The following is a 72,089-nucleotide window of genomic DNA, read 5'->3' as shown; positions in this document are numbered from 1 at the left end:
CAAAAAAATGACTTTCTTGATTATTGGGATGTCACTGGCTAAAATTTCTCTATTATTCAAGGCACCTGCTCTTTTTTTTCCCAAAGGGGAGGCAGTTGAATGTTAACAATGTTTATCTTTCAAAATGTGAGAAGTGTGATTTATTGTCTCTTACTAAAGTTCTGGCAGGCTTGTAATTTTGATTCTTTTTGGGGGTCTCCTTCTGTATATATTATCAGAGAATACAAGTTTCAAAACATTTTCTCAGGTGGTATAGACACCTAACACCTTGGGCGTAAATTTTGCTATAGTAGTAAGCTGCTCTCTCTCTCTTTCTCTCTCTGATATATTATGTTTTTTTATCATGTTTCTTTCTTCATTTTTTCTCTTTGGTTCATTTCCATTATGACCTGGTAAATGTTTTAGTGGCTTAATGCTGAGTGGTCATAATTGTTCTGGTATATCATATCATCCACATGTTAATGCACGCTTTAGATCAGCCTAATATTGCGGCTGCAATTTTTGATACTTTTGTAAGACTGAGGTTGAATTTTGTTTTCCAAGCTTTGAAACAGTGTTGGTGTGCTGAGACATGACTTCCTCTTTTTGTTTTGCTACTATTTTGCTCTAAGAAACTTCGATTTAATCTTTTCTCAGTCTGTTTCACTCGGTCAAGAGTTGGAAGTTATCTAACGCATCTCCAGACCAGCCTACCATTGGTTCTGAAACATTCTCAATAATCTGGATATCCTTAGAAGGCCGTTGAATGCTAGTGTTGAAGCTTTGATGCAATGATGTTAAGCTGATGGTTTTTATCTTCATTTGGCTAAGACAAACTTTTGGCCTTAAATTTATTTTTGCTTTATTTCTTCAACCATCAGCAAGGATTTCTGCCAGCTCCAATGCCGAGTTTTGGTTTCGAATTCTATTTCCTTTTCTATCTGGATACAATTTGCTGCTTATGTCAATTTTCTCACCATATTTTCCAGTAGAGAGATAGCATCTCTTGCTAAAGATGACAAATATTGAGCTACAAGCAAAGTATAGAAGGATGAAATAATTTTCCATCTCAATTACCCGGTGTCTGTTCTTCCTTGCCTCATATAATAAGACATGAGCGTTTCTTATACAAAGTCTATCCAGAATGAGTTAGACAGCAAACTTATCCTGTGGCTAAATACATTTTCCCTGTCAAGATAGAATTGTTTTTGTTCTCAGAGTTATATATGTTGTTGTAGAAATCTCAAAAGTTTAGGAAATATTTTGTATTACCTTGTAATTTGATTATGTTTGATTAGGTACCTTATTTAGATTAGGTAAGATTCACGTTTCCTTTTTTTCAAAACTTACCTAGTTTAGTTCTCTACTTGTACTATAAATTCAGTTCATCAGATTGTAAAATATTCACCAGAAAGTAATACAATTAACTTTCATATTCCATTCCAATTTCCATATAGTATCAGAGCAAGGCTCTTCTCTAACCTAGCCACACTAGTCATAAACCGTTAATGGAAGAAAACATGGAACACAGTGAAGAGTCAACAACCATAGAGCCTGTCAATCTCTCTCAGCCATGAGCCCTGGTGGACTCGATCATTCATCATTCCAATTGACAGTAGAAAAACTAAATGGAAAAAATTATCTAGAATGGGCTCAGTCTATTAAACTTATCATCGACGAAAAAGGGAAGATAGGATATCTTACGGGAGAGAAGAAGAAGTCTGCCACGACCGACACCATCCATCTACAGAGATGGCAGTCAGAAAATTCAATGGTAACGGTGTGGATGGTCAACTCTATGATTCTGGCAATTAGAAAAACTTATCTTTTTCTACCCACAGCAAAGGACGTATGGGATGCTGTAAGGGACATGTACTTAGACACCAAATATTCGTCTAAAATCTTTGAAATCATAATGAGGTTATAGCAGACGAAGCAAAGGGGCAGAGAGGTAATGGAATACTGCCTTGAAATGAATTCCCTTTGGCAAGAACTCGACCAGAATCTTGAAGAAGAATGGGATAGCCCAGCTGACAGCGTACAGTACGAGAAAAAATTGGAAAACGATAGGTTATATGAGTTTTTAGCCTGCTTAAATCGAGACATGGATGACGTGAGGGGCTGGATTTTGAGCAGATGACCCTTTTTGTCGTCATGGGAAGCCTTTGCCGAAGAACGTCGAAAAGAAAATCAACGCAAAGGAAGGAAAGCAAGAAGGCTTGGAAGAAGACGATGCCGGATCTGCTTTACTCTCTAGAGAGATTGGGCCAAATGGGTCTAATTACAATTTTAAAGAACCTGGGTCAAATGGGTCGGTCCATGGTGCTAAAAAAGATGGGCTAAATCAATTGAAGGGATCTTATGGACTGGACCCGACGTCTAAAGGGACATCTACAAATGGACATGGATTAAAGCAAAGAAGAGGATATCCTTGGTGTGATCATTGTCGAAAATCAGAAAATAAAGGAGATACGTGTTGGGATTTACATGTAGGGCTGTCAATGGATCGCATATGGATTGGATCTGTCCATATCCGATCCGATAAGAATAATTATTCGATCTGATCCGATAATCTAACAGATATTAGATTGTTAAATCTATATCCGATTTGTTGGATTATCGGAAATCTGATCCAAAATATTTTACATGTTTTTTTATTGCAATATAAGAAAATAACCATATTAACCTATTGGCAATTTCAATAACAATCCACAAGATAATACCAAATTAAAAAGGAACCAAAATATGAAATATTGCAATGACTACATATCCAACAAATGTTCTAGATAGAGTGAGCAACAAAAACGAAGAAAAAAATTCTCAAGCACAGCTTTTTAAGTTTGAGCTCTCTCTCCATATCATATCACCCACTAGTCCACCAAGCCTACAAAAAAAGATGTTTAAGTATAAAGGCTGTACAAAACAAATATCATTTCAAGAAATTGAAAACATAATTTATAAGTAAACCTTACATAAACTTTAGTCATTAAGAAACATTATTTTAATTTTGTAGGGCCTTGTTTGTAACATTTATGTCAAGTTTTGCGAAAAGAACGTAACAAATTAAATACTTGTAAAAAATAAATAATAATACATAGTTACTTGATTAAAAAAAATATATATAACCAAACTTAATAATTAGAAATCTTAGTTACTTACTCTTTTTTTTCAGGAAAGGGAGCCAATCTTGTGTGGTCACCAAAACTTCTACAGTTTTCGGAAGCAATGAAGCAAGAAAATCATCAATTACTCTTCCTCCCACACTAAATTCAGCCTTGGATGCAACATTAGTTGCTGGAATAGCTAAATATGTCCCGAGCAATTTTTCAAAGAGTAAGAAATTTAGCATTATTAGACCTCACTGTATTTCTTGACACAAGCTTAAACTAGGGAATTTAGCATTATTAGACCTCACTGTATTTCTTGACACAAGCTTAAACATTGGTTGCAAACCATTACAAAATATCACAAAATATTCATGTTCAGCCATATTAAAAGGATAATTATGCATGATAACCACCTTAGCAAAATCCATCCTACTTTTCAATTGGTCAAACGTGATTTTGAACTATGGCAGCAGCCTCTGGGGAACTTTTGGATATGGATAGCATTTGTTGACCAATGTCTCTGCTAACTTTCCTATTACACCTATCCTAGCGATACTTTAAGTAGCTAGTTCCTTTACCACTTTCTCCTACAAATTCTTTACAACAATGCTTGCACTTTGCAATTTCATTTCCTTTTGGCCACTTAAATTTTACAAAATCATTCCATAGCTTTGATGTCAATTTCCGTCTCTTAGGAAAAGTTGGAGGTGAATCTTCAACTTATATAACATTCCTTGTATCATCTCTTTTGTCCGCTTCAGTGTTGGGCTTGTCAGCAATTATATGTATCCAAAAAGCCCTAAAATCAAGGTGAATATGTTAAAGAAATTTGAGGAAAACAACAAAATAACAAAATGAAAACAACAAAACAAGAGAAATGAAAGCCAAAGAAGAATCTTAATGTTGGAGATGAAATACAACCAAAAAAAAAAAAAAAAATACAAAGCAAAGAAGAAGAAACCTCGATTTGGAATGAACCAGATCTGTCCTTACTGCATAGGGATGCAGAGTCGACAGACGTAAAGATGAATTACAGATGGAGAATACCATGAGATTTCCCTTTTTTTAGTCTGATTCAGCTATGAGAATAGGAAAGGTTTCTTTGTTCTTTGAATTAATTTCTAGAAAGAAGAATGTTCAGGAAACAAAAGGTAAAATGTGGCTGGAGCTTGGAAGAGAAGAAAGTGTCAAGCCATTATCAATTTATCATTTGTCAGATTGGCATTATGGCACATGGCGTTGGGATGAAAGAAAGCGTCAAGCCCATTATCGTGTTTCAATATTTTATTTTTTTCTCCATACAAAATTTTTTATAATATATATTAATGTTATTGAAATTTAATAATTTTGACATCCTTCATTAAAAGTCATAAAGTATAAGATCAATTTTTTTAAAAATGTAATACATTATGCGGTAATATACAAAATATATTATATTGTTATAATAAATTGGATTGGATTTACCTACATCCATATTTGCTCCATTTAGTAAACGGATTATCGGATTTGAATCTTAATCGGGTTATCAAATTGAGACCTTAAATCCATCTTCCATTAATTTTATCGGATTCGGATAAAAATTTAATCCATTGACAACTCTATTTACATGGGAAGCTAGCAGATTGGAAATCAAGACAGATTAACAAAACTCGTGGCTACCAAGCAAATGTTGATCCTATTGAAGAAAAAGATAACTCCAATCCAACCAGTGCATTCAATCCCGAGCAGATAGAGCAACCCTACAAAATGTTTTCAAATTTCCAAACATCTGGATCATCTAGTTCACTAGCCCTTAAAGGTAAACTTTTAAAAGCTTTCCATACAAACGCCCCATCCAAAGCTCCCTAGATTATAGATTCAGGTGCGTCCGATCACATGACGGACTCTTATTACCTCTTTTCCATATATTCTCTTTGTGCTGGCAATATCAAAGTCAAAATTGCAAATGGTTAACTCTCACCTGTAACAAGAAAAAGGGAGTATTCGTATCTCTAACTCCATAACTCAGAGTCTGTTCTTCATGTTCCAAATCTATCTTGTAACTTGCTCTCAATTATTTAACAAAATTCCAATTGTTCGGCTAAATTCCTCCCATATTACTGTATATTTCAAGACCTATCATCGGGGAAGACAATTGACAGTGTTAAGAAATGTGAGGGACTTTACTACTTTGAAGAGACAGATGTGAGTAAACGAATGAAATTCTATTATGGCATTTTCGAATGGGTCATTCCAATTTTCAATACCTGCAACGTATATTACGTACCATATTTCCAAATAAAATAACCACTAATCTTCAATGTCAGTCTTGTGAATTGGTAAAACACCATCGTACATCTTTCCAAAAGTCTACACACAAACCATCGAAATGGTTCTCCTTAATTCACAGTAATTTATGGGGCCCATCTCGAATTCTTAATTGAACTTACAAAAAATGGTTTGTAACATTTATTAATGGCCATACTCGAATTTGTTGGGTTCATCTCCTAAAAGAAAAGGCTGATGCTCGAACTGTATTCATAAATTTCATTCGATGATCCAAACACAATTCCAAACAAACATCCAAATTTTACGCACAAATAACGGTGCTGAATACTTTAACAGTACCCTAAAAGAATATCTCCAAAAAAAATAGAATAATCCATCAAAGTTCTTGGGTCGACACTCCCCAACAAAATGGGATTGTCGAATGAAAAAATAGACACCTCATTGAGGTTGTCCGTGCATTGATGTTTACCATAAATATGCATAAACAATTTTGGGGAGATGCCATTTTAACATCAGCTTACCTTATAAATAGAATGCCTAGTCGTACACTTTCATTTAAATCACCTCTCCAAAAATTTTGAGAATCATTTCCCGATTCCTGTCATGAGTCAAACTCACATCTCTGAATATTCGGTTGCACTAAATTTATTCATATACACCCTCATCATCGAACTAAACTAGATCCTCGTGCATGTAAATGCATCTTCATTGGATACTCGCCTACCCAAAAAGGCTACAAATGCTATGATCCGTCGATAAGAAAAGTATTTGTTAGCCTGGATGTCACATTCTTCGAAAGCACCCAATACTTCAACAAATCCTCTCTTTAGGGGGAGAACTTAAGTGAAGATGGTGATGAGGACATCCCAGTCCAGTTTTAATTATTTTAGTTGGACTTAGGTTATTTTATTTTTATGGACTTGTGTATTGGGTTTGGCCCTAGGTTTGCAGTATTTTCAGTATTTAAACCTATTTTACATTGTTATTTTTCAGTTGATGAATTTGATTAAATAATAAAGTGGCTATAGCCTAGGGATGTCAAAAAAGCTCGGTGGCTTGGGCGGCCAGCCCGGCTCGTGGCTCGGACCAACCGAGCCAAAGCTCGGGCCGAAAGCACCCAATACTTCAACAAATCCTCTCTTTAGGGGGAGAACTTAAGTGAAGATGGTGATGAGGACATCCCAGTCCAGTTTTAATTATTTTAGTTGGACTTAGGTTATTTTATTTTTATGGACTTGTGTATTGGGTTTGGCCCTAGGTTTGCAGTATTTTCAGTATTTAAACCTATTTTACATTTTTATTTTTCAGTTGATGAATTTGATTAAATAATAAAGTGGCTATAGCCTAGGGATGTCAAAAAAGCTCGGTGGCTTGGGCGGCCAGCCCGGCTCGTGGCTCGGACCAACCGAGCCAAAGCTCGGGCCGAGCCCCAAAAAGGGGCAATGGCCCGAGCCCGGGCCGGCCTGTTTAATTTAAAACAAAAAATAAAAAAAATAGGCTGTCGGCAGCTACAAAGCTGCCGGCAGCTTTATAGCTGCCTGTTGGCAGCAGTTAACCTGCTGGCAGTTCGGCAGCAGTCTAGCTGCCAACAGGCAGCTTTATAATTAAAGTTGCCTGTTGGGCAGCAATTAGGAGAAACAAAAAATAAAAAAAAAAAAGACGTCAAAACACGGGCCGGCTCGGCTCGGTAATGCCCGAGCCAAAAGCTCGGGTCGAGCTTTATTTTTTTGAGTCGAGCCGGCTCGGCTCGGCTTGGGCCCAAAAAAGCCCGTATTGAAAAAGCTCGAGCCGAGCACGAGCCGGAAGTTTCGGCTCACGAGCCGGCTCGGCTCGGCTCGTTTACACCCCTACTATAGCCGTTTCCTCCCTTCTTCCCTCTGTCTCTATTCTTCTTTTCCCCCTCCCTCATCTCTTCTTGTTATCTTTATTGAATTATTCACCCTGCATCAAATTGGTATCAGAGCTAAAACCTGGTTTCTTTCGTTAAGGTGCTTCTTAAAATTGCTTACTGGAGCATATACTGAAAACCTAATCGAATATACAGTCCACCCCTGTTGCCGTCTTCACCTATTACCTATACACCGACCAAATCCCTAGCAACCATCTACTGCAATTCCCCACGGCTACTGCAAAATCCAAACCATCATCACCAGAACCTACCACCAACCGTCAAGGCCGCAACCTACCGCCCAAATTACAAATTTCGACCCCAAATCAACAATTACTCCCGCTGCCTCTTCAAACTCAAAACATCTGCTGCACGACAATTACACCTGTGACCACCACCTCCCCAAGTCACGCATCGAAATTGCAATCAACTGCCGACTGTTCCAGTAATGGCCGTCCAAGCCCAACTACCGAAATCAATAATACTGTAACGCGACACCCACATCCCCAGTCAACCAACATATTACCTTCATCCAAAACCAGAAACGGAACCATCTCTCTCACTACAGATTCGGACTTCTGCTAGTAAACCGGCGCCCCACATCGTTGAGATGCTCCTCGTTGGCCAGTTCCCAGACGCCGACTTCTACAGCTTTCAATGGGTTGGTTTATGAGTTATGGGTTTGGGCTTGATTGGGTTATTAGTTAATCGAGTTGGTTTATTGGTTATCAATTGGGTTTGGGCTTGATTTCAATCGGGCTGGTTTATTTGTATCACTTGGGTTTGGGCTTAACTTCAATTGGGTTGGATTTATTAGTTATTGCTTGGGTTTGGGCTTGACTGAGATTTTGAATGTGATTTAGGCCCACATTTGTGAAATGGGCTCATTTATTATTTTGTTGGTCTGATTTTGTGTTATTTAAAAAAAAAAATTTCTTAAATTTTGAGAATTTCCTGACATTCTTTATAGGTACATTATTTCCTTGACGAACACGAAATTTTCTATCTTGGCATCTCAGCGCTTAACAGTTCAGAAAGTGGAGGCATTCGACGCTAGGACGACTCAGGCCAACTGAACTCAGGGAGCCTCTACTTCTATCTATTTTTAGTGACACAGTTACTGTATTTTAGAATTGCATCAATTAATTCTTTGTGTTGCTACTATTTTGATAATTTTAGCCTTAAATCTATTGGATTGAATTCACGAACCGACCCATTGTTCACTCGCTTATCCCACGTGACTAGAGCTAGCATTCGTACTTTTGCTTTTTATTTTATCGGCATTAGTAGTATTAGCTTGCGATCGGGCCATACGTAATCCCTACAATAAAATAAAATAACAATAATAACAATAGATTAATTTCGATCACTATTTTCCCTGCTGGCACTTGTTGGTTGTTGATCTGAGTAGACACTTCTCCTAGTTTGTGTTACCGTGTATGCAATTGTGTAGTGGTCGCGTTACTGCCTCTAGCTCTAGTACCCTTGCCATGGACCCTTCCCACATTGAAGCTATCACCTGACAGTTGACACAATTACAAAATCAATTAACGGCTGTCCAAACTGAGTTGGCCGCTACTCGTGAGGAGAATAGAGCCCTAACCGCTAGGGTAAACACTCTTGACCCAACCCAATCCTCAACTGAGGCTGAAAATTCTGACGCTTCCATTAATAGGCCACATCGTCATCCTCAAGGTGGTTGACACCATGCTAGACATGATCGTAGAGAAGGAAATCAAGCTCGTGGACGCGAGTGGGAATATCACCGTTATGGTACACTATCTCCCCCTCGCCACGAGGAGTGTCTCTTTCGAAATATTAAGTTAGATGCCCCTATATTTGATGGTTGTCTAGATCCTAGTGTATTCAATCAATGAGTTAGAGATATGGATCGCTTCTTTGTCTGGTATGGGGTCCCTGAAGATCGGAGGGTACAATTTTCCAGTTTGAAATTAATTGGCACAGTTCAACTGTTTTGGGAAAGTGTTGAGGACCTCCTAGAGAGGCGCCATGCTCCCTCTGTTGGGAATTGGGATGAAATGAAGCGTCGCCTTGAAGAAAAATATTTACCTCAATCTTACAGGGGCAACTTGCTGGATCAATGGAACGCACTTACGCAAGGCAGTCGACCTGTGACCGAATATGTTGCTCAGTTTGACGAGTTTCGAATGAGATGTCATGTCGTTAGGATGAAGTCATGACTTTGAGTAGGTTTAAGCAAGGCCTACGGGATGATCTTAGACGTGAGCTTGTTCTTAGGGGTGTCACTACTCTTGACCACACCTATTCTTTCGTTCGGGATTACGAGTTAGTGACTAGGATACCGTATAGAAGTCATAGTGATTCCCGCACTGCAACCTTTTCTGCATCCACTCCATCCCCTAAGTCTATTCTAGGACTTCCTCCTTCTAATACTACCCCTACATCGGATAGTAAAGGTAGAGGTTCTGAGGTTTCAAGAACGTCCTCTCGTTTACAATGCTTCAACTGTAAGGGTTTTGGTCACATTGCTTCTAAGTGTCCTAGCCGAGCCCTAGTTTTGGAAGAGCATGAAGGTATAGTTGACGAGCCATTAGAGGATCAGGTTTATGAGCCTAAGTTAGAAGAGTTTGATGACTTGGAGGATGGTGAAGATACTTTCTTGGGTTGTATTCAGGCTAGTCTCCTTCTCCCACATACGCCTAGAGTCGGCGTCGTTTGTTGTACTCTTACCCAGCTTAGGGATGCTGATGATTGGCGCCGTCATGCCATCTTCCACACTTACATCAAGATTAACAATAAGGGCTGTAAAGTTATCGTAGATAGTGGCAGCTGCATTAATGCGGTTTCGATGGCTACTGTATCCTGTCTAGGGTTGAAGTCTGTTCCTCACCCTCAGCCATACAGTGTCTCTTGGGTTGATACCTCCTCCATAATTGTCAAGGAGCGTTGTTTAGTCCCTATCCAATTTCTCGAGTATAAGAACCATATATGGTGTGATGTCATTTCAATGGACGTCGTGCACATCATCTTGGGACGACCTTGGTTATTTGACCTAGATGTAACCATCTATGGTCGATCCAATTCCTGCTCCTTCGTGTTTAATGGAAAGAAGATTCACCTTAACCCACTGCCTCCGAAGCCTGCTGGCCCACTGGAAACGAAGAAAAGTGTGGAACGAAAGAGATTGAACATCATTAGTCTTACGAAATTTGAGCGTACACTTGTTGGTGACTCAGTTGTGTTCGCTTTGGTGGTCATGGAGGTCCCATCACACTCCACAATAGAGAGCTCTGTTGAAGTCCTATCGGTCCTCCAAGAGTTTCGAGACGTCTTTCCGGAGGACCTACCTGATCATCTACCTCCACTAAGGGATACTCAACATGCCATAGACTTCGTTCCAGGAGCATCCCTCCCAAATTTGCCTCATTATAGGATGAATCCTACCGAGCACGTTGAACTTCAAAGGCAAGTGGATGACCTCCATCACAAAGGATTCATTCGTGAGAGTTTAAGCCCGTGTGCTGTCCCCGCCCTGTTGACGCCCAAGAAGGATGGTTCTTGGAGGATGTGTGTGGATAGTCGCGCGATCAATAGGATTACGGTGAAGTATCGTTTTCCCATTCCTAGACTTGACGATATGTTAGACATGATGGTTGGTGCCACAATCTTTTCGAAGATTGATCTGAAGAGTGGATACCATCATATTCGAATTCGCCCAGGTGATGAGTGGAAGACCGCATTTAAAACGAAAGATGGTCTTTATGAATGGTTGGTCATGCCTTTTGGGCTAAATAATGCACCAAGTACCTTTATGCGGGTAATGACACAAACTCTCCGAACTTTCATGGGAAAGTTTCTTGTTGTCTACTTTGATGATATCCTCATCTATAGTAAGTCTAAGGAGCAACACCTTGACCACCTCACACAAGTCTGCTCTACCCTTCGTGCAACTAATCTATATGCTAACGTCAAGAAGTGCTCTTTCTTCACTGACACAGTCATTTTTCTGGGGTTCATTGTCTCTTCGACAGGGGTATCCGCTACTAAGGTTCAGGCGATTATTGACTGGCCTGAGCCTAAAGTTATTCATGATGTCAGAAGCTTTCACGGCTTAGTTACATTTTACCGTCACTTTATTAAGGGGTTTAGCACTATCATGGCGCCTATTACGGAGTGCATGAAGAAAGGGGAGTTTCATTGGACACAAGAGTTTGCTAAGGCCTTTAAGTTAGTCGAGAAACGAATGAAGGAGGCCCCTGTCATGCGTCTTCTTGATTTTTTCAAAGTCTTTGAAGTTGAATGTGACGCCTCCGGGGTAGGTATAGGCGGAGTCTTAAGTCAGGATCGTCACCCTGTTGCCTATTTCAGTGAGAAGTTAAATGAGGCCAAACAGCGGTACTCCACTTATGATAAGGAACTGTATGCAGTGGTCCAGGCTTTGCGCTATTGCCGCCACTATTTGTTACCCCAAGAATTTGTCCTTTATTCGGATCACGAGGCCCTCCATTACCTCAACTCCCAGAAGAGATTAAGTTCTAGGCATGGTCGTTGGGTCGAATATTTACAGGCATATTCATTTGTTTTAAAACACAAGAAGGGCGCATAGAGAACCAAGCAGCTGATGCGTTAAGTCGTCGTGTCTCCCTTTTGTCGATCATGAGTGTCAAGGTCATCGGTTTTGAATGACTTAGGGAGGATTACGAGGCGTGTCCCGATTTTAAAGATATCTTTCTTGATTTACAAAGAGGACAATCAAGCGCCACAGATGGCTTCCGACTTGAGGAGGGTTATTTCTTTAGAGCCAATAAATTGTGCATCCCTCGAACTTCAGTGCGAGATTTCATCGTGTGGAAAATTCATGCGGGAGGGTTAGCCGGTCATTTTGGACGTGATAAAACCATAGAGGAAGTTGAACGTCAATTCTATTGGCCTAGCTTGAAGAAAAAGTGGCTAAGATTGTTAGTACTTGTACCACTTGTTAATTGAGTAAGCAGAAGAAGCAGAACACAGGTCTATACACCCCTCTCCCTGTTCCTAGTTGTCCTTGGCAAGATGTTAGTATGGATTTTGTGTTAGAACTTCCATGCACCCCAAAGAAGCATGACTCTATTTTTGTGGTTGTCGATCGCTTCTCAAAGATGGCTCATTTTATCCCCTGTAGCAAGACATCGGATGCGTCCAAGGTTGCCCTGTTATTCTTTAATGAAATTGTCAAATTGTATGGGCTTCCCAAAACTATCATGTCTGATAGAGACATTCGTTTCAATAGCCATTTTTGGAGAACTTTGTGGCACAAGATGGGTACCAAATTGAAATTTTCTACAGCCTACCACCCTCAGACTGACGGTCAAACTGAAGTAGTTAATCGAAGTCTTGGTAACCTATTATGTTGTCTGGTCCGGGAAAACCTTCGAAATTGGGATTTGATCCTTCCTGTAGCTCAAATTGCGTATAATAGCTCCATAAATCGTTCACTAGGTATGAGTCCGTTTGAAGTCGTTCATGGGTACAAGCCTAGGAAACCGTTAGATCTCATCCCTTTGTCCCCATAGGCTAGAGTGTTAGTATCAGCCGAAGCATTTGCACAACATCTTCGTGACTTGCACATTGAGATCAATAAACAACTTGAAGCTAGTAATGCAAAATATAAACTCCAAGTTGATTTCTACAAACGACATATTGAGTTTAATATTGGGGATTACGTTATGGTTCGCATTAGGCTAGAGCGGCGTCTACATGGACCCGCCTCTAAATTGCAAGCTCGTAGTGCTGGTCCTTTTAAAATTTTAAAGCAAGTTGGTCCAAATGCATATATTGTTGACATTACACCACACCTTGGTTACCACTCTACTTTCAATGTTGAGGACCTTGTAGCTTATAAAAGCCATTTCATTCCCTCAGATGATCCTCTGTCATCTCCTTTTGTGGACCTTGATCCTGATTCTTTGGCCCCTTCTAACCCACTACCACCTCTCACAGCACACACAGAAAAAATTGATGCTATTGTAGATGAAGAAACTGTGTTCACTAATGATGGAGAGGTTCAGCTCTTCCTTGTTCGTTGGGTTGGTTGACCAGATTGTGACTGTGCATGGATCTCCAGGGAGACACTACAGCAATTAAATCCAGATTTGTTAGAGTTTTATTGGAGTCAACAAGATCTTCATTGGCCCAGATCGCCTCCCGTCTACCTGAGAGGAGTTGGTGAGGACACTAGGTTCAGACCGCCACTGACGCATTTCTACAGACGCCAGAAGAAGCTTGCTCAGCCACTCAACCTATGGTTGGGAGATTGACGGATGCCTATGGTGATATAGCCACTCGACAGGGTCGGGTTTTCTCTCCCATCCCGGGAGAATTGATGAGGACATCCCAGTCCAGTTTTAATTATTTTAGTTGGACTTAGATTATTTTATTTTTATGGACTTGTGTATTGGGCTTGGCCCTAGGTTTGCAGTATTTTCAGTATTTAAACATATTTTACATTGTTATTTTTCAGTTGATGAATTTGATTAAATAATAAAGTGGCTATAGCCGTTTTCCTCCCTTCTTCCCTGTCTCTGTTCTTCTTCTTCTCCCCCTCCCTCATCTCTTCTTGTTATGTTTATTGAATTATTCACCCTGCATCAAATGGGCTCCCAAGTAACGATCGATTCTTTGACTTTATATCTCACCCTTTGAACCTATCATAAACATACCTTCAACTAATCCTCATCTTAACATGTCATTTACAGAAAGAAACTTAAACTCATGGGGAGATGTAGGACAACAAGCTAACAAGGAGATACTAATTTACTCAAAGAAGCCAAAACAAATGTATGAGGGGAAACTCACACCCGAGGCATCAAAAGAGTTAGAACCGATGATACCTCCAGACACTCATGAAACTTCTCTTATTTCAGACACAATTGAGCTCTCAGATAATGCCCTAACTATTGCCCTCAAGAAACAATCTTGATCATGTTCTCTTCACCCTATCTCAAAATTTGTTTCCTATAATGCTCTATCTGCAGGGTTTCGTACTTTTTCTTCTAACCTTGATAATACAAAAATTCTAAGGGATATTCAAGAAGCCATGACTATTCCAAAATGGAAAGATGCAGTTCTAGAAGAAATGCAAGTGCTTGAGAAAAACAAAACTTGGGAGGTGGTAAAGTTACTGCAAGGAAAAAGATCTGTTGGGTGCAAATGGGTATTTAATGTGAAGTATAAAGTTGATGGGACAGTTGAACGGTATAAAGCTCATCTGGTTACAAAAGGATATACACAGACTTACGACGTTGACTACACAGAAACATTTGCTCCTGTTGCAAAATTGAACCCAATACGGGTTATTTTGTCCTTAGCAGCAAACTTCGATTGACCTCTCCAATAGTTTGACAAAATGCATTTCTGAATGGAGAATTAGAAGAAGAGGCCTTCATGACATTACCGCCAGGCTTCAAGGATGAAGAAAACAAAGTGTGTAAACTTAAAAAATCTTTATATGGTCTCAGACAGTCACCAAGAGCATGGTTTGACAGATTTGCAAGAGTGTTAAAAAGTCAAGGATATCAGCAAGTACAGTTAGACCATAAGATGTTTTACCAACTATTTGAAACTGGAACGAAAGCTATCCTGATTGTATATGTTGATGACATAATATTGACCAGAGATAATATATTGGAACTAGAGAGACTTATGAAAAACTTGGGAACGAAATTTGAAGTAAAAGATATTGGTCAGATGAGATATTTCTTGGGAATGGAGGCAGTCAGATCAAAGAAGGGAATTAGTGTTTCACAGCGAAAATACATTCTTGATCTTCTAACTGAAACATGCATGCTTGGATGTAAACCTAGTAAAACTATGGACCAAGGAAGAAAAGGGGAAGACACTAAAATCAATTAAAAATGATAGATATCAACAGTTAGTTGGCAAACTAATCTGCCTTTCACACACTAGACCTGACATTGCATTCGCAGTTAATGTGGTAAGCCAATACATGCATTCTCCAAAGGAAGCTCACTTAGAGGCAATATACAGAATATTTAGATATCTCAAAGGTACTTCTGGAAATGAACTCTAAGAAAAATGAAAGAAAGTGAGTAGAGGCTTTACTGATGCAGATTGGGTTGGATCAATAGAAGATAAGAGATCAACTACTGGCTACTGTACCTTCGTATGGGAAAATTTGGTAGCTAGAAGCAGTGTTGAAATTGAGTTTAGAGCTGTTGTATAAGGTATATGCGAAGGACTATGGATAAAGAAACTACTGGAGGAATTACAGATTGTTGTAAATCTTCCAATCAAGCTCTATTGTGACAACAAAGCTGCTATAAATATCTCTCTCAATCAAGTTCAACACGATCGAACCAAACACGTAGAAGCAAACAGAAACTTCATAAAATAAAAAGTTCAAGATGGGATTCTATGTATGACCTATGTACCTACAAAAAAACAAATTGCAGATATCTTCACCAAATGACTCTCTCGACCAAATTTCTAGAATTTAATTAGCAAGTTGGATACGATTAATATCTACGATCCAACTTGAGGGGGAGTGTAGAAATCTTGAAAGTTTAGGAAATATTTTTTATTACCTTGTAATTTGATTATGTTTGATTAGGTACGTTATTTAGATTAGGTAAGATTCATGTTTCCTTTTTTCAAAACTTACCTAGTTTAGTTCTCTACTTGTAAATGTTCTCTTTCTTCGCTTGTCTACACGATAGTGTTGGTGTGCACCTTTGGCTGTTATCCTAAATTTTTCTACTCTGCTCTGGAATTCACTTTCTTTAAACTCGGTCTATAACTGGAGTAAATTGTAAATCATGGATGCACAATTTCACGTTATTTATGTTTGGGAGAAAAAGAATATGAAAATAGTTGAATATTAACAATTCATCAACTCCGTTTATATACATATACAAGGTCTAAATCATATGCTAACAGAAGCTCAATCTGAGCAGGAAAACTAACAAAAATAAGTTGAAATTATTAGGTCACTCTGTATAAGTGATAATATTGTTACAGCAGCAGTCTTTAATTTCACACATAATTCTAAGAAAGGAGTTGAGGGATCATCATGATCATAAAATACATCAATGCCCTCGTAGACTGGACTCATATGAGTGTACCATGGATTAAAATCCCCCAGCCTCAGGAAAAGGGAAATACAATGCAATGCGGAAAAATAAAATAAAAAGAGAAAGGAGGAGGTTTACTAACTAACAGAACTTTTAGCAAACCAATCTTTTGCCAAGTTTCTGGCTTTGAAGTGGAAGTCCAATTCAGAACTCGTAGAAGTATTTTTCTTTCCATGGAAGTAGATTCTCTTTAGAATGGGCCACCATTACTACCAAATGAACTTCCAAGACTTGGATGATAAGATTGATTGACAGAAAGTTTCATTGTGTGCCTCCTTGATGATTTGTGTATGTCTATACATTCTTCAAGATCCGCGTCACATGTCAAAAGCACCCACTCAGATTCGTCATCCAAATATTTTAGGTCAACCTTATTGACATCATCTATTTTGAAACGTCTAAAAATTTCTCGTTGTAGATCTCCAAAACCCCAGTTTGGTTGCAGACTGAACCGGATCTTTTCTTCCCCAAAACTGGCTTTTACTCTTAAATTACTCACATCATGCAACACCTGGCTTCTACTCTTTGGCAGGGGAAGTGGAGCCTCAATAGATGCATGCTCACTGATTATCTTATGGCTTTGGGATCTAACCAGAAGCTTTGTTTCATCTTGGCCCAAGTCGAGTAATTCTGCATCACTCCGTGCTCTCTTTAGCATCCCTCCAGTCTGTTCAGCTAATAAAGCTTCTCCACTGCTGGAGACATTGAAGGGGAATGATGATTTCTTCAAACCGGTAGAACAGCAGAAACTAGAACTGGAGCTATGACTACCCGAAGAAGAAGGTGATTTTGAAGTAGTGTTTCCTGGGCTTAATAGGCTGCCATCGGGCTGTCTGTTCAACTGCTCTAAATGATCACTCATCTTGGATGTTGATAAGTGGCTGCTTCCTGGTAAATTTGGGGATACAAGTTCTGGGAAGTTGTTGTAGAAAGAACTAAGTTGAATAGAACCCTCGGCACCCTGGACTGAATCCATCACAACTTGAAGTTTCCTCAATGAGTGACCAACTTTTTTGATCTTTCGAGAGGGCCACCTTGTGATTCCATGCTGTCTGCATATTCTTTTCAAGGTTGTGGGACACACTGCAAGAGTAACAAAATGGTCATTTACATTGAGATGGAGATGCCTCTGCAATAACTTATGTTAAGACTAACATCTCATACCAGAGAATCCTGTTAATTTTCAACGAAAATAGCCCTATAATTCTACAAATTCTCATCAAAGTTCACATACTACTCTTAGACAGCCAATATGGCAGTGGATGCAAAGGGTCTTCTATCAGCTAATATCCTACTCATATAATACATCTGAAAGCTCAAAATGGAGGAATAAAAGCAAAGTTTGCCAGCACAACTAAGGTTCTAATTTATTCGATATTTATCATGATATGCAGGGCAGCTTATCAAAGATTTGAAAGCCAGAATTTGACATGTAGGTAAGGAATCTTATTGGAAAGTGTTTATATATCTATGCTAGTCGGGAATTGCTAGCTGAAAATCTCAACTCTATCCAACACTTTGAAGACCCAGAACTTTTGTGCAGAAAGGTCACGACATATTGAACTCAGAGAATCGGGGATCAGTAACAATTTGAAGTTTTCTTGGAATTTATCTAGACTAACACACTCTTTGTATTGAACAAGGGAGAAAGTCCATGACATATCATATTGAAACATTAATTAATATTGAAATTCATTTTATTTACTTGTGATGGTGTTTTCATACCCCCTATATTCTTGGCAGCATCTTTTAGACTCCCAGCAAAGTATTGCTGAAGTACTTGCAAGCTAATAGTCTTCTCAGTCTTGGTTCGCATCTTTTGACTTGTTCTTTTAGAACCTGAGGACGCATGCTCACTAACAAAAGAGAAGTCTCCAGTACCTTCGCCAGTTCCTTTGGATACAGAATCTTGCTGGATGTTATTCTCTGAGGATACCGGCACATAATGTATCTCCATCCCAGAGTTATCCCATTCTGTTGTCACCCGGAACTCTTCTGTCGGCTCCTCCTTGTGAGATTCCAAAGAATCAGACTTTGGAAATGAAGTTTCTACGGCCAACTCCTGATCCATAACAACACGTAAACTCTGACAAGATTGTTTTATGACCGAGGACAGTGAGTTGAGCATCTCTCTCTGGTCTTCAGAATCTTTACAATCTGGTGGCAAGAAAAATTCCAAAACAAAATCAGCTGTTCCAGTGTATGTACTCCTGAGACGTATTGCCACAGCAGCGCGCAAGTCAAACATCCTTGCGTGATGCGAGAGAGGATATTCCGTCTTGCAGAAAACTGTCATGTCCTCAGCAAAACATGGTTGATTTGTCATGAATGCTTTCCCAACAATGCCTTCGCCTTTAAGTAAATGATGATCTGAGCATGCCTTATGAAAGCCAACAACTTGTGGATCAGCCACATAGCAAGCAGAGTCAATCGTCGAAACACAATGAATATAGTTCTTGTCAGAGTGCCGGCAACCGCCTTTACCCTGTTGAATACAAGGCGCCCAGGCCTGTGCCAAAGGCAATTTATGTGTGGTGCAGACACATATCAAGACATCTTTAATCTCTGTCAAAGCGGCTCGGTAAGGCTCATTGCAATCCTGATACAAAATCGCAACTGCACTATTAGGATCTATTGTACAGATGTAGATGATATAATACTGAGCGTGTAAAGATTTTAACTACCTCCGCTTTCAGCGAACTCGGGATTTCAGAACTCTTCAGATCAACTGCCTGTAAGAGAAATTTTAGTTAGATAAAGAGAAATTATGCCCTTCAATTTAGTACATGATAAAGGCCGAACACGAAAGAGAACACATCAGTACATAAGAGCAGGGATGTACCACCGTATCTTCGTAAATACAGGAGGAAACGAAGCACAAAGAAATTTATTATTATTATTATTATTAATTATTTATGGCTTTCTAGGATCTCAAAGGTGAATCTTCATTGAGAAAACTCAGATGTCGTCATGACCTATTGAACAAACTCATTTAAAGGCTTAAATGGATGAGGTATGCTACAAATACAGGGTTTTTGTGCATAAAAATTTTCACTGAAACATCATTCAAAGATGGGGGAAAAAAACATAAAACACATATTGACAGGATTTTTCCATTTCAAAATCCCGTATGAATTTTGAAAGTTTTTCCTGTGCTCAGGGAAAATCTTAGAAGGACAAAGAGGAGGTAAATTTATTTTATCTATTTGATTTTTTTCAACAGCATACCCCTCTCGAGTTGGCTTGGCTAGACAATTTTTTTTAATAGAAGTCTCGTACATGTATAGTTTCGCTTTGTCTGCTCTAATATCATATCGAACAGTCTTATCAAAAATCTTTAAGCAATAGAAAGGGAAAAATTTAGGGGATGTTCTCTTCGTATTTCAATTTTTTGTGATTTGAGTTTTAAATTTATTTTGGATTTTGTGTTTTGAATGTCAGTTTTGAAATTGTTAAAAATATGTTATTTTCGTCATTTGGAAAAAATGTTTCTTAAATCATAGAATTGAAAATGCGTGTATGTTTTTCTCATTCTTTTTGTCTTCTACCATGGGCAATTTTCGCCCCCTCCATGAGCCGCCATCTTCTTCCTCATAAACCAACCACCACCCACCACCTAGACGAGTAGATCCCAGCATCACTCGAACCCCTCACCGCCCTCTACAACGTCCAATGATTATTTGACCAAGAACCTGCTGGAAATAGCCCCAACAAATTGCGCTACCACCACAGTTTCGGCCTTATTAAAACCATTGCCGGCCACCTTTTTTATCGAGGACCACCACCAATCCACTCCTCTCAACAAGGCGCATCCAATACTACCATGGGTCACCTTCAATTATGTCTAGAATCGGCTGATTTTATGGAAGCCGTCAATGAGTTTTGAAGCGAGTCGTCTGGGGGTGGGCAATCGATCGGTGGTGGTGCGTGACCTTGGGCATCGCCGGAGGTGGAGATTTCGGTAGAAGCAGTTTGCACCAGATCAGTTTTTGAGGATGATTACTGATCGATTTTGGTATATGTTTGGGTTGTTGTTTGTGTGGTAATCGAAGAGGGGATTGAGGCTTCACAATGGTATGTAAATCTGGTGGTTCTGGAGGAAGTTGCCCTGAGTTTAAAGGGTTGGAAAGTGGCAGCTCCATTGTTTTGGCAGAAGAAAGTTGGGGAAATGGAAATGACTGTTTTCCATGTTTTCATTCCAGGAGTGTTTGGCTTGAAAATGCCCGAAACGTCTTTTTGACGTTTTGAGTTTTATATATATATATATATATATATATATATTTCAAGAGTTCATTTTCGAAAATGGAAAAGAGAATACATTTTCACTAATTTGGAAAATCGTAAACAGCGAAGAGGATAGCCCTTTATATTTTGAACTTCTGTATTCAGCATGACCCTTGGGCAGAATACATGCTCAAAGTTTTAACTTGGACTGAGACTCTTAACAAACTATATTCAGCCAAGTTTAATGGGAGTTTTAACTTCTTCATGATTGAACAGAAAAATGAAACTGAAAAGCAAGTTAGAAGAAAGAAGAAGACAGTACCTCGAGAGCTTTACAAACGTTTTCAAGTTCAGGGACTTTCTGACTTGTTGTCAGAATCTCGACGACTCCCAAGCAGTTGCCGCTGCTTCTTTCGAAAACAGGAAGTGCAAGTGATCCGCTAACATTGTGCTGCTGTGCATGATCAACTCGTGGATATTCCTCTCTTTTGAAAAAGCGAACATCAGGAGTCCATTCTGGCAATTTATTCAAGAAGACCCGACCGGGCAACCCGACAAGATCCTTAGAGTCCTCCTCAGCTGCAAATTGATAATTTCGAGAGACATCTCTGTACTCTGCAAGACTCTTGCTGTTTGAATTCAATGAAAATGGTTGATTGTAAGTTGTGAGAACATGCCTGCCTCCTTTTTTTATGGGCACCCAAATCTGAATAAGGACGTCTCTATCTCTTGTGGAGTCTCTCAGGTACTCAATAGCCTGCACCAGTCTCTTCTTCGGTGAAATAGTACGGGTTGGATTTCTACTTGGTCCAACCCACAACCTTCTATTTGCTTCGGTGCCTTCAACCAGAAAATCCCAAGATTGGGATACAGATGTTGGAGGAGAAGTGCCTTGCTGGTTTTGCACTTGATTTCCAGGAAATTCATCCATTTGGGAAGAGTTAAAAGTTAGATTATCAATGAAATTTGGTCTTTCAATTTCTTTTAAGAAACTTTCCTGATGTGGAGTTGAGTTCAAGTTAGTATCTGAAATAGTAAAGGAGCATGGAGGAGAAGTTAAATTGGGTGAATTAGATGCAGTAGGCTGCCAAAAGTTGGATCCATAAGTAGTCTCTAACCAAAAACCGTCAAAGAAGAGTTCATCCATGAGATTGAAATTAATTGTGTTGTTGGATGCACCATCTTCCATGATGAATACTTGTCAAACTTCCATTCCATAAAGCCTAGAATCAATTGAGACAACAAAATCAAGATCCAAAACACAGAAGCAGCATAAATATGAAAAACAAGAAGAGGAACTTCCAGGAAGGATTCCTTTCCGTTGTCTTCGAAAACCCATTCAGCCCGGGAGGTAGTACAAACATCGTCTATTAAAAATTCTTTGCAACTGCAATCACAAATGCATTTCAGAGGGTAGAAGCCAAACACGCCGTCAAGCACAAGCTCAATAGCAGCCAATATTATTGTATTTCACGTAAAAAGGAGGGGGGTGGGGAGTAACTGGGTTGATGCTGGAAAAGATTTGAAAGAAAATCGCAAAAAATGTTTCAGGATTCTGAGCGACACAAATTCAAATACAAGCATCCAGTACTCTTTCAGCAACGGTAGAAGAAAGAAAAAAGTTCACAAAAATGAAAATAGAGGTGAAAAAAGTCATAGCAAAGGCACTCACTTTGAGTATATTCTTTGGGAATCCTTCGAGTGATTGGTAGATATGATGATTACTGGTAATTGTTCGCTTCCAGTCTCAGAATCTTATCCACAATAAAAGAACATTTCTGTTTCAAATATTTGTTTCTTGGAGGTTGTTTTTCGGGAAATAGGGTGGGTGAGGACTGACTCAAAGATTGATTTAATGAGAAAAGTGGCGAAGTTGAAGTTGCTCTTATTATGCAAAAAATGCCGCTTCCGCTGCTCATGATAATGGGACCCACGAAAAGGACTCAAAAATTAAAATCCAAAGGAAAATGCTGTTCGAACAGGGTAATGTCGGCCAGGGGCTATAGGCGACGCCAGCTCTTCTAGCACGGCCCAAAATGAAAATGGCCCTTGTTTGATAGAAAAGTCAACAGTTAATTTTAACCATATGTTTTATGAGATCCACAACTTTTTAATCACACATTTTAATAACTTTTATCAAAATTTATTAAAAATTTTATTTTAATCCTCACCAAATAAAGGTCGGATGTAGCTGAACTTCAACAGCAGCTCAAACTTCCATGTCATGAATTCAGGATTCATGTTACTTTGATTTGATGCTTATCACTTGGAACTATTCCTCTTAGCATCTTCCATCTTCTTGAATTTTTGTGACCTCAAGATTGCCACATAATATAAGGGATAATTGCAGTCACACTTCCAAAGCTCTCAAATTTTTATAACTTTTACCTTAACCTTTTATTTTTGCACCATTGATAAACCTTTCAATTGTGTGTGACTAGAGGACAAATGGATTATTTTCATCCTAATTATCGGCAATTGACAAAAAAAAAAAAAAAATTGACCACATTTTAATCAATTTTAAAAGAACAAAATGGTAACTTCACAATTTTCACATGAAAATAAATAAAATTACGGGGTAGTGGGTTTTGTGCCCCTCACAATCTTCACCCATTCATGGTTTACTTTTCTTTTCCAATCTCTATGGTTTTCAAAATTCATATCTTCACAACTCACGGACCAAATTTGACTCCTTGTAGGCGCAGTGTACAAGTAGCTCTTGTTTCCTGACCTGATGGGGCATATTTCGTGATTTACCTCTCTCACAAATCTCGAGGCGGGAGGTGATGAGGGCCCTCAAGTTTGTGGTTCTATCTTTTTTAAAACAATGACGGATCTAAAGAATTAGCTTTGGTGCCAGTTGTCATTTTTTGTGCTCTTCATTTTGGGAACAATGATAGGATTCTTTAATTCCTGATTTTGATATTTTTTGTGTTTATAGTTAGAAAGTAATTGCTTTTTTAATCTATTAATTTTGTTACTTACATATTCAACAAATGTATTGAACAAGTGCTATGGACCTGGGAATGGCTATGGGAGTTCTTAGAGGGCATAATAAAGTCGATGCTAGCACTGGCAATGATATTGGTGACGGTGATATTGTCATATTTTCATAGGTTTGGTTTGAAAGACGAAATGACTCATTCTGTTTTTAGGGCTTTTCTTCAACTATTAGTTGTTGGGTTTGTTCTATAATTCATTTTCACTCAGAAAAATATTAAATGGATCGTTCTAGCATTTCTTTTCATGGTATATTTTTCTCTTTCTCTCTAGTTTTGATTGCTTATGGATATTCACGTGATTTATTTTTAATCAGTTTAGTTTTTGTAAGAACATTGATGATCCTTTCATTGTAGTAATCAGAATTCGGAACTTGGTTAGCAAATGGCAAGGAATGGAAGAAGGTTGTTTGTTGTAATAGTTCACCATGGCGGCGGCGATGTTGTGGTGTTCGTGGTTGGCAATAGCAATGGCGATAGCGGTGGTCGACTTGTTTTGGTTGGGTGGAGTGGGGTGTGGTGGGGTGGGGATAGATGGGGAAAGGTGGGGGTTGGGGAGAAAGAAGATGGATTATTTATTTATTTTGTTGGTTTTTTATTTAAGTTTTTTAATTATTTTATTTGAAAAATTAAGGTTACCATCTTGTCCGTTTGAAATTGATTAAAATGTGGTTAAAATCACTTTTAGGTCGACTGACGACAATTTGTACAAAAATCATTCATTTGTCCTCCAATCGTATGCAATTTAAAGCTTTACGATTGATGATGCAACAATTGAAATGTTGGTATAAAAATTGTAAAAATTTGAAAGGTCAGGACCGTAGCTACAATTATCCCCACAATAAATTACCCTCCAAGTAAACTTGACTTTCAACGTTAGTTAAACTTCCAAAGTTGGTTAGCCTTCCTCGATTTCTTGCTCCCATTCTTGCTCGTAAAAAACACAAAGAAGGAATTTTTGTTAGTGAAGTGATCCAAGGAGAACAAAGTTCAATTACCTTGACAATCAAGATTTTAGCTTTGGCGATATGTACAACATTATGGATGACCTAATTGTTGAAAAAAAATAATAATAAGTTGCCTCCAGGGCATATCTCCCAGTGGCAAAGGGGAGGGCGGATAGGGCTCAGTGCGGCAGTGTGCAGAGTTCGATTCCCCGCAAGGTGGAATTGGCTTTGTTGCAAACGGGAGTTACCATATGGGTTAACAGCCTTAGCCTATCCATGTGCTCTCCACCCTGGCTCCTGGGAGGCATATCCTGCGATTTACTTCCTCCACGATGGCCCAGGGCAGGGTCCGTGGGGGCCCTTAAGGTTGGGGTTCAACCTTTTTAAAAAATAATAATAAGTTATAAAACTTTCAAATTAAATATTAAAAAATTTCAGTTTTTTATTTTAATTCTTAAGTTTTGTTTTATTTTTTATTTTTTCAGTTTTGTGTTTAATTTTAGATTAAAAACAAAATTTAATCCCATTATTATATTTGTAACATATGTTGAATTTTATTAATTTTCATAATGAGATGGTTGAATTCTTCTTATTGAAAATCTTTATCATGATTCTTCCATGGTTCTTAATATGGAAGTCAGTTACTTGTGGCATGAACGATTGGGTCATGTTGGTAATATGAAGATCAAGAAACTTATATCTAAACTTGATTCCAAAATCTCAAATTGGTAGTAATAAGTGTGAAGTTTGTGTACAAGTCAAACAAACTAAGAGACCTTTTAAATCTGTTAGAAGGGACACAAACCTTTTAGAATTGATTCATAGTGATGTTTGTGATTCTAATAGATTGCCAACAATAGCTGGTAATAAATATTTTGTAAATGATAAGTTCAAAATCTATAAAGCGGAGGTTGAAAATCAATTAGAACGTAAGATAAAAATTTTGAGATCGATAGAGGAGGAGAATATACTGGGAATAATCTTAACGATTACATGAGGATAATGGTATAATACACGAAGTAACACCCCCTTATTCACCAAAATCCAATGGTACTGCAGAAAATGAAGAATAGAACTTTAATGGATATGGTAAATGCTATGCTCATAAGCTCCAGAGCACCTAAAGACTTATGGGGTGAAGCTGTCGTAACTTCTTGTAACATATTGAATCGAGTAATTGTTAAAGACAATATTAAAACTCCATATGAGCTATGGAAAAAGAGATCTCCTAGATTAGATTTTCTAAAAGTGTTGGGGTGTTTGGCAAAGGTAATTATATACCTAGTCATAAAAGAAAGAAAATAGTACCAAAAACCGTTGATGCTATTTTCATAGGATATGTTCAAAATAGTAGTGCAAATAGGTTCTTGATTAGAAATTCCGAAGTAGGTGACATTAAAAATAATACTATCATTGAAGCTAGAGATGCTACTTATTTTGAAGATGTTTTCCCATTAAGACTACAATTTAAAGTGAACCCTCGACTTCTAAGAAAGTTGTTTTAAATAATACTCCATCTAGTTCATCTTTAGAAGATATAGTTGAACATGAATTTAGGAGGAGTAAAAGGACTAGGAAAGAGAAATCATTTGGAAAAGAATTCTATAAATATTTAGTTGAAGGTGAACCTGAAACATATAAAGATGCTATGGTTTCTATTGATGCACCTTATTGGAAAGAAGCCATCAATGATGAGTACGAGTCAATTATACAAAATAATACTTGGGTTTTATGTGATTTACCTCGAGGAAGTAAGGCAATTGAATGTAAGTGGGTATTTAAAAAGAAGTTAAAACATGATGGAAGTATAGATAAATATAAAGTTAGGTTAGTAGCTAAAAGATTCACCCAAAACGAAGGAGATGATTATTTTGATACATATTCTCCAGTTGCTAGAATAACTACTATTAGAACATTGTTAGCATTGAGTAGTATTCATAAATTGATCATTCATTAAATGTAAGTTAAGACTGCATTTTTGAATGGTGATTTGAATGAAGAAATATATATGGAACAATTAGAAGGTTTTAAAGTCAAAGGACAAGAACATAGAGTATGTAAATTAATGAAGTCATCACATGGACTAAAACAAGTTCCTAAACAGTGGCATGAAAAGTTCAATAGAGTTATACTAAATTATGGATTTAGAATTAATACACATGACAAGTGTGTATATTGCAAAGAAGATAACAATGAGCATGTAATACTTTGTTTATATGTAGATGATATATTAATATTTGGGACAAATTTAGTATTTGTTAATGATGTGAAGGGTCATTTGTCCAAGAACTTTGAAATGAAAGATTTGGGAGAAGCTCACATAATTTTGGGAATGAAGTTAAGGAAAACTTCTAAAGGAATTTCACTAAATCAATCTAATGCTATTAAAAAGATATTGGAAAAGTTTGGACATTATGACAATAAACCAGTTTCCACTCCATATGATTCAAATGTAGACTTGAAGAAGAATTTAGGTGAACCAGTTTTGCAATTTGAGTATTCTCAAATTATTGGATCTTTGTTGTAGCAAATAGGACAAGACCTGATATAGCCTTTGCTATTGGGAGACTTAGTAGATATACTAACAATCCAAGTAAAGAACATTGGAACACTCTAGAAAGAGTGCTTAAATACCTCCGAGGTACATTAGATTATTCTATAAAATATAAAAACTTTCCAAATGTTATTGAAGGATATAGCGATGCAAACTGGATAATTGATAATGTAGATATTAAATCTACCATCGGATATATATTTACGCTAGGAGGTGGGGACATATCTTGGGGTTCAAAAAGACAAACGATTATCTCTATGAGTACTTCAGAGTCAGAGTTAATTGCATTAGATACAACATGTAATAATGCTGAGTGGCTTAGATATTTATTATTAGACATAACATTAATAAGTAAGCCAATTCCAGCTATTTCAATATATTGTGACTGTAAAGCAGTAACAGAGTTTGTAAATCAATCTCACTCAAATAAGAAGATGAATAAGCATATTCAAGAATGACTTAAGTCAGTTAAGGCCTTTCTTAAGAGAAATGTCATTTCTCTCAATTTCGTGAGATCTGAAAAGAATTTGTCAGATAACTTAACTAAAGCTTTACCCAAAAATGGTGTTAGGTGTTAATGAATCATCGAGGAGGATGAGCCTAAGCCCGTAAAGGAGTCACCTCCGAAAGTAATCCAACCTTTGTGATTGGAGATCCCATGAAGAAGGTTCAATGTGGTAGGAACAACCCATACTACGTGACTCATAATATCACTATATTATTTGTGCTCATCCCTATGGTGATAGTGCTATGATTGTGATGTTAGGAAGGGTTTACCCTAAATGAGCACCGAGGCGGGAATTCTCGCGAGGTGCGGGTTACACGTACCCTTAAGGGACTCACCTATGTAAGAGTTGTCATGAGGCAGTGACTGAGCTATTCTCTAGGGACTCTTACTAGAATCAAGATAAGAGCGTATGGCCATTAACAGCGTTACCCGCTATGAACTAAGCCTAAATCGATACTGTGTGTGGAGCAATTGAAGTTTGGTTAAAAGGGCCAAATTCAAGGCTTAGTCCATTATGGCTCCTTCAAATAGAAATTGTTATCACTAAGTGAGGTTCAAGTCCAAAAGACACTTACACCTATTACATAGTATAATATTGCCACTATATACATATATGTAATTATTTTGAAAGTTTTAAAACTTGTGGGGGATTGTTAAAAAAAAAGTTATAAAACTTTCAAATTAAATATTAATAAATTTCAGTTTTTCATTTTAATTCTTAAGTTTTAAATTTTATTTTTTAATTTTTCAGTTTTGTGTTTAATTTTAGATTAAATACAAAATTTAATCCCATTATTATATTTTTAACATATGTTGAATTTTATTAATTTTCATAATGAGATGCTGAATTCTTCTACTATAAAAAGGGATGGATTTCACATTCTTTTACACAACAAAATCAAACACAAAAATACTCTCTATTCTCTTTTCATATTACTCTTCTCATACTACTCTCTTGTTATTTTTATCTTCTTCTATAAATTTTTGGCTATTGATAAGAGCTTGTTCTTTCTCTCCCTGTGGTCGTGCTCATATAAGGAGAATCGACTGCGAGCTATAAGGGTTTTATCTTGGAGTCGTGCAATGCCAAAAGTACCCGCACGAAGGGGAGGTCATACGACTTTAGGACAACGTTTATCGCGGCTCTCTTAAACTAGCTTTTCTAACTCTATTCTCATTTTTATTTATTTGATTCATGCTTATAATTGATAGTACATTTTACAAATCACGTTAATTTTACAACACTAATCGGCACATAAATCAATGTACTCAACCCGCTAATGAAGCCCCTAGACTTTGTCAACGATGGAATCTTGCAGTTATCTCTCGCTATCCCTATTTGACCTCACATTACCCTAATAGGGCTTGATTACGCCCAAAGTATAACGCGGTGATTGTAGTATAGCTTTGGGGTGTCGTATCCACAGGGAGATGGAAATTTTCTCAAAAAATCAAACAAACTAGGATTTTCGTAATTTTATGTGGGAATGATTTGTTATTTGGAATAAAAATTAATTATCAATATGCGACATAAGTGAAGCTCGGAATTCCCCCAATGGATTGGTGTTAAACTAATGTCAAAAACATATTCAAGATATGGAAATTCGATTCTAAAATTGTTTAATAATGAAAAACTCAATTACATGAATTAAAGATGTCGAAATCACCAAAACCGATTGGGATCCTTCGTTGCTTCACCAAGTTCTTTAGTTTTCCATGGAGTTTCTTGAGCACCAAGATGAAAGAAATAGGTCTGGGGGCGTCTACCTTCGTTTTGGGTGGTTTTGGACATTTATATCCCGTGAAAATTAGGTTACCATAAGAGATTCAATCGTATTAGGAAACTGAGATTCGGCCGCCCAAAAAAACACTATGCGACCGCATGGTTATTGTCATTGCGGTCGCATGGTTATGCACTTTCAGCCTCTTCAATTCTCGATATAGGTGTGTGCGACCGCATAGTAGAAAGGCATGCGACCGCATGGTTCCGCCAGACAGTTTTTAGTGTTTTAATCATAACTTTCTTTTCCGATATCCAATTGAGGTGATTCAAGTTGCATTGGATAGCTAACTCAAAGGGTCAAAATTATTTTTCAGAAGTCATCTCCCAATTCGATAATCTTCCATGTCAAAAATGGGTCCCAACATGAGACTAAAAACTGGTGTGTTAGTTTTCGATTGGAAATTGATGTATTGATCAAACTTTTGACGTTATTTCATCCCTTTGACTTCTTTCCTCATCCACTTGACCTCTAACACTTTTGAATCTTCATCATAATTTTAGACACAAGTTTGGATCATTTGCACTTTAGTCCCCAAACTTTCGTTCTCTTCTACTTTGGTCATTTTTCACTTGTTTCTTTCGAATTTCATCTTTTTTACCAAAATACAACTTAAACCAAAATATAAGAGTAATGAGTGCATTTTAGCATAATATAATCACATGAATGCAATAGTTAAGAGGGGAAAATATGGTATTTTACACTCTTATCAGGGCCACGTGCTCCAAAAAATGTCCTTTACCCAGGATGGCCTTACGTTTAGCTCCCAGGGGCCCTCGCCTTATTTTGCACCACTGATCGATCGAGACGACCAATACTGGAGTAGTCGACCTTGTGCAACTCCACTGATACCTTGGGGGCTCAAGCCAAGGTTCGTCATTGCTAATTCTATACTTCAGGAGTCACGCTCATTGCGTACACATCCCGAGACAATCATTATAACCTTAATTGATTGGTCCAACAATATTATAATGCAATTTATAACGTTGTAAACTCCAATTAATCCTTCTTTGACCAACAATTGAAATCTTCTCTTAATAAATGATATAATCAAAATTAACTACCAAGAAAGAGGTAGACTAATACTTTGAAAGATAGTAATGAATATAGTTCAAGTGTTAGAGTAGAAATTTTTTTTATGAGAACTAAGATTTTCAATAATTTGATTAACTCAAAATGTTTTTCAAGAAACAAATGAATTGATCTTTTAAAGAATGAAAAAGAGAATAGTCAGGATTAATAATTGCCTCGATTCAATGCTCTTTCAAAGTTATTTTGAATGCAAAATTGAAGTAATATTTACAGGAGTCAAAACGCCAAAAAATCTATTGATCTGGATGAGCCATCTGGACGTCCGGATCTGAACTGGACAGTGTAAAAGTAGCCGTTACGCGTCAGATGTAGAATGGTAAAAAATTAGACCACTGGAGCTTCCGAACTTCGAATGGAGAGAAAGTCCCTGGATGCTTTTCTTCATGATAAATTTGATCAATGTAGAGTTTTGAAGGATCTTTTCACTCGACTATTCAAGACGAGATCTTATAATAATTTGATCATCGAGTTAAAATCATTTTCACTTAAATCCTTTTCTTCTGAAAATGATTTTTATACAATCATCTAGTTATAACCCTTTTCTTCCTTATGCATAATTTTTTTTTTTTTAGCTATTTTCGATTTATTTTTTTTTTTTTGAGCTATTCTCGATTCAATGCAAAGAATTAAAGTATTTTACATTTACATATAAATTCAAAGCATCTATGTTCAATGTCAGTATACTTCAAAGTTCTTTCTCTTAAATGCTAGGGTTTTGTCTTTACATCCATCAATATGCCAATTTTCTTTTCGCGTTGATTATTAATTGCACATATCTTGATCTTTGTATTTTCATTTGTATTGACTTTGCGATAATCTCTATAAACACTCAAATGAAATTTGCTAGAAATAAACGCAATTTATTTGTGATAATCAAAATGAGAAGTCAATCATAAGTCAACACTTCGATCTTGATACCATTCTCCATATCTATCGTGAGATAAACTAGGTAGCTGACTCACTAGCTATATACAAATAGGAACGATGTCGATATTAGGAGTATGGTTCTTTTGCTTGATCCGACGATTTCGGGTCCTAGTATAGATTGATGGGCTTCCCACGTTTTCCTTTAGGCAATTTTTCTTTTTTTAACGTTCGTATAGGAAGTAGTACTTCCTCTTCTGCCTCCTCCCCAGTCCCCAGAAACAAGAAAAACGACTACTTCTCCAAAAATTTCATCGTATCCATTTTTCATGATATTATGCATGAATCAGGTATATAATGGTGAATTCTTCAGAAAAAATTGTATCTTCCAGGCCTAATGAATTAGAATTTCCCTATTGATTCAGGTCATTTCGTGACAAACGGATCATTTACGATAAAAAGGATGAGCTTCATTACTCATTTCAGATTTTATTCCTTTGGTGGAAAGTTAGGCATATGCGCCTCCATTGTATTAATTACTTCATTTACATCATGGTAGGTGAATCCTAATCCTCCCAATCCTGTATTGGTGGACCTATAAGATACATCGGGAAATTAAATTACGTACGTTAGTCCATCTTGACATTTAACGGGCGCAACTACGAATTGGATGTTTCTCTCACTATTGTTCTGTATTGTTACATCGACACATCACATTTTTTCAGAAAATGAGAAGACGTATCGATACATTTCAGGGGTAGTGCGGTAAATAGTTCATGGAGGAGTTTGAATCCTATTCTTTTGGGACTGAATGTGTTAATATTATTATTCATATGATAATGTATATTAAGTGTGATTAATAATAATAGTGTATGCGGCAACCTGTGCACTTGTCTTCTTTAATCCTCTGAGGTCGGAGTCGCAAAGAAATCTAACCTTTTTAATCTTGACCCCTCCTTTCTATTATCTTTTTTTCCACATTAAAAAAAGTTGGCTTCAAATTTACGTTAATTACGTCAAAGATTCCCCACTAATTCTCCAGAATCTGCATGGCACCTTTTTTTTTTGCTAGTATCAAAATATTCATATAGTTTATTCCAAAATATCAAAATAAGGAATATCTCAACCCTATATAGTTTAGTTATTGTTTCACAATGATATGAGAATTTACTTTCTAATTTTCCCCTCATATCAACCAGGGGCATAGACAGAGAGGACAACTCTCGACCTTAATCCCAATACGTTTTTTGAGTTATGCTACAAAAACTGGGGTAGGCGACAGGTTTTAAATCCAGGGGACACATGTCACACATTGATTCGGTAGGTTAAAAATAAAAAAAGACAAAATATGTGGTGACACGTAGGCCTGTTTTCAAATGTTGTCTGGAGCCCTGTCTGAGTAGCTTATTCCAAGTTTTTTTTATGTGTAGAACGATTTCTGTTTATGATTTTTTCTTTTATGCAATAGTCCAATATATCGGTCCTTGATTTCACCTCTGGTCATAACAATAGCAATATAATTATATATAAAGGTCATGTTGTGATGTAATGGTAATAATAAACAAAAATGGGACGCCTCTTTAAATCCTCGAGGGCCATTCCATTCACTTTAGTTTCGGATCGCCGCATCCCCTCAAAGTTGAGATTCCAATGGGGTTTGTTGCCCCCTAACCCTATTCTATTTAATTCTCTCCACTAAAAAAGTGGATTCTGTTTCCAGTTCCGTGCAATTACTAGTTACTACTACTGCTTATGCAGAAGCGGTAGGACCCCCACTTGTTGCTTATTGGGAAGCACCTAATCTTAATTAATTACAAACTTAATTATTAATTTTTATTTTTATTTTTTATTAGTGGGGTTAAGTTAATCAATATTGCATTTAACTTCAAATTTAACCAAAGTTGAAGAAATAATTAATTAATTTTTTTATAATCGATACATAGTATGTGTGTCTAATGATGATGGAATATATGTTATAAAAGTCCGCATCACTTATTGATAATTATGGATGTGAAATATATGTTAATGAATTGCCAAACTTATGAATGATGTCACACTAAAGTTCAAGTTCCTGTTTGGTAGAGATTAAAATTAGATTTTTAGTAAATTTTGATAGAAGTTGGTGAAATATATATTTAAAAAGTTGTGATATTCATAAAATATGTGGTAAAAAAAATTGTTTGACTTTTACATAAATTAAAATCTAAATTGTAATCAGTACCAAACAGGGTCCGAATTGTATTTACTATATTGAGTTAATTTCAATAATGATCATAGAAATCCAAACAAATACTCAAATTGGTCACTAAAAATTTTTGTGATTAATTTAGTCACTCAAATTAAAAATATATTACATAATTGATAAATTTTTTACTCTTATTAAAGATGTATCTAACATTATAGCCGTTAAACCTTTAAATGAACTAACAATCAATCCTAAAGCAAACAATTCCTTCCAACTAGTCCACTATTTTAGCTCAGTTGCGACATACTTACTATTTTTAATTAGTTATAAAAATTAGGATTAATGCTAGATTTAAAAAGAGCAATTAGAAATTTTATTTGTAAGCAAGATTTTTTCCCCGTAAAACGCGTTTCATTTTGAAATTATGTCACACTATGAACATAATAATTGTTGGTCGATATCAAGATTTAATGGGCTGATGTTGAATCCGTAGTGGATACAACTAATAGAGTGACCAATTTTAAAATTTCAGTCGAACTTTATTGACCATTTATGAAATTAACAATTAATATATTTGTATGTCTCTTTTATCCACGGGCTTATGTCAGACTAATGCTGTTTAGAAAGTGGAATATTAATGAAATAACAAAAGGTGACTGCATTTTGCGTATAAAATACCGATTTGCATTATGTTTCGTGCATTCCAAACGAGAGCTCAAGGGATGGGGAAACCCTAATTAATTAAATTTATATTTTATTCATTTATTTAGTGTTAGGCTGAATGGCCCACTCGTCTCCCAGCCAGTGGTATCTTCTTCCACATCAGTATCTCGTCGGATTCCACAAATGTCCAACCTAATTATTTTATTACATAACTTATACTCCTGATATCAAACGTCATGTTTTTGAAATTGATTTATTTGTATACTTTTAATATACATAATCCTTTATATCACTCACAAGCGAGCCCAAACGTAATAAATTATATGTTAACCCCCTCCATGTGAAGGAGGTGTAAATAACTATATATATCAAAAGTGTACATGTAGCATAATCCTTTTTAATGGTGCGAGGATTTGAATTCTAAACTATTTAGTTTATAAATTGGACACATTTTGATCCACATAATTTATCGTCTCAAACTTACAAGAAAGTCGCTCGAGATATCTTCGAGAGGCTCTTTAAATATGAAATGCTCTCTATTTTAAATAGTGAACTATTAAATTAATTTAGGTGGTGTGTTTGACTTTTCAAATTTGGAGAGCCAAAATTACTCACCATAGTTAGATGCATTCAAAATATTTTAATTTTCAATTTAAAAAAATAATAAAATAATCTAAAGAAAAGTTAGTTTAAATAGAAGAGAGAGAAAATATAAAAAAACTAATAAATATTTTTTGGGAGTTATAAAATTTAATTGTTGAATATAAAGAATACTTTAAAATTTTAACTCTCTAAATTTATAGATGCTCCCCAACTAATAGAATATGCTTCTTAAAAATAGAGTCTTGAAGATGCTCTTACTCTCGAAACATGCTCCAAGAGATGCGTCAATATGATTAAGCCAAATCTCACCTGGATGCTTTAACGTTGATCACTTCTAAAAGATTTCTACGTTCACAAAATAACTCATCGTTGCCTCGCCCCATTCCCGCCCTACCCCAACTCCCAAAAGCCCAAGTCGTTGTCATCCCTAGAAGAAGATCATGACTAAATCAAACACTATTAGAAAAGTATCTCAAAATGACGTATGAATTATGAATGCCCAATTAACAAAGTCAAAGCTCAATAATTTAGATAGAATAATAAATTAACGGGCCATGGGAGCCAAGATCCCCCAAAGCATCCATTTGATATTTGCATTATCAGAGTGGAATATACAATCCAGATTCCTTGACAAATGAATACCACTAAAACAAATATAAAAATACACAAAGATATAATAAATAAATGCACACACGAAGAGTTAGTCTACAAAGCTTGTAAGAAAATGATTAATGAATTTATAAAGAGAAGTGTGTGACGTGGGATGTGTGTAAAATCAAATAAATGTAGCTACAGATAGCCTAATCAAGACATTTTCGCCTAATCAAGACATTTTCTCTTCATCAAAGTCTTGGTATCTTAATCTAAATAAAATTGAGAAAAATATAGAGGCAGCAAGGAGAAATACCAAAAAATTGCAGAATAAAAAGTGGGTAATTCTCGCAGTTAATACAAATAAGAATTCTATATTTAAATGGCTTACTTGGGGATTGATGAGAATCTAATCCAAAAACACAAATATGTTATGTACTGTGTACAAGGCTTGAATAAGTACACTTGTATGGTCTAGGAGACGAGCCTTGGTTGTCCATAGCTTCCTTGCCTGCTGTAGCCAACCTTACTCAACTGAGGATGCTCTCAAGTTCTTTGTATGTTTCCCCAACACGTCAAACAAGTGAACCCGTTGCATCTCTTTCGCTGAACCAGAGCAAAATGAATTGTTAAAGAAGTAATGATTAAAATGATAGCATGTGACGGACATTTCTAACCTCTCGAGTACACAATTCAACGGCAAGGAACAGCTACAGAAAAGATATAACACTACAAAGTATATAAATGACTTAAAAGATGAAATTTAAGAAAACATACAATCAAAAAATATAATATGATCCAACAAAAGAGTGAAACTACAAAGTGAATGGCTATATGCATGCATATAACTATAATAAATAATTAGTTTACAGCAGTCCAGAATGCAGTAAATATGATGTAACAAAAAAAATTGAGTCTTGAGAAACCATTAAATCAGAGATATAATTCACAACATTATTCAACGAGAGAAAAAAAAAAGGTAATAATTATACCAATCCTCATTAATATAAAAATGATGAGAATCTGTCCCCACCCGTGATGGAAAAAACACAGGAATTAACAAAAAATGAAAGGTCTACATTTAATGACCTGATGATCCAAAACCCCAACACCACCCTAACATCAACCAAGTTAAGATGGATGCTTTAAAATCGTTAAAAATAAATATTTATTAAATTGATTTGATACATGTAGCCTGTAGTTGTGATGATAGAACGTTTATTAATATAGAACGAAGTACTTTTCTAACTTTTTCTGATTAGTTATTTCCAAATCTTGTTTCTCCTCTTCCTCATCTTACAATGCAACCGCATGAGCAATAATACTCATTAATTCCAGCATAAAATATCTCACAATGATTCAATGAATATATAAAGTAATGCAGAGGCCAATATCGAAAAAACTATTTTTTGCACCATTCCAACTGCTATCAAAATGTAACAGAAGTACAGTCATGTACCTTGATCTGGCTACTTGAAGTCTTGTAGTTGTGATGATGTTAGAGACTAACGAGAACACTCAAGGTCTCAGGAAAATAAGTATTTCCCATTTTGAATTAATTTCTAGTAATGAATGGCTGAAGATGAGAAATTCCAAAGGATTCTCCGCTTATGTCTGAAATCAATTTAAACTTCCTTCGAGAGTTTGACATATTTGCTAATTATAACTCCCAACCATTAATCTATAATACCTCATGATTAATGTCAAAAAGAATCTTTGAAATGACATTAACCAGCAGAGAGCAGTAATATCGACCAGCACCTAACCCACATACAGTACTGGTTAGTTGACAGAGTGAGTAGCTTAGCTCCATCAAAAGCTCCAAGCTAATGAATCTCAAAAGGAAAGGGACAAACTTAAAATACGATCATCGCTGCTTGTTTATGTTTGCACATTACTTTCAGTATAATATCTTAACATTGCTTTGCAATGGAAATCATGTACTCACAGTATGGTTTAGACAATAATACTACAATAACCAATTATTAAAAGTAGAAAATGGAAAAACTGAACCTTCAATAACACACAATAGATTTCCCCGCCCAGTGCAAAGCAATTGCAGAAGTATTTTAGAGAAACAAAGATGCAAAAAAGTCTGCCCATAGTTCTAGCTTTCTTGACCATTTTTTTTTTATCTTTTTCTATCTTGAAACAAGTGCTTTCCACCACTATTTTTCTGGTTAAAAGAATCATTCAAGAAAGCAAGGATTTAGCACTCTATCGATCATACTTCAGCACAAAAAGATGAATCCTCATGGTATGTTTTATTACACAAACACTTGAAACGTTCTAGATGACTTTGCAGTGGTTCCAGGAGTCAACTTAGAACAGACATCGAAATCAATCCAAGCCGTGGTTAATATCCGTATTTAAGGAAAAGTAAAATGATTAATTAACAAGCAATAACTTAGAATCAAAGCACAAAAACATATGAAACATTTTCCTGGGTATTTATAGGACAGCATACAATAAATGCTCTCAAAATATGGAATGAGGGTCTGTATGACAGAATCCATTAATTCATTTAACATCGACACATACATAAACATTCAAGAAACATGAAAAAATTGGCCCGGGGGGGGGGGGGGGGGGGGGGGGGGGGGGGGGGGGGGGGGGGCTGCTTGTTACCTTCCTCCAAGGAAAGCTGAATTGACCTTTTCTCCAGCTCAACAGCATGCCTGCTGAGCTCAACTGAAGAAAGTGATCGAAGCACTATCCAATTTAAATGAGAAAAATCCATGTTAAAAAATATATAATGAAGAAAATCAAAAGCTGCTTTATTAGAACTAAAAGTCATACTCTGAACATAATCATCTTGATCTGGTTGATCCACAATTGTTAATAAATTCTGCAATTGGCAATATCTCTCTTCCCAGTGCTTGACATTCACTCTCTTTGGATTATCTAACAAAGAATTGGCAGAATTAACATGAACATAGCTAATATTTGCTGGAGATGAGATATTATTTGACTTTCCATGAGAAGGAGAAACACAATGTTTTACAGACAAGCCTGATGCAGAAACCGTCTGAATTGATGGAGAATTTGAGATAAAGGTTGCAGGCTCCTTCATCTCGGGATTTTGTTGAGTTGTTTTACCCTGGTCATTAGATTTCCTTCCATGTGGACAGACAATAGCATCATTTTGATTGACACAAGAACTTGTTTTACCAAATTCAGTTTCAGCTTTTCTACGAACATAGACAATATGGCCATTCCCAGAAGTACTTTTGGGAGATTGGTGATCAGGCGATGTCGGCAAACACTGGGGCATGGGTCTTTTGGTGTCAGAATTCTCAAAATGTTCACCAGCAGGTTGGCTCTCCGTCGTAAATAAAGGGTCTCCAATGGATTTTGATCCCACCATTGTACTATAATTCTGTGGGTCCAGAAATGATTTTTCAGTGCAGTTACTGGCACTGATTTGCTAATCATAATTGAGCAAACAAATTTCAACATCATAAATCCATACCTCTTAGACATAGAATCTTTTGTGCTGAACTGCCTAAAATTACTCATTCTTTAATGCTAAATCTTAATCTAAACTTGAAATACGCTTACTAATATCAAAACAAAAGTTTCCATGTAACTGGAAATTTATGTTACTGAGAAAAGAGAAAACAACTAGAGACATAAAGGATGAAAGTTTAAAAATGTTATTGTAATCTCTGTGTAGGTTCCTTCAATATTCAGTTGTTTTAATTAGATTTTTTTATCTCGTCTCTATGTGCGAGTGCTAGGGGGGTTGTTAGTGTAAGGATGTCTTGTAACTTGATCGACCAAGAGAGTGAAGCTATTTGGCAAATTTCAAAACAATATGATGGAGAATGAGAAGGGATATTATTATATTTAATTTCCAATTTTAATGCGTATTTTAGGAAACAGTTATTTAGAGTATTTTTCTATTTCAACTAGCATTAGTTTAAACCCTATACAAAGGGTTCTATGCAATGTAATTGGAACAACCTTTGATTATGAAATAAATTGATATTTCCCTCTTATTTCTTCTCTCTTCATCTTCCCCTCTTCTTATCTCCCCTTTCCCCTTCTCCTATAATTCTCTTATTACATCCTGCATCACAATAACTCTGGCAATGTTCCCAATAACAAGTCTCAACGATGGATATAAGAAGGTTGTGTAAGTTGACAGCCAACTTACAATTAAATCCTTCACATCATTTCCTTGGTCAGTAAATACCAGTTATGGATTTCATCAAACCCAAAGTATAGTGAAGACTTGGCAAGTATCAGCTAGGGCATACGCATTGAAGGAAACAACACACAGTACCTGGATATACCAAGAACTAATCTCGGGATGGTAAAAATGTAAATTTAGGTAATAGATTTTCAGTAGGAACTTGGAATATAGGGAAACTAAAGAATCCTACAAATAGTAGATGTGATGCGTAGAATGAAGTCAACTTACAAGATGTGGAATAGATAATAAAGAAGGCAAAAAATTTGGGTATACAATCTATAAACTTCAGTATGCATGTATGGAGAAAAGAAAAAAATAGCAAGATAATGTAAATCAAGATATGAAAGAGTACATATTATTTTTGAAAAAGTAGGCTGAATACAAGGGACTTTCAAGGATAAATTTTTGAAGAACGAAAGTTAGATGTAAATGGAATGATAACCAAACAGGGAATCAAGTGGCTCATTCGTTAGGAACCTAGCAAAGAAAGTCATAGGAAATTTTAAGGGTAAAAACCTACCTAATAAAGAAACACAGTGGTCGAACTAGAAGGTTCTAGTGGAAATTAAGGATAATGCATGGAGGTTTTACAAAATATAAGCTAGCAAAACAGGAAACCAAGAAGGTAATTCAGGAGCCCTAGGGAGGAACATTTGAGAAGTAAAATGATTTACTTGGAAACAGGGATTACAAGATATATTGTGCAAGGGAAAAGAAAGTATAGATCTAAACCAAGTTAAATAAATGTACTTTAAGGATAGAAACTAAAAGTACAATTTCATTGTTATTTCTAGAAATTATTTAATAGAACACGTAAAGTACATCGTGCGAATCGGTCAAACTCTATTGAAGATCAAAAAAGCTAATTGTAATAGAAGCATCTAAATTTTGAAAGTGAAGATTATGAAGTGATTTCATAAAGATAAGAAAAACAATTGATTTGGATTAACACCTGTCAAAGTATGTAAGTCTTTATTTGGGGTGGGTATTTATATTAGACAAAAAAGTTTTAACGGGATATTAACGAGTAAAAATGTTTTTGATGAATAAAAGAAGAATGTTATAATGCTTAGTTTACAAAATAATCAAGGTTTTATTCACAAGTTCACAAATTGTATATACGTATTGAACTCATAATCCTACCATAACCAGTTTGGTTTTATGCCATGATGTTTGATTCAATTAGTCATACTTGATAGTGTTGGATCGAATAGAGAGGGGAAAAGAGGACTCATGTTACCGGTTTCAAGCTTATTTAGAATAATGTGCATCCTGTTGTTGCTATTGTAATGGAGTTTCAGATGATAATCGTGTAAGGCACCATATTTTATTGTCATGAAAGTGATCAATATCTATGATGCTCGGACTCGGATACGAGTACGTATCTAAGTGTCGGGTCTTTTATTTTCAAAAATGTAAAATACAAAGACATGGTTAAAAAGAATCAAATTCGAACATGGGTACATGAATACGTCTTTCAAACGTCAATTTTTTTCTAACCTAAAATGTCAATTTGAATATACTAAAATCAATTGTTTACAAATAAAGAAATGAGTATTCAATAAGAGGTTAAGACGAATAAAAGAGAATTTTGGGGTTTAGCTTTCAATTATATGAAGTTAATTATTAAATGTTATATAAAATAGAAAATGAGGGACTCGATTGCAATTTGGACTTAGTGGAGCACTAAGTAGCATTATATGGAACCCATTTTCATTTCATACAAGCAAAACCCTAAACTGCTGATACAGAGAGAGAAAGAAGGAATAAGGGAAGAAAAGGGAAAGAAAAAAGAAAGAAGAAGAAGAGAAAACCTAGTGACGTCACATTTCTCCACCCTCTCGGAAGCGGTGCTGGGTTTATAGAGTAGAAACGGGAAAGAAAAGGAAAAGAAAAAAGAAGAAGCAAAAAATGGCGAAGTGTCCGGTTGAAATTTGGAGGATCTAATATATATCTCATACCCGTACCTATGTCGTGTCGTGTCCAACATGGGTACTTGATGCCGGATAAAGAGGATTCCGGCAGAGAATAAAACAGCGGTGAAGAAGCAGAATTGTAGAACCTTTGCAAGAACGAGAAGAGAAGAAGAAGACGGCAGCAGGGGGAAAGAAACCCGGAGAAGAAGGAGAAGTTAGGGAGAAAGGGAAAGGAAAACTTGAGGCACAAACATATCATTTATTTTCATCGTTCATCAACTGTCTTAAATACGCAACAAAACATAAATAAATAGCAAAACAAAAACCCTAAAGAGAAGGGTTTGGGCCAAACCCATTATACAAGCCTAATAACAAAAACATAAATAATAATCCAAATAGAATATAACTAATAGTCCAAATAGAAAATAAATAGTAAATGGATGTCCGCATCAACTCTCCCGGGGTGGGAGAAAAACTAGGCCCCGTCGAGTGTATAAATCAAAATGTTGCAATGAATCTGATGCTAAAGGCTCCAAGTCATACTTGGGGGACGATCTTTCTGACGAACCAAATATCGAAATTCCACAAATGATGACAACGCCAATTGCAAATTACCCGCAAAAATATGAGCTGACCAAGATAATTTAGGCGAATGAGGATTTTGTCGACTCTTATAAAGCTCCAATGAATTTAGCTCACGCCGCTGAAGTCTCTCTTTGGGAATCTATGTGCTGCCAGAATCAAGTCGATCCATCCAACGAACAAGAAAGCACTAAATCTCTCTATCATTGGTTAACACAATCTGTTCATCTAAAATAACATTAATTTTATTTTTGTGCGCCATGATAGGTGGGATTGAAGTGGACATAGCAAAAGATTCAATGTGGGAATTCTCATGTGGAGGTAGAAACGAGTCATCAGAGGGGTTAAAATAGCCTTTGTAAGCATTGAAGTCCATAACAAATAAAATACGGTGGTAGTAATAATGTTATAAAAGGTCATTGACATATGCATTTAGACCAACATGCTTTGAAATTTTAAAAGGACCAGCATTACGATCTTGCAATATAACATAATCCCCAATAACAAATTCAAAATGTTATTTATGCCAATTAGCTCGAGGTTTATATAATGCGTTACTTGCTTCAAATTGTTTATTTGTCTCAATATGCAAGCTATGAAAATGTGATACAACTACCTCAACTGACATAGACAATCAAGCATGTGGGTGCATAGGAATAGGATCTAAAGATTTCCTAGATTTACAACCATGGATGACTTCAAAGGGATTTAGACCTAAAGACTAGTTCACAAGATTGTTAAATGCAACTTGAACGGTTGGGGGATCAAGTCCCAATTCTCAAGATTTTTCGGACTAGAAACTGTAATAAATTGCCAAGATTTTGGTTAGCAATTTTGTTTTGAACATCAGTTTGAGGTTGCTCAGTAGTGGAGAATTTTGATTTAGTGCTAACCACAGGCGACTGAATTCTCCAAGGGTGACTAGTGACATCATCAAGCTCTTTAACTTGGGTAAGGGTATGACATATAACATGTGATCGAGAACTGTCGGAGATAAGGGATATAGTATCTAAAGTCTCGGGAAGAGTCTGGATTCCACCTAAGGAAGTGTCTCACTATCATCCAAGTCATCAAAATCTTCAATTTTAGGTTCATAAACTAGATCTTCTAACGGCTCATTTATTACATTCTTTCGTTCTTCAATGACTAAGGTTCAATTAAGACATTTGGAAGAAATGTGACCAAAGTCCTTACAGTTGACGCACTGCAAGTGAGAAGAAGACCTTGGAGTTTCAGAAATTCTACCCTTATTTTCCAAGATTGGACAAACATTAGAAGGGGGAGGTCATAGAAGGGACTTAACGGGAGGAAGTGGAGCCAATGAAACCAAAGGATGATTGTCAATACGCTTTCTACATAGAGAAGAAGGTCTTGGACTATCACGATTTTTACAATTATTTTTCCAAATGGAAGGAACATTAGACGGAGAAGGCTTTATGATAGACTTATGGTGAGACGACGCTAATGAGATGGGTGAACGACGATGACCACGCTTTTCATATGGAGTACTAATAATCAGCTCATAATCTCGAGCTACAGAGTAAGCGTGATCAAGAGTAGTGATACCTCGAAGGAAAAGCTCACGCCTAAGATCATCTCTCAGACCTTGGCTAAACCTACTCAAGGTCGTGGTCTCATTCTCAATTAAATGACATTTGGATCGAAATTTCTCAAATTGTGCGATATACTCAGTCACTAGTTGATTTCCTTGTTTAAAGGCATTCCATTGAGTAAGAATTTCAAAATTATCTCGTTCTCGCTCACAAATCTGACCCCCATCCCTGCGATCGTGTCTAAAGCATTTTTGATCATCATGTTGATAATGATAATGTCTATTATGGGACACTTTAGATTTATGGACATCTATCGAATGAGGGATTTGTTTAAAATTTTTCAAACTAACAGATAGGGTCTTACTTTCTTCAAGAGTAGCGGTCATTTGGGTTTGAATAGCCGCTATTTGTGGGGTGAGTGAATCGAATTGTAAGGGGTTCATGTTTAAGGTACTGGAGCTAGAAGTGACAAGACGACCAATATGTAACTACATGCACTGTAATAGCAGCTTAATGACATGCAATAGAGAGATCAATGAACAAAAACAGCTTTTTTTTTATTTTTTTATTTTTTTTTAAATTTAAATTTTGGGATTAAAATCCAAATATAACAAGCTAATACTGCTTGTATATGTAAAATAACAAAGCAAGGGTCAAAGACTAGTCAAACCCTAATCATGTAAAATAAGCAAGGTAAAAGTGAGATTTAACGAGGTTAATGGATCCAATTACGTGAGTTTAGGTAAAAACTAGATCAGCAGCAGCACAAAAATTTAATTGATGCGATTTTAAACAAAACAACAATATAAACCAATAATAAATAAAAACAGGAACTTCCCTTTCGTTCGTCGAAGTAGCCAACTCAGATCAAGTGGTCAACCAGAATAAAAGATGCACCTGTAAATAATAGAAAATACCTTTTTTTTTTTTAATGATTTTCTCTTTTCCCTTTTCTGTCCCCTTTTCTTTCTTTCTTTTTTTTTTTTTTAATAATCAAATTACACTTATATAAACATAAACAAACCCAAATGCAACGGAGGCAGAGGATAAAAATAGAGGCCGACGTCCCTTTGCTCCAAAATTTGGGGCCCAATTCTTCTGTTGTCTTCCTGGGTCACAGGTCGAGGGCAGCTGGCGGTGGATTGACCACAGGTTCGGCTTAGAGATGAAGTCGGCGATGGTGGATTCTGCCAGCACGGAGTGGTGGTTGAGACGGTGGCTTAAATCGAAGGTGTAGGGAGTTTTGGGTAGTGGGCGGCGTTTTTTTTTTTTTTTTTTTGTGGGGGGGGTTTTTTTTTTTTTTTTTTTTTTTTTAATTTTGTAATTGGATTTCCTGTGGGTTAGGTTGTGTTGGTTGGCAACGTGGTGGCAGAACCGGTGGGTCGTGGGTGTGAGAAATAACCCAATGCACGAGATGCGTTGCTATATGTTGAGTTTGGAATTTTAGTAGTGGCCTGTTGATTGTCGGATTTGTTGGCTACTACGGGGGTGTGACATCTGGTAATTTTGAGAGATGGGTTTTGTGGTATTGTCTGGTGGCAATTTAACGGTGGTAGGACCTATGGATTACGAAAAGGCTTGATGCTGGGTTGGAATTTTCGACGGTTGGAGGCAATAGAGGTTGGTTAAGGAGATTAGGGATAGTGGGTTATGGATTGGTATGGTAGTTAGTGTATAATCGGTTTTGGTGGCGCTGGTTGTTGGACAATGGATGAAAAAGATTACCCAACTTGGCAGTTGTGACTGAATTTGGACAATACAATTGTAATCTGGTATGAGGAGCACAAGTCTAGTGTTTTGTGAAGATGATGGGAAGACATTTCTGGAATATAAGTGAACAATTTCTCAAGTTTTAGCTCTGATACCACTTTGATGCCGGATAAAGAAGATTTCAGCAGAGAATAAAACAGCGGGGAAGAAGCAGAATTGCAGAACCTTTGCAAGAAGGAGAAGAGAAAAGGAAGAGAAGAAGAAGACGGCAGCAGGGGGAAAGAAACCCGGAGAAGTTAGGGAGAAAGGGGAAGGAAAACTTGAGGCACAAACATATCATTCATTTTCATCGTTCATCAACTGTCTCAAATACGCAACAAAACAGAAATAAATAGCAAAACAAAAACCCTAAAGAGAAGGGTTTGGGCCAAACCCACTATACAAACCCAATAACAAAAACATAAATAATAATCCAAATAGAATATAACTAACAGTCCAAATAGAAAATAAATAATAAATGGATGTCCGCATCAGTACTCCTACCATTTCGTAGAGTCCAAGCATCAAAGATCATTATAGCATAAATAGCAGGGTATGCACTTCCTTGTACATCAAAAAGAGCTCGTGTGACTCCTTGTTAACAGCAATGGAGAACAAAGCTGTGCATACATTCATTTCTTGAACAGCTCAAAAGGTGGGACTGGGTTAACAAAGTGTGCTAGCACTAGATTATAGGATCTAATATTTCCAGTTCAAAGCAACACTCTTGATTTCTTAATTGTCCTGTACATTTATATCATTAACTTGTATACTATCATTGATGTCTATTAAGCACCAATTGGAAAAAGCCGATATGCTTTTTTTCAAAACATACTGACACGACACGTTGTCGACACCTTAATTAAATTCTTTAAAATTCTTCATTTATATAGTATAAGTTTAATTTTGTACTTGTATTAATTTTTCTTTTCGAAATCTTTTAAATATGAGTACCTATTTATTATTTAATAAAAACTTTGAGCTACAAATATATAATATTCTTTTATAAAGAAAAAATTACCATGACAGAGTGTCCGAAGAATGTTAATATTCGACACGTGTCCACAGTCCAACAAGCGTTAGACAGGGACATGCTATCGTAGTTGAAGTTCCTGTGCCACAAAGATTGACGCATAACATTTTCTAGAACTCAATTTTAAAAACTTTCACGTCCCTGCAACAAACCCTCCCAAAGTTTAGCATATCAATGATTCGAAAGTGTTCAACATTTAGTGGGAGTAACAACATTTTTTTATTTTTTATTTCACCCAAGGGATATCTATATGGATCAATAAGATAACCCAAAAGTTACAATTTATACAGAAAATGTTGAAAAAGAAGAAGAATGCTATAGATACCATACATAGACATGGCATGGTTTGGTTTGATAATGAGTGCCACAGCCTAATATCAAACGTCATCTTAAACTTTATCCTTATTTATCAGTAACCAGAAGACAATTTGATAGACTTAAAAGAGAAATAACTGATTGAGTAATAACAATGCTAAGGAAAACAGTGATAGATCTAGATTAATCAGTAAAGCAGGTGGAAAGAGAATCATAATTGAAGTTATCTTGACTACTTTGATTTGTGATCCAACGAAAAGAGTTTGTTTCTAGTTCCAAAAAATAAGCAATTGATGATATGGTTGGACCATAATGACAAAGGAAAATGATTAACGAATCGATTTAAGCTATGTTTTGGTGGCCTTAAATTAAGCCTGGGACTTAAAATTCATGGAAAATCAATTAGATCTGAAAGATAACATTTCTAAATCCAATTCCAAAGCTACAATTCGATCTAACCAATGCAGCTTCAGAGACAACCATAATGCAGGTATAACATTTTCAACAGAAAAGTGCAAGGTGAAACAGAATTTCCTAATAAGGTCCTATGTCTGAAATATCATGTTCTGAGGGTCAGTTTTGCCCGGATATAATTGTGAAGTGGCCAATTGATCTTTTTTTGGACTATAATATCAATAAACTAGATGACTTCTGTGGTTCTACCACTTCATAAGAGAATAGCAATTTTTATGGATACATGGTACAGTCTCTATTACCAGTTCTAATTATCAAGTATAAATTATTGCACCTATATAATGGACACAAGAATTCACAACATTTTTATTTTACTGCGTTCACTTAATTAATTCTGTCACAATAAATAATGAAATTCCATGAAATTCCTCATTAAAAAGTTTTAAAACGATCTGAAAGCCACTAATTTAGCTTTGCAGCGAAAAAATAAAATAAAATTTGCCCAATCACCCGAATCTGGGAACAATAAACATACCTCCGTCAATTCACAGATTTTAGTAATCTAAATGTTAATTCAATTCGAAGAATGACAAAAAAAATACCTGAAATTGATGTGACGCAGTATATAAATACCCTAATGGCAGTAGTAGAGTCCTGTTCACCACGGTGTGTGTCGTTGATCAATCCTCGTGACTGGGAATTTCCTGATTAGGATAGCAATGAATCCAGAAGGAGAGTTACAGTTAGACGATCATGTTAGCCTGGAACCATCGTGGTTAGTAGCAATGGATTGAGAGTGAGCGGGAAGATCGAGGCCAAAGGGTCACAAGCAATCTGTGGAGATCAAGGATAATCCAGATCATGGTTCTTTCTCAATACAATTAATTCTATTTTTTCTGTGGATGATGCAATCATTTAATTGAAGTTTATTTTAATGCTATTTAACTTGCAACCCCATTTTGATATAATAGGTTAAATCTAAATCAAATGAATTAGATGAGCCATTTAATTTTTCACTTAAAAAGTTACACTAGTAGCGTTTAGATTGTGGGTGCAATCTCAATCGGACTACATAGCATTACTTTTATGAAAATAATAATGCTATTTGCAGTCGCTCACTGCAGCAGTCGTCATACGTGGCATACACATGACAGGTGATTATTTGATTCATTAATGAATAAAAAAACTACCATATTAATGCATTAAATAATCACATATCATGTGTATGCCACGTAAGGTGACTGTCGCAGTGAGCGACTACGAATAGCATTACTCTTATGAAAATTGGCCCATGTCTCAACATAATTATTTTAAATTCATTTTTTTTTCTAAATTTATTTTCAATCACAAGTTTTCTGAATTCAAATAAAATAAAATAACTAGAGACTTTAAAGCCTATTTTTCTCTAAAATTGGGGCTCAGACAAGGGTTTAATTTCAATTAGTTGACGATTACATGGCATAGGTCGAGAACCATGAAGCTATAAACAAGGTGTAAGGTTATTGGTGCTTTTGCTTTTTGATGAGTATATGTGAAAACAATGAACTGATTTGGTGTAAATCATGCATCACTATCATCCAAAGCCAACAAAATTTGGAAAGGTGTGTGATGAATACAATTTAAGAGCTTTTGTTTCAAATAATATAGTATATGGTCCATTCTTTTTAAGTCATACCCAAGATATAGATACACCTCTGTATCATTATGAGAAGAATTGGGTGTACTCTGTGTATATCGATTGCTTTTGAAGGAAATTTGCAAGGGAATAGACCGCTCGAGCTATACGAAAGCTAAATGTTTTGCTGAAAATTCTTATATTTATATAGCGTATCTTCATGAAGCAAATCTCTCCAAATCTAATATCGTACATTCGACGTATTAAAGTTTGCATGCAGTTTTTGTTGGGAATTTGTTTATCATGCACAGTGAAAATAAAAACAAATTTCAATTCCCACCAAGTATCTTCTTCGTCTTTAGATAGAAATTATGATAAAAGTTATACATTTTTCTAGATCTGCAAACTCCTTTACTTTTGCTTTTCCTTTGTTCTAGTAAGCTTGATCTGTCATTCACTGTTGTCCAATTGTCCAGACTCCAATAAAGTTTCATACAGAGAACAAGATTGTAGGCCAGCTTCTCTCATGCTAACAAGAATGAATTCTCTACAAACTGTAAACCCTAGCTCCAAAAGGACTTAGCCTGACTCGGTCCAATATTTAATTAACTTATATAATTAAATCTGATCCATGAATTGATTAATTTAATTAATTAATTAATTCGGACATATAAATCACCGACTTAATTAATTAATTTATCTAACACTTGTTAAATTAATTAATTAACAAATTACAATATTTCAATTCTCTTTTTGCGTGTGACCCATTAGGTTCCTGATCACGATACCTAACAACGTGAAGTATTTTTTTGATCTAATCAAAATTGATAAATTAAAACACCCTTTTAATTTATCACAAATTCACACTCGTCGTCCTAGATTGACATCTAATAATGTGTCAGGACAATACATATAATCGGAAATGTCAAGTGGTATGACAAAACCAAACTTATTTGTTTACTATGAAACTATAATTCTTTAGTCAATATGATTCGATCAATTAGGAGATATAAAAGTGTGTCAATCCCGATTATCGATTATATCTTTCATTTCACTATTAAGTCTTCGAAAACTCTTTTATGACTTCTGAGTATAACTTGGCCAAAGATTTCATTATCGATTTAATTGAATGAAATGTTGATCATAATCTCTCACTATCTAAGAGTAATGAATCATCTATCGGTTATTTACAACCTTCATATGATTTTTGACATATCCGAACAATGTCGTATTAGCGGCCCTTGATAGAGCAATATCCAACAACGTCAAAGCATGACTGTCATCATACAATGCACTATGACCACCTCAGGTCAAAGGACCAATTCCACTACTGAACGTTAGAGATTAACCACTGACACTCATATAGTTATCCATGTGAAATCTTTTAGAGGGTCTCCAATGTTTTGTTATATAACAAATCATCTACGTATTCAAATGGCTAATCATTTAAGCACAACGCTCGATAACGCCTTGCACTTTCCAAAGTTGACCTTGTACAACGTCTGCAATTCCTAACCACCTCATCTACATTACCGAAGCTCAGAACTTCGATATATACGCATAACTACAACCTCAGAACAGATAAACATTGGTTCAGACAATGTCTCTCTCCAAATGCAGCTCCAAGTCACATCAGTTAAACAAGAACTCTAATCTCCACACGAATGCTCGCAAATTAGATTTGGGAGACTGTAATGTGACACCGCTAAAAGATTTTACTTTTATTCTTCCTTATAAAATATAAGTTCTATATATCATATGAATGACTATACATAGACTTGGAGGACTATTGTTACTGATCATAAGTAATGCTCTTGATGAGGTCCACATGGTAGCCCCATAATCATACTCGTAGCATTTGGTCAAGAGTAAAGGAGGAGTTATAGAAAAGGTCAACTATCGAGGTCGCTACACTAAACACTAAGGTCATTTTACTACAATTCTCTAAAGTAGTTCTAGTCTTTGATCATCTAAAGTGCATTACTCATTTTTGTAAAACCTCTTAGTACCCGAGGTCCTCGAAACCCAGAGGGTTTGAGAAGCATATCTTAGGAACTAATTGATGTGATGTTTTTATTAAATATATGTCAGAAATATCAGCCTAGGGATATAGAGTGGCTGACTATTTGTCAAATGCTTGTCAATGATATTAATGTGATGAAGGTTGATGTAACACCAAGGTCTAGCAGATCAAACCACGTGGATCGGATCTAACGGTAACCACGTCGGCCTGGTCATTATGAATAGCTGTTCTTACAACATTTTAAGATATGAATCTTTGAACAAAAAAGAGAGCATTACATGTCTCCACATGAAAAACTGCTCGCTACTTTACATTTTCTTCATCTGCAAAATACGTTCAAGTGTACATTGTTTCGAACAACATCTGTTGGCCCATTTTTGAAGGTCAACGATAATGATTTATTTTTAATAATATTATTTTGTTTTTTAAAATTTATATCTTAATTTTTGATCCCACAAATGAAAACCCCTAGCTCCGCTACTGTTGAGGTAGTATCTTGGGAAAGTGTTGGAGGACTGGCTCATCAACATTTTCCAGTACTTGTGGACAACAAGGCGGGAGTACATAGCTAGCCATTTATGGTGTAATTTGAAGAGGTCAAAATCTCATGGAACATAAGGACAGGGGATTGAGTAGCAATAAGATTCTTCGGGCAGACCATTGACCTCACCAAAGTAGGCTGGGAAAAATAAAAATGTGGAATCAACCTGGGTAATAAAGTGTGCATATTTTTGCTGTAATAAAATTCATCGAGTGTTTAGTATCCTGGATAAGTAATAAAATGATAAATATAGTATCGTTATCACGAGAATTACGTATTTAATAGAATTCAATCTCTTAATTTTGAACCAAATAGATATAGAATTAAAGATTAGGATGTTTTCAACTGAATTACACTATCTTTTCTAAATAAGCAAGTAAAAGTGACTTGACAAGTTTTGAAGAAAAGCTCAACTTAATGACGATATTGGGATTAGAAATTCAGCTCATTCTTGCACTTTAACCCCAATTCTTGTAGTTAACGATATTTAAATAATTTTTTATGACCAATATCCCTAATTTATTTAATAATCTCACTTAGTGAAAAATACAACCAATTTTTACATATGAGCCTACTATATCTATATATGCAAGCATATTTATATCCTCTATCAGTTTTATGATAATTGTAACGACGTGTTAAACCTTTTTAAATCTCTCGAAAGCAGAATAAGTCATGAATTCAATTGATGATAAAAGAACTGTAAGCCAATAGCAGCTATTCAAAGTAAACAAATTCTTAATGTAATAATCATTGAATTTCCCCATCTCGTTCGTTCATGCACGAACTATTTCTTACACTATTAGCTTACCTGTAGAATCTCCATAATCTTGAGACAACACGTACTTTACTCCATGGAGCTCATGCCCCGACCAACTACTGGCCTGATGTAATATCCACAACAATATATCTACTCAACCGAATGCAATCCAAAGTCTTAAATTATAGGACAGGCCCTAGAATCTCGTGTGACTCTACCTACCATACTAATGCTCCCTCCTTGAGTATTTAGCTGTGTGTTCTATGTGCATCTTAATGAAAGCCAACAAACGAAACTTGACCTTTGCACACTCCGCTATCTTTTCTTGGGCTATGGTGTACACTAGAACGAATACCGATGCTATGATCTCTCTACGAAACACATCTATGTGATTATGGACATCACCTTCTTGGAATCTGACAACATTTTTCCCCAACTACCAGTTTTTCTATTTAGGGAAAGACACATAATGAAGACCAAAATTTGTTGCACTTTAACTGGTCGAATATAAAAAGAAATAGAGCTAGAGAAACTGACTGAACCAAATACATTACAAATAAATATGTCTAAAAAGCTGAATGCACAGCAGTCTACAGCTCAAAGAAGAGATGTTTTGAGAAGCTGAACTAAATTTCTCCCTTTCTTCAGTATCTGCAGACCCATCTCCTGAGATAAGCACTCTTGACTCACCTTCAAATATTAATAACTTAGATAACACTACTAGGTACGGATTATATTTCAGGCAAAATCATGGCAAGCCACTGAATCAATATTCTTTAGAATTGAAGAACAAAGATCAAGGTACCCAATTGCCACCTATATATCTATGAGGATTATTAGAACCCCTAAGAGCCTTTGTACATGTACGTTCCTTAAAGTGGTCTCAAACGATAAAAGAAGAGAGATGGGGACATTACTACAAAATTACATGTGGACACTAGTTCCATTACCTGAAGGGAAGAAAACAGTGGAATGTAAATGGGTATTCTCCATCAAACACAAGGCAGATGGATCTATCGAGAGGTACAAAGCAAGGCTTGTGGCAAATGGGTATACTCAACATTTGGAGTGGACTACCAAGAAACTTTTATGCAGGTAACAAAAATAATCATCGTCAGGATATTATCGTGTCTTGCAACCAATCTTAACTAGCCACTGCATAAACTTGACGTAAAAAATATCTTTCTCTATAGCAATCTCAAAGAAGAAATGTACATGGGCCTCCCTCCAAGTTACATAACATCCTTAGGCACCAAAGAGGTATGCAAATTGCAACAAGCTCTATATGGACTAAAACAATCAACTTGAATGTGGTTTGGGAGGTTTAGCTTGGCAATGAAGAAATTTTGTTTAACAAAGCAACTTAGATCATAAATTATTTCTAAAGCTTAATTTGGACAAGGTAACTGCTTTGATAGTTTATGTAGATGAAATATCAAGAGTTTAGAAAGAGTTGACAATTGAGTTTGAAATGAAAAACATAGAGGACTCAAATACATCTAGAAATAGAAGTGCCCAGTTTAAGGCAAGGTATAATTCTTTCCCAAAGAAAGTATGTGTTGGACTTATTAACTAATGTAGGAATGTTGGAGTGAAAACCAGTGGATGCTCCAATTGTAAAAATCACCATCTTAGGAAATATCCAGAATAAGTTCCAACGTATAAAGAAAGATAACAAAGGTTTTTTTGGTAAGCTAATGCTCGTCCAGATATTGCATAAACTATAAGTGTGGTGAGGTACTTTATGCATAATCCTAGTGAAGACCACATGAATGTTGTGACTCTAATGTTTCAATACCTAAAGTCTTTACCAAGAAAGGGGCTTATGTCTTCAAAGAATACAAATGCATAATAGAGAACAATGTAGAACATATAGATCAATTAAAAGTGAAGGGCTATACAGATACAGATTGGGTTAGAAACCTACAAATAGAAAATGCACCTTAGGTTATTTCACATTTGATAGTACAATCTTGTTACATAGAAAAGTAAGAAACAAAAGGTATTGTCACTTCGAATTTCGTGGAATGGCAAAAGGACTTTGTGAACTTTTCAAGATCAAGAGTTATTTACTAAAATTGGCTTTACCCCTACTTTCGAGATAGATCTATTCTATGACAACAAAGTTACTATTGTTATAGCTCATAATCCAATTCAACATGACCGAACCAAATAGTTGGAAGTAGATAACATTTTACTAGGAGAATCTCGATGCAAAAATAATTCGATTCCCATTAGTCTGAAGATCAACTAGCTGATATACCCATAAAGGCAGTATCAAGCAAAGACTTTCAAAACTCACTAGGCAAGATATTGTACTGTCGCAGGTAACAAAAAATAAAACTTATATTCCTAAAAACATATGTAGTATGCAAGTAAGGATCATTCCCACAGAGAGAATCTAGCTTAGTTTTCTGCTATAAACAAGGATTGGGGGGGGGGGGTTCTGGTATAACAAAAACAATTTTTGAAGAAAGCAACTACGAACAAGTCAAATTAAAGTATTGGAATTAATCAAAAGAACAAACTAGTTAATTAGAAAACAAAAAATCGAATTAGCCCTAATTACTAAACAACCCAAGACAAACGTTAAAGGTTTAATCTGATAATAGCCTTTGAATTAGAGAGATTGATGAAAATAAACAATGCAAGCGCAATTAGTTGCTTTTAGTTTAGCTAAGCGTTCTTCCCAAGATTTAATAATTTCTAACGTAGTAAACCATTAAATCTTAATTGCTTTACAGGTTAGAAGGAACAAACTATTATGGATTTTATATTTAACCCAATAGTAGATTGCACAAATAATAAACTTGTAAGCATCCTAGCAATTAAATGCAACAATCATGTAAATATATATAGTAGAGATTCTTAAAACAAAAATTGAAAGATGAAAACAATTTTGATCTCACCGTTTTATTGATTCCGAGGCTTCAATTTCATTCAACCAAGTACAAAAGTTTAGCCACACATGAAAATTAAACAAGTAAAAGAGAGAAGGTGGGAATGGAGGCGTGTGTCTCCTAATTCTTTTCTTTTCCCACTTTCCACATTTTTTAGTCTTTGAAACCTACCCAATCTCTTCAAATATTATCGTAATGTAACTGTATCTAAGTCTGACTGGTTAAGGAAAATATTGAAAATAAAATAAAGTCCTAATACAACTAGGAACTGGTGTTTTCAGCTGGAATTTTCATGCAATTGATTTGGGAACTTCCAAAAATAGATCGCGTCAAATCCACCGATTAGAATTGTAGGCTAGGGACATTCCAAAAAGTTAGCAGTGCAGGTGCAGCAAATTCAGGCCCGATTTCGACCATGATGCTTCAAGTTTCTCCTAGAACTGAAATATGAAAGTCGTAGAACTATTTCTTGTCATTCTGTATCATTTGAAACCATCTTAGTCGAAGCTCAGATAAGAGAGTTATGCCTAAATTACGAAGCAATATTGAAATTGTATAGAATCGCCTAATTAACTCTGTTTTGCATTTAAAGCCTCTATTTGCATTCTAAATCAAAATATAAGAATAATTACTACACTTAGGCACCAAATAATTATAAAAGCCTAAGCATTAAGGGTGGAAAAATATGACATTTTACATTTTCATCAAATTCTCTCACACTTAACTTTTGTTCTTCATCGGGCAAAACTTAAATTTACTTTCCCAATAACACCAAGGTTGCAACACCGTCAACATAGAACAACCAAACTCTTTAAAACACATAATATATAATGAATAACCATTCTTAAACAACTTATAATTACTTAGTAAGCATTTTCATTCGATGATGGAGTAAACTAAATGCTTAGACCCTCACAGAAATGAGCACTCGACTCTCTCATGTGTTTGAAGGGTATGAGTTTTGCTCAACTTCAATTCAATGGAGATGATCTACCATATGCTTGCATATGTTTTCATTCTCCACCAATCAGATCACATGCATAATATGAATCATAAGGACTTTTAAAAGGGTTCTAACAGGGTTTAGGGTCAAGATGGGAAATATTTAGGAATTTTACTCAAATACCATCAAAACTAGTGGAGCAAAAATGAATCAACTCAAACTCAAATATATTAAGACATGTACAGCCAATCTCCCCCTAAATAGCTTCTTCGATCTGCATCTATCTCGTATAAATAGACCCCTTTATTGGAATGTTAGGAAGACTTATGAACATGGAGAGTTTGTAACATTAAAAGCTATTTTCTCCATCACTTCTTCTTCTTCTTCTTCTTCTCTTTTTTTTCTTTTTTATTCTCTCTCTCTCTCTCTTATTCACCAGTCATCCCTACCATAAATTCAAACACCCCACACCTTTTTTCTTGCACACCCATACATATCATAATGATGAACAATGCTCTACTAGCTATATGACTTGGGTAAAGGCATTGTTTTTTAGGGTTTAAAGCTTGTAACATGGGTTCACAAAAAAAGAAAAGAAAAGCTAATAAAGCTCAAAAGGGTTCAACGAAAGGGAAGAAAAATTAATTACAAGATAGGCTATTTGGCTTATGTAGCTTATAACAAAGATGATCTTAATTATATTCATGCATGCATGTATCAAAATGACCTTGAAGAGAATAAAGACAAGTTCTATAGAAAAAATCTAGGGAAGAATATCTCTCATGAAAGAAAATAGTGAGACTGATATGTGTCAGTCTAAATGTTCAAAATCTCACTGATTTTTGTCTACCAAATTTAGTTACTACCATCCTCAAGGAAAATAACTTGACAAATTAACCCTGAGTTGGAAGATTACTTATTCAATCATGTTATGAATTCTTCAAAAACTTAATTGAATCTTGCACATAGCATATACAACCAAAAATCGTTGAAACCACAAATTTTTTTTTCCTTTTTGAATTTTTTTTCTATATTCAAACACCTTAAATTCCCTCCAACATAAAACTTACATTGTCCACAATATAATGTAAAATGTAAAGAAAATGATTGAAATAACCATAATATAAATGCAAAAAGAAAAAGGAAACAAATCTTCTAGGATTGCCTCCCAAGCAATAAAGGAACCAAGTCTTCTTGGATTGCCTCCCAAACAGCACCTTTGTTTATTGTTATTGTTTTGACTCAATGTTTTCTTCTTTAACCGGCATAAATTGGATCCTTAAGGTCCAATATTGTCACGTTCTTCACTTGGAAACCTTCATAGATAGATTTAAATCTATGGCCATTCACCATGAATACTTTGGAAGTTGCTAAACTTTGAATTTCAACTTCACTATAAGGAAAAACATTAGCAACAACAAATGGTCCGATCCAACGAGAACACAACTTGCTCAAAAACAAGTGCAGCCTTGAATAGTATAGAAGGACTTGTTGACAAACTTTAAACTCCTTCCTTGCGATCATCTTGTCATAGAAAACCTTCGTCTTTTCCTTATAAATCCTTGCACTCTCATAGGTATCATTGCGAATTTCCTCTAATTTTTGTAGTTGTAACTTTCTATGTTTTCCACTTCCATCCATCTTCATATTGAAATTCTTGATAGCCCAATAAGCCTTATGTTCTAGCTCAATTGGAAGGTGGCACGATTTTCCAAACACCAACCAATAAGGTAACATACCAATGGGCATCTTATATGCAGTCTTGTATGTACACAAGGCACATCTAAGTACAAACTCCAATCTTTTCAACTTGGACAGATGTCTTTTCAATGATAGACTTGATTCTCGATTTGATACCTTTGCTTGCCCACTAGTCTATAGATGATAGGCAATCAACACCTTGAAGGCCATATGGTACTTTTTCAGCAAAGTCTCCACAGTTCGATTGTAAAAGGGATACCTCGATCACTTATTAGAGCTCTTGGAATTCCAAACTTGAAGAATATGTTAACTTGATAAAATATGTAACATATTTTGAATCATTAATCCTGGTAGCCTTAGCTTTAACCTATTCTGAAACGTAATCAATAGCAAGCAAAATGTAAACATATCTGAAAGATACAGGGAACGATCCCATGAAATCAATGCACCAAATATAAAAAATTTCACAAAGTAGTATGGGTTTTTGTGGCTTCTCATTCCTTTGGGATATATTTTACCTGACTTTTGAAATGTTCACATAACTTACATGAATCTTGAAATAAAGACGGCCAATAGAAACCATAATCTAGCATTTTTCTTATCATCCTCTTGATTCAAAGTGGCCTCCACCAGCAAGAGAATGACAAAAGGTGAGAATAGAAATAATTTTATTTTCAGGAACGGACCTTCTTATCACTTGATCTACACAATGCTTCCATAAGTATGGGTCATCCCAAACATAATATTTAACATTACTATTGACCTTATCTTTTTTAGTCCTAGACCAACTAGAAGGAAATATATTAGTGACCAAATAATTTGCAATATTTGCATACCAAAGTAATGCCACACTCACAGAGAGCAATTGCTCGTCAGGGAACGTTTCCTACAAATAGAGTTCTCCTCCACATGAACTAAACAACTCAAATGATCTGGGATACTATTTTCTGTCCTTCTTTTGTCTTTAATATCCAAATAAAAGTCACTCAAGAGAAGTGTCCATTATATTAATCTTGGTTTTGCCTCTTTCTTCGCCATTAAATAATGAAGAGCTGCATGATCAGAATAAATAATGACTTGAGTACCAAGTAAATAAGGTCAAAATCTTTCTAAAGCAAAAAGTTCTTTTTTAGTGGTAGAATAATTTCTCTGGGCATCGTTCAAAGTTCTGGAAGCATAATAAATGTCATGGGATGCATTTCCAATTCTTTGACCTAAAACAGCTCCCACTGCAAAGTTACTTACGTTGCATATTATCTCAAAAGAAAAGTTCTAGTCAGGGGATTGGATAGCAGAGGCAAAAGTCAACAGTTCCTTCAACTTATCAAATGCCTTTTTACATGCCTCATCGAATTTAAAATGTAACACCCCGAAAATTTTAGAATAAATATAAATTTGTCTTGTATTTTACAGTTTTATATTTTGAAAATTTGAGGACAAAAATGAAATAGTTTCTCGTTTCATATTTTATGTAGGCCAAATAATTAAGTATTGATAGAAAGAGATTTTATAAATAGATATTGGGCTCGTTTAATAGCTCTTATTTAATCTGAATCAACTTTTTCTTGGGTATTTTTTTTCTTGGGTCTAAAATACAAGAGTATTTTAGACCCAAGAAAAAGTTGATTCAGATAATCTAAATTTAAGATATTAACGTTTAAAGAAATTGGTATTTATTAGCATTTTATTTATTTTTAACACTTAGCCGTGTCTACGTGAATGGAGTGTCTTTTTTTTCTTTTTCTTTTTTTGGGAATTTGAATTGTGTTTTCTTATAGACATTTGTAGAAATGATAAAAGAAAAGGGTAGGTCTTCTTGATTTTGGGGATTGTTAAGACTTGACAATTATTCTTCTTTTAATATTATTTAATTGCTTGATTTTAGGGATTTATAGTGATAGATTCCACCTGATGATAAGATAAGGGAAAATAACTGTAAATTGTACAAGAATAAGACATTTTAGGGGAAAAATACATCATAGAGTAATGGGATTGAGGCTGTTAAGGGAAGAACACGACATTTTGCATATATCTAGGCCTCCAATATTCCCTTCTGTTTTTATAAATATCATAGGAGTACAATAGATGTTTTCACTTTTCACCAAATAATAAAATCTGTTCAACACGGCACTATCCAAAAATAAAGATCTTTAGTGATTTTGGATTCGGCTTTTCAAAAACTGTTTTATTTATCGAGGTAGGATTACGATGTACGAGTGGTTAGTCCTGTTTAATTTATTTCTTCATGTTGTTAAATATTATACTCGTAAAAGTTATGATATGATATGATATGGGATGGCAATCCGGTACAAATGATATGATATGAGCTCTTACTGGAATTTAAAGATAAAATATGACAGTATGATTATTTTGATGCATGATTTGATATGTCATTCGAGATCATAGTGTTACTCATTTCCTACTGAGTATAAATTACTCATTCCTTCAAATTTTAAAATTTTCAGGTTAGGTCGGTCGACGTGGATGTTGTTGAACGGTGTGCGGGTTGCCAAGTAAAGAAAATTTTCAAGAAAACATTTTAAAATAATTCTATTAGGATATTATGTGTTTTGATTTAATTTCGTTTAATATTCTATATTTACATGGCGTTATGTTTATTTAATTTGGGGTGTTACACAAAAGCCACTTCCTTTTATAGCAACTTGCATAAATGTGATGCTATTTTTGAGAAGTCCTTGATGAATCCACGGTAGACGAAGAAAAGAATGAACTTCCTGCACGCTAGTGGGATAAGGTAAAGATTGAATAATATCAATTTGAGCTCTATCTACCATAATTCCCGTAGATGAAACAACATGACACAAAACTATACTTTGTTCAACCATAAAATGACATTTCTCAGAATTTAGGACAATGTTATTTTCTATGCATCCTTTAAGAACAAATAATTATCAAAGGAGTCTCCATAAATTATGAAATCATCCACAAAGATTTCTATGATATGCTCAATATAATCTGAATATACTAACCATACACCTTTAAAAAAGATGTTGGAGCATTGCAAATGCCAAAGGGTATACGACGATATGCAAAAGTTCCGAATGGGCATATAAAAGTCATCTTCGCTTGATCCTCTGGAGCAATTGTAATTTGAAAAAAAAAAAACTTGAATAACCATTGAGGAAACAATAGTGAGAATGACTAGCTAACTTTTCAAGCATTTGATCAGTAAAAGGTAAAGGAAATTTGTCTTTGTAGGTTACGACATTCAATTTCCTATAATCTATACAAACCTTTCAACCATTCTGAACACTGGTAGGCACTAACTCATCATTTTGATTTTTCACAATAGATATTCCAATCTTTTTAAGAACTATTTGAACAAGGCTAACCCAATTGCTATCTGAAATAGGATAAATCACTCCAACTTCAAGAAGTTTGACGATCTTCTTCTTCACTACATCCATCATGGGTGGGTCAATCTTCTTTGCAATTGACAGGAAGGTCTTACTCCATCTTCAAACAAGATATGATGCATGCATGTAGATGGGCTAATTCTTTTGATATTCGTAATTGTCCAACCAATAGTTGTCTGATGCTCCTTAAGGACCTGCACAAGCTTTTCTTTTTGTAGTGTACTAAGTTCATTGGAAATGATCAATGGTAATGTTTTCCCATCTTCAAGGAACACATACTTGAGGTAACTGGGAAGAGGCTTCAAATTTGGAGTGGGATCCTACAAAACAGAGGGTAAATGACTCTTGTTAGAAACTGGCAATGCAATATAAGAAATGTTACATGACTGCTGTAACTTCAAAAAATCATTTAATGCTGCAATAATTTCCTGTAAATCAGTATTCAAGGCTAATTCCTCATTCTCTTTCTTAAGATGCTTACTAATGGCAACTTCCAATCCATATTTTCCATCAAGTTGAAAAACTTCGTGTGCTAGATAATCGATCACATCAATAGAATAAATAGGATTATCATTACTAGGAAATTCCATGGTATCATAGATATTAAAATTAATAATTTCACCATCGAATTCCACGGTAATTGTGCCATTATGAACATCTATCTTAGTTTTGGATGTTTTAAGAATGGTCTTTCCAATGAGATAGGGGTGGTTTGATCACCATTCTCCATATCAATACATAGAAATCAGCAGGGAAAACTAAGTCATTAATTTACACAAGAACATCCTCAATTACATATATAGGATAGGCATTAGATCTATCAGCCAATTGAATCACAACACAAGTTTTATTTAAAGGTCCAAGTTTCAAAGAAGCATATATAGAATATGCATGACATTAATAGAACATGGCCATCTCGAATCTAGGATCACCTATAGTACAAAGGATAGTAAACACACCTGGATCTTTTCACTTCGTAAGGAGTTTTCTTTGAATAACTGTAGAGACATTCTTCCCAACTCTTACCTTCTCACATCCTTTAAGTTTCTGTTTCCTCCCTTTCTATTCTCTTCTCATCTATGAAAAGTCTCATATAAATCTTTATTTTCCTCATCTTTTCTAGACTCTACTAAAGTTTGAGGAAAATGATGTACTGGTTTATATTCAGAAGGAGGCAAAAACTTGCGCTTAGGTACATCATCGTCATTGAGAACATTCTTGCCTGCAACGACAATTTTCTCATTTTCTAGTTCCGACGATGTAGGCACCGCATTTGCTAGACTTTGAACTTCTTTACCATTCCTCAAGACGATTGCACTTGTATTTTCTCTCGTATTTACTACCATTGGCAAGGGTAGTTTTCTCGAACTTTATAACTCCAGCCAACTAATTGTGATTGCAGTCTGACTCATTGGATTGTCCAAACTTTGAATACTGCCTCGCCTCTTGTTGGAATTGGTTTGTCTCATGTTGGATTTGCAAAGTATTAGTGGCAAGATATTTAACAATATCTTCTAATGACATACCAGACTTGGAAGTTTAGCAAGTGGTTGTCTAGAAGGGTTTGAGGGGCATTTAAACGTTCATTTTAAAAATTACAGTGGCAAACAAAATACCCCTTTCTATTCAATGTCTCTATAGGGAAAAGGGGTCCCAAAATAATTAACAATAATTTTTGTTTATTAAAAATGAATAATAGTAAAAGTTCTAAAAGGAGTTTAATAATTTGTAGGGTATGAAATCATAGTCTCTATAGAATTATGATAGAAAAGTATCCATTATCCCTAGTCTTAAAAATCTAGGCCCATCAATCAGTTGATTCGTGTTGATTTGATTATGGATTTACATAGCTAAGACTGGGATAATCCCTCCATCTCTGGTTATATGTGCTCGAATAGGGTTCATACTTCCATTGCGGCTATTTAGGAAAACCACCTACTGCATTTACTTGCTCAATGGGTTCTTCTTGAAAAGTTAGACACATATCGGCTGAATGCCCTACTACTGAACAAATCCTACAAGTCTTTGTCGTTTGCATATCACCCACAGCCATTTGAAGAACAGGAGAATTCAGACTCACAATTCGTTGTTCAATGGATAAAATATTTACCTCATTAACATGCTTATATAGGAGATTAAGCCTAGTGCAAAATTGTTGAGAATTGGCTGCTATATTTGCAATTAAGTTCCTCGTGGCCTCGGGAGTTTTATCCACCAAAGCTCATCTACTAGCAACATTGCATGCTCCGATCAGTAGGTAGAAGACCCTCATAGAAATATTGGATATGAAGCTGCTCACTAATTTGATGATGGGAGTAGCTTGCACATAATTTCTTGAAATTTTTCCAATATTCATGTATGGATTCTCTATTGTCTTGTCTTACACTAGAAACTTCTTTTTCAAATGTTGGCTACCCTTGAAGTTGGAAAATAATTTTCCAAAAATAACCTCATCATCTCATCCCATGTGGTAATATTTCTGGAGGTTAGATAATAAAGCTAATCCTTAACCAAATCCTTCAAAGAACATGGAAAGGCTCTTAATTTAAATTGCTCTTCAGTCACTCCCATGGGTTTCATACTCATGCATACCACATGAAACTCCTTTAGATGCTTATGAGGATCTTCTCCTATAAGACCATGAAAAGTGGGCAAGAGATGTATTAGTCTAAATTTTAATTCAAAGGTAGTATCATCTAAAGTAGAAAATGTTATGTATATTGGTTGTTGATTAAAATCAGGAACTGCAAGCTCTTTCAAAGTTCAATTTCCAGTCACGACTTTCTCCTTCCTTAATTTAGAATAGGGCTGGGCAAAACTCCTGAACTAAATTGAACTAGACCCAAACTGAACTAAACCGAACTGAGCAATTCTTATTAAGTTAAATATCCGAATAAATATTTGAATAGAAAAACGACGGTTGTGTTCGATTCTTGATTCTAGATCAAGAATCGAAGAACAGAATCTTCCTAATTTTTTAAATTTATTTATTTTAAATAAACCAAAATATTTTATCTTTTCTAAATAAATCGGCTAACTAATTAATTTAACTCAAACCTAAAAATATAATTTTTCTATTTCTAATTTTTAGTCTAAGCCCGACTTAATCAAATTAACCTAAGTTTTACCTAAATCTGTTATTCTACCGTAGTGCCATTTTTAACGTTCCTGGAGAAATCGAATTGTAGCTCGACAGCACCTCTTTTAATTATTGTGAGCTCACTATCTTCCTCTTCTTATGATTTTAACAATCAAAACTATGAAGAACTTAACAAAGAGAGACGCAAAAGACACAAAAGATTGTACTATGTTATTTTGTAAGAGCAAAGATTCAACATGTCAATAGTAGAATTAATGTAACTTTGTAAATATATAAAATTAATTATAGTACAGAACTTGGGAATTGATTGGAACCAAACCGAACCGAATGAAATCAAACCCGAAGGTTCTATAATTAGATTTGAACCAGACAATTCTACGTACTAAATACCTAAAAATTTTGAGTTCGATTTGATCCTCCTTAGAATCGAACCAAATCAGACCATGCCCAGCCTTAATCCAAAATCACTAGCAACTATGGGATCAGGATCGAGATCATTCTCTTCAAAATTTCACCAAATGCCACTCCTTAACCTGCGCAAAGTTCTCTCAATTTTTGGATTGTACTGCAAATCACCTTAATTAGAAGATCGAGTTATAGTCAAAAACAATTAAGAAAACTTTTAAAAATCATGAAAAACAAGTTGGCAAAAATTTAGAGTAACTAGAACGAATAAAAATTCTATGTTAAAACACAAAACAAAAAAATAAGAAAGTGCATAATAAATTGCTCAGAATGCAGTTTTCCTTCAAAATTCAAAGGCCTAGTCCAATTTGAGTCAAAATTCTACTGAACTGCAAATATTGAAAACTAAGGATTTTTTTTTTAGAATGAAATAAGCCACACAAGAAGCACAAAAATAAACTAGAATCACTCCTCGACAATAGAGCCAAAATTTGGCGTGCTATCACGAGCAACCAAAAATAAAACCTATACTTCTGAAAACATACGTATTAGTGCAGTAAGGATCGTTCTCACGAAGAGTATCGAGTTTAATTTTATGCTACATAAAGAAGGACTCGAGGTTTTGAATATTTTGAGTCCGATTTGATTTTCCTTAGAATCGAACCAAATCAGACCATGCCCAGCCTTAATCCAAAATCACTAGCAACTATGGGATCAGGATCGAGATCATTCTCTTCAAAATTTCACCAAATGCCACTCCTTAACCTGCGCAAAGTTCTCTCAATTTTTGGATTGTACTGCAAATCACCTTAATTAGAAGATCGAGTTATAGTCAAAAACAATTAAGAAAACTTTTAAAAATCATGAAAAACAAGTTGGCAAAAATTTAGAGTAACTAGAACGAATAAAAATTCTATGTTAAAACACAAAACAAAAAAATAAGAAAGTGCATAATAAATTGCTCAGAATGCAGTTTTCCTTCAAAATTCAAAGGCCTAGTCCAATTTGAGTCAAAATTCTACTGAACTGCAAATATTGAAAACTAAGGATTTTTTTTTTAGAATGAAATAAGCCACACAAGAAGCACAAAAATAAACTAGAATCACTCCTCGACAATAGAGCCAAAATTTGGCGTGCTATCACGAGCAACCAAAAATAAAACCTATACTTCTGAAAACATACGTATTAGTGCAGTAAGGATCGTTCTCACGAAGAGTATCGAGTTTAATTTTATGCTACATAAAGAAGGACTCGAGGTTTTGAATATATATATATATATATATATATATATATATATATTCATCATTGGAATTATCTTTCTATCTTATCTTAATTGCAGTTAATTAGAAAACAAGCAGTCCAATTAACCATAATTACTAAACAACCTAAGACAAGCGCTAAAGGTTTAATCTGGTAATAACCTTAAGAATTAGAGAGATCGTTGAAACTAAACAACGCAAGCGCAAGCGGCTGCTTAATTTAGCTAAGCGTTCTTCCCATGATTTAACAATTTCTGATGCAGCAAACCATAAAATCTTAGTTGCTTTACAAGTTAGACAGATCGAACAATTACGAACTTGATATCTAACCCAGTAGTAAATTGCACAAATAATAAACTAGTAGGCTTCCTAGCAATTAAATGCAAGAATCATGAAAATATATTCAGAAAAACATCTTATACCTGAAACATAAATTGAACGATGAAAACAATTTAGATATAATAGTTTTATCGATTTTGAGGATTGAGTTTCCTTCGACCAAGTACAAAAGTTTAGCCACAGATGAAAATTGAATGAGTAAGAGAGAGGCAAGGGAAAGGGAGACGCGTGTCTTACGATTCTCTCTCTCTTTTTTTTTTTCCTTTTTTTCATACTTTTCTAAGTCTTCGAAACTTACCCAACCTTCTCAAATATTATCCTAATATAATAGCATCTAAAATCTGCCCGATTAAGGAAAATATTAAAAATAAAATAAAGTCCTAATACAACTAGAAAACTAGTGTGTTTAGCTGAAATTTTTGTGCAATTTATTTGGAAACTTTTGAAAATAGACCGCGTCATATTCGCAGATTAGAATTACATGCTAGGGATATTCCAGAATGTCAACAATGTAGGTGCAGAAACTTCAAGCCCAATTCGACTATGATTCAATATGTTTCTCTAGAAACTCAACATGAAAATTTTAGAACTATTTCTTGCCATTCTGTAACATCTTGAATCATCTCAATCGGAGTTTAGATGAGAGAGTTATTCACAGATTACGAAGTGATGTTGAAACTAACTAGAATCGTCCAATTAACTCCGTTTTGAACTTAACGTCTCCATTTACATCCTAAATCAGAATATAAGAATAATGAGTACATTTAAGAACTAAATAATTATAAAAAGCATAAGCAATAAGGAAGGAAAATTTGACATTTTACATTCTCATCACAAACTAGATTCAGAGACCTATATGCATCAACATGAGGGGGAGTGTGGGCGTGAGCTATTGAGAATTGTTAAGGAAATAAATCAATTCGGAGTCATATATATAGGCAATGAGAATTCTAGAACTGCACTCTTAATTTAGTCTATATAATGAAAGTAGGAGAGGAAGATGATTACCTTCTTCTCTCAAAGTTTATACCAAATATTTTCTATTGTCATGGTATTAGAGCAGTATCTCCAGGGTTTGGTACTTTTGTCGTTCTTTCTTTTTCTTCTTCTGATTATCATAGTTGAGAGTTTTGGAGAGGACAAGACATTAGAAGTAGTGGTCGTTCGAGAAATCGTGAACTTTGAAAATGAACTCATTAATGTCGTATAAGTCACTCTATTAATTATTGTTAGGATTTACATGGAAAACCATTTGGTTCTACCAATCAAGTTTCTTCTAATGAGGATCATCACTCAATATCTAGACCGTGAATTAACTATTGTTCTACATCAGAATTTGATTTCATGTTTTTTCCACGTGATGAGTTAATCTTAGCTCATAAGTAGGCCACATCCTCATAAGTAGGCCATATCCACTTCTATGGCCACTCTTGCTCACTTAGGTACTACGGCTTCTCACTATCTATTGTTATCTTTTTATAATCCGTGGATCATTCATTTCAGGGCAACAAAATAGATGATTGATTTGTCTGCTTCTCTTCTTAATTATCATCCTATTACATCATTTAAATGTGACATTGTTTTTAATTGCTTCCTAACTAGTATTGTAGCCTTGGGCAATGCCCATCTTAGTCAGAATATTAAGTATCGACTGTCCTTCATGTTCTTGGCTTTCCCTTTAGTTTTTTTAGCTATTAATAAAGTTATCAGTTATCACAACTCTTCAATGTTCTGTAACCTTTTATCCTTTTGTGTGTACTTTCAGAAATCTCAAGATGAAAAGGATGATTGGTATGGGGCATGAATTTGGTTGCTTGTATTACTTGGATCTTTCACCTATCTCTCTTCATCAAGCTCTTCAATTTTCTATTTCACCACTACAGTGATATTGTCATCTTGGCCAACATCTCTTTCCACTTTGAATCGTCAAGTTGTTAGTCTTCGACATATGTCATCCCTCAAGTATAAAGCTTGTCCACTTAACAAGCATTATCATGTGTATTTTCCTTTAAGATTTGTTAGTCGTGTTTTACGTCTATTTGAGCTAGTTCATTTTGATATATGGGGACCAATCAATATTTCATCTAATAATTTTTTGTATTTTGTCACTTTTGTGGATTATTATTTTCATATAACTTAGTTATTCTTAATGAAAAATTGTTCTAAGTTACTTTCAATTTTTCTAATCTTTTAAACTATGATCAAAACTCAGTTTAACCAGAAAATATATATTTTTGCGATCAAATAATGATAAAGAAAATATATTTGCATCTTTTACATCATATGTGTCTTCTAAAGGCATTATTCATCAAACATCTTGTGCACATACTCCACAAAAAATGGAGTAGAGGAACGTAAAAATCATCATTTGTTAGAGTTACTCGTACTTCCATTTTTTATATGCATGCCTATAAAATATTTTTGGAGTGATGATGTCCTCACTGCATGTTATCTCATTGATTGCATGCCATCTTTAGTTTATGATGGTGCATTCCCTTTCTATACAGTATTTTCCTTCTCTTCACAGTACTCATTACCTCTTAGAGTTTTCGGGGTATGTTTGTTATGTTCATCACCTTGATCAAAACAAACTTGACTTTTGCTCTATGAAATGTGTTATCCTTGGTTATTACCTAACATAGAAGAGATATCGTTGCTACAATCCTTCTCTACAATGCTACTTATCAGTGCAGCTGTCACTTTCTATGAGTCTTAACCTATTTTTCTGATCATAGCAAATCTCCAGAATCCAGTCATGATCCGGTTATTTTACCCATTCCATAACTACCTATTTGTACTTCCAAGACACCAAACTCATCTCCATCTACTGCACTAGAGTCATCACCCTCTCATAAAGAACCACCTCATCTTGTACAAATTTATACTCGACGATCTAAGCCACCAATGCCTATGGTCCTATCTGTCAACTTGTCATCTTGTGTAATTAAACTTAAACATACTTGTGTAATTAAACATCCTATAAGTCACTATGTCACTTTTAATTTGTTATCGTCTTCATTTTACTATTTTACATCCTAGCTTTCCAGTGTTTTTGTACCTAAGATAGTGACAGAAGCTTTATCTAATCTTGAGTTGCAAAAGCTACGAAATTGGAAATGGCGGACTTGTATTAGAATAAGACTTGGGAACTTGTTCCTTCAACACTTGGGATACATCTTGTTGGCAACAAATGGGCATATATTTTGAAGTTCAATCTTAATACGTCTGTTAATCAACTGAAAGCCCCACTAGTTGCTAAAAGTTAAAAATAGACTTATGGTATTCATTATAATAAGACATTCTCTTTAGTTGCTAAGATCTCTTCTATTTGTGTTTTGAATTTTGTTGTTGCTAATCTTGGATGACATTATTTTAATTTTATATAAAGAATGCCTTCCTTTATGATAACTTGCATGAAGAGGTTTATATGAAGCAACCATGTTTGTTATTCAGGAGGAGTACCAGAACTATGTTTGTAAGTTGAAAAAGGCTTTGTATGGGTTAAAGCAATTACCAAGGGCATGTTTTTGAAAGTTTTCTAATGTTGTTCAAAATTTTGGTCTTCAAAGGTGTCAGATAGATCATTTAATATTTCATCTACAAACTAGTGCAGTTTACGTTATCCCTATAATTTATGTAGATGTTATTGTAATCACTAGTGATGATGCGAAGGGATTGCTCGGTTGAAATAGTTTCTACAACAACATTATCAGACTAAAGATCTTGACAAGTTTTAATATTTATTGGTAATGAAATCGCTAGGTCTCAGGTAGGTATCAGCTTATCTCAAAGAAATTATGTACTTGACATGTTATATGAGACATATTTTCTTGGAACTTGTCCTGTTGATACTCCCATAGATTCTAATATGAAGCTTTTGAAGATTGAAGGAGAACTAGTGTTGGACATGGTCTGATTTAGTTTTGTTCCAACGATAACCGAATTGGAAACTCGAAATTTTCGGGTATTCAGTAAGTGGTACTGTTGGGTACAAATTTAATTATGGAATCGTTCGGGTTCGGTTCCATTCGGTTCTTGGGTTCCGTACTGTAATTAATTTTTTAATATTTACAAAGCTACATTAATTTAACTAATAAAATATTCAGTCTTAGCTCTTACAAAATAACGTAATCTAATCTTACGCATTTTTTGTGTTTCTCTTTGTTGAGTTCTTCATAGATTTGATTTTTAAAATCCCAGAAAAAAGAAGATAATGAGTTTACAATAATTAAAAAAGGCATTGTCTAGTTTCAATTCGATTTCTCTATAATGGTAGAAACGGCACTATGATAAAATATTAGATTTTGTAAAATTTAGGTCAATTTGATTAAGTTGGATTTGATTGAATATTAGAAAAAGGAAAATCATATTTTTGGGTTTAAGCTAAATTAAATAGATAGCAAATTTATTTTAAAAAATAATTTGACTTATTTAAAATAAATTAATTAAAAAAATTAGAGAGATTCAATTTTATTCGATTATTTTGTTCTTTATCTAGAACCGAGAATTAAACCAAACCCATTGGCTTGATTCAAATGCTCGTTAGGGTATTTAACTTAAGAAGAACTATCCGATTTGATTCAATCGGTTCGGTTCTAGAGTTTTATCCAAGCCTAAAGACAATTGCTTGGAGAATCAGGTAAATGTCATCATTTGGTTGAGAAATTAAAATATTTTACTATCAAGCGATCAGACATTTCCTACGCAGTTAACGTCATTAGTCAGTTCTTTGATGCTCCTCGAAATTTTTCATTAGGACACTACGACATTGGTTATTATATGTTTGAAAAAGGCTCCAGGTTATTGTACAAACCAAATGGACACACACACACACACACACACACACACATATATATATATATATATAGTTAAGTAATTGTAAACCACAAGACAGACCTAGCACTATAACAAAATGGGAAAATTCTGTAATTAGAGCGTATAACAGTATAATAGACAAATGACTATAGAAGAAATGTGAGCTTATTTAGAAACTTATTTAGGAAAGACTACTTTAGATGTATACGTTACAGCAGAAAACTAAAACCAGATGAAATTAGATTAAGAATGGTTGGAGGAGATAATCCTAGAAATTTTACAAGCTTTATTAGAAAATTAATTATATGTTCTGATCCCAGTAAAGATAACACTTTGAACAAAATAAAGCTTTAGAAGACTTAGAAAAATTAAGTATTAGTATTATGAAATACATACAACCATTTTTGTTAGATTTTGAAAAATTAGCAAGCGCAGCACGATTAGCATTGGATTACCCTATACTTGAAAGATACTAATACTAATACTTGAAAAATTAAGTATTAGTATTATGAAATACATACAACCATTTTTGTTAGATTTTGAAAGATTAGCAAGCGCAGCAGGATTAGCATTGGATTACCCTATACTTGAAAGATACCACCACCGTGGAATGATAAAACTAGAAAAGATGTAGAGTCAAACCCAACAAAGGAAATAACTATAAGTGCCACTATAAAATTTATAACTGATAAATTGAAAGAATATTGTGTAGAAGAAGTAGCTAGAAAGCAAATAATGAAATTAAATTATTTTTTTTGCTCAGATTATATGCACAACAGACATATGATTATAGAAGAAGAAAGAAAAAGTTTTATAAAAAAGATAAAAAAACAAAAATATAAAAAGCAATATCAAAATAAAAAGAAATATAATATTAGACCAAGTAGGACATACTATAAAAATAAAAGACCAAATTATAATAGATATGTTAGAAAACCAAAAACTAAAAAAGACTGTAAATGCTATATTTGTGGAGACCCTAGACATTTTGCTAACAAATGCCCAAATAAATATAAAAATAAAGAAAATGCAGCTAAATCTATGATAATTGAAGAAATACAATGTAACATAATAAAATTATCTGATAATGAATCTTGTAACTCAGTATATAGTATTTATACAGATGAAAAGTTAGATAATTTAGAAATAACAAATAATTCTGAAGACAGTTATGATAGTTTAGAAGAA

At 35.2% G+C, this 72,089-nt stretch overlaps 2 protein-coding genes and 1 long non-coding RNA gene across 9 annotated transcripts; all 3 read right to left on the bottom strand.

Moving 5' to 3' along the window:
• Positions 1-2,696: 2,696 nt before the first annotated feature.
• Positions 2,697-4,265, bottom strand: LOC111392255. The gene is made up of 3 exons (XR_002702241.1): positions 4,048-4,265; positions 3,139-3,885; positions 2,697-2,863 (listed from the first exon to the last, which is right to left on the bottom strand). It is a non-coding gene; the product is annotated as an uncharacterized LOC111392255 (long non-coding RNA).
• An 11,824-nt stretch (positions 4,266-16,089) lies between these two features.
• LOC111392256 (protein NLP1-like) lies at positions 16,090-22,444 on the bottom strand. 5 transcript variants are annotated; one of them, XM_023017550.1, is made up of 6 exons: positions 22,249-22,443; positions 21,695-21,963; positions 20,899-21,602; positions 19,037-19,084; positions 18,078-18,951; positions 16,098-17,435 (listed from the first exon to the last, which is right to left on the bottom strand). In XM_023017550.1, the coding sequence occupies exons 2-6, from the start codon at positions 21,792-21,794 to the stop codon at positions 16,543-16,545; spliced, it is 2,619 nt and encodes an 872-aa protein (XP_022873318.1). In that variant the 5' UTR covers positions 21,795-21,963; positions 22,249-22,443; the 3' UTR covers positions 16,098-16,542. The 5 variants fall into 5 exon arrangements, with proteins under 5 accessions (XP_022873319.1, XP_022873318.1, XP_022873314.1 ...); XM_023017551.1 differs by having other exon boundaries at positions 16,090-17,435; positions 18,234-18,951; positions 20,899-21,963; positions 22,249-22,444; XM_023017546.1 differs by having other exon boundaries at positions 20,899-21,963.
• Positions 22,445-35,659: 13,215 nt separating this feature from the next.
• On the bottom strand, positions 35,660-48,121 carry LOC111392252. Of its 3 annotated transcripts, none has more exons than XM_023017542.1 (4): positions 47,726-48,121; positions 38,163-38,742; positions 37,992-38,075; positions 35,660-35,969 (listed from the first exon to the last, which is right to left on the bottom strand). In XM_023017542.1, the coding sequence occupies exons 2-4, from the start codon at positions 38,728-38,730 to the stop codon at positions 35,890-35,892; spliced, it is 732 nt and encodes a 243-aa protein (XP_022873310.1). In that variant the 5' UTR covers positions 38,731-38,742; positions 47,726-48,121; the 3' UTR covers positions 35,660-35,889. The 3 variants fall into 3 exon arrangements, with proteins under 3 accessions (XP_022873310.1, XP_022873312.1, XP_022873311.1); XM_023017544.1 differs by having other exon boundaries at positions 38,163-38,790; positions 47,726-48,055; XM_023017543.1 differs by lacking the exon at positions 47,726-48,121 and having other exon boundaries at positions 38,163-43,670.
• Between the last annotated feature and the right edge of the window lie 23,968 nt (positions 48,122-72,089).

The sequence above is a fragment of the Olea europaea genome, unplaced genomic scaffold (assembly GCF_002742605.1).
Source record: "Olea europaea var. sylvestris unplaced genomic scaffold, O_europaea_v1 scaffold908, whole genome shotgun sequence".
NCBI classification, from domain to species: domain Eukaryota; kingdom Viridiplantae; phylum Streptophyta; class Magnoliopsida; order Lamiales; family Oleaceae; genus Olea; species Olea europaea.
Note: the sequence above shows the minus strand (reverse complement) of the source record. Positions and strands in the feature narration are given on the sequence as shown.

Coding starts and splice junctions, on each gene's coding strand:
- LOC111392252 (XM_023017542.1), bottom strand. CDS start 38,730: ATGGTGGGATCAAAATCCATTGGAGACCCTTTATTTACGACGGAGAGC. Junction 38,076..38,162: donor TCAAGATGATTATGTTCAGA/GTATGACTTTTA, acceptor TAAATTGGATAG/TGCTTCGATCACTTTCTTCA. Junction 35,970..37,991: donor TCAGCTTTCCTTGGAGGAAG/GTAACAAGCAGC, acceptor GCTCTGGTTCAG/CGAAAGAGATGCAACGGGTT.
- LOC111392256 (XM_023017546.1), bottom strand. CDS start 21,765: ATGGAAGATGGTGCATCCAACAACACAATTAATTTCAATCTCATGGAT. Junction 19,085..20,898: donor ACGTTTGTAAAGCTCTCGAG/GTACTGTCTTCT, acceptor TTTCTCTTACAG/GCAGTTGATCTGAAGAGTTC. Junction 17,436..18,077: donor TGCTGCCAAGAATATAGGGG/GTATGAAAACAC, acceptor TTACTCTTGCAG/TGTGTCCCACAACCTTGAAA.